General features: G+C 40.6%; 1 protein-coding gene and 1 pseudogene across 1 annotated transcript; one reads left to right on the top strand and one right to left on the bottom strand.

Moving 5' to 3' along the window:
- The first annotated feature begins 1,123 nt into the window (after positions 1-1,123).
- On the top strand, positions 1,124-2,087 carry LOC139043139 (ral guanine nucleotide dissociation stimulator-like). Its single transcript, XM_070503446.1, has 3 exons — positions 1,124-1,343; positions 1,549-1,640; positions 1,975-2,087. The coding sequence occupies exons 1-3, from the start codon at positions 1,234-1,236 to the stop codon at positions 2,034-2,036; spliced, it is 264 nt and encodes an 87-aa protein (XP_070359547.1). The 5' UTR covers positions 1,124-1,233; the 3' UTR covers positions 2,037-2,087.
- Positions 2,088-17,309: 15,222 nt separating this feature from the next.
- Positions 17,310-59,388, bottom strand: LOC139043138 (sodium/hydrogen exchanger 9B2-like; annotated as a pseudogene).
- Between the last annotated feature and the right edge of the window lie 7,035 nt (positions 59,389-66,423).

Here is a 66,423-nt window from a genome sequence, read left to right as displayed (position 1 = left end):
AATTGTGTGTGTTGGGGTGTCCCGAGGATCCTAGGCTGCTCTGTGTGGGAGCGTGGGGTGGGCAGGAGGCTGGGCTGAGGGGTTTCAGGGGAAGGTTCATGGGGGCACCTGAGAGCGGGAGCTCATCACCATGCCCATCCCGATGGCGGCACAGGGTGTCGTCCCCTCCCTGGTGACGTTCTTCCATTCCCTGGAGCTGCTGGACGTTACGATGGAGGATTATGTGGAGGTGAGTGAGCCCGGAGGTGGGTCCGGGGGCTCAGGCTCCTGAGGGTGGGGATGAGAGAGTCCTGTCCTGAGCCCTGAGCTCTCTGCGTTTGGCAAAGGTCCTCTCAGCAGGGCCTCCAGCCTCGTGTGGGAGTTGGGGTGTCAGGCCCATCTCCCCAGTGGGTGATGCAGGCTCTGCATAAGCCACCGTCCAGGTTCCCTGGGCTGCTGAGGCTCAGAGCTGCCTGACTGTGTGGCCGCAGGAGGTGGTGTCTGAGCTGGATTCAGCGTCTCCCTCTGGCCCTGCCAGTGAGGGAAGAGAAGTCGGGCCCCTCCCAGTCAGGAAGCACATCAGACGCTGAGCTGTCCCTTCCTGCCTGAGGCCTGAGTCTCCCCACGTGTCATCAGAGAGGGTTGGGTCACAAGGTCTGTTGCCTCAGTTGCTCTGCGCCCCCTGCTCTGGAGCCCAGAGACTGGCCCAGGTCCAAGTCCGGGCTCTGGATGGGCCTGCCCACTGGCAGTAGTGCAACATTGCAAGAGGTGTGGACGGGGGCTAGTGCTGGCCCCAGGGGGCTGTTTCTGATGGACTGCGGCTGTCTGCTTTCAGGGCAATGTGCTCAACTGTCGGAAATGGAATGAGGTAAGCGGCTGCGGCCTCCCGGTGGGGAGGGTGGGGGTTGGAAATCAGAGACCCCCCCCGCAGTGGGCAGGACCCCCTCTGGCCCAATCCCCAGGGTGGAACATTTATTTGCCCACTTCGATATACAGAGCTAGGGATCCTATGGCATTGGCGGGTGGGGGAAGGGCTGGCATCAAAGACTCCTTCCTGGAGGAGGAGCTATTTTGGGCCAAGTGTGAGAGCAGGCAAGCTCTGACTGGAATCGCAGGGAGGGAGGGCTCCCAAGTGGGCAAAGGCCCCAGACTGGCCCCTTGCCCCCTTCCTCACCCCCTCCACGAGCCCTGCAGGGTCCCCCACTCAGGCCCTGTGGGCATCCTGTGCTTGCTCTGTCCTAGCAATTCAAACTGATGGACGAGATCGAGCTGCTCCAGGAGGCTGCAAATCTGTACACCGTGCAGCCCGACGAGCACTTTGGGGCCTGGTTCCAGGCCGTGGAGCCCCTGAGCAAGGAGGAGAGGTGAGTCGGGTCAGGAGTTGGGGGAGGGCAGGGCAGCCTCTCTCTGCTGACCAGCTCCAGAGCCCATGGCCGTTGCTCCATGGTCAGCCCCTGATCTGACTGCATGGCGACCCCTGGGGCCCTTCGACCCCAGCTGCTGGCAGGCTCCAGGACGCACATGTGATGTGTGGCTCCTGAGAGCTCCCAGCTCCGCTCTGTCCCGTAGCTACAGCCTGTCCTGCCAGCTGGAGCCCCGATACCACTGGGTCAGAAAGATTCGACTCTTCTTCAAAGGCAAGAAGAACCGCTCAGTCCAGAGTGAGTGTCCAGACCGGCAGTGGCTGAAACCATGGGCTCAGGAAACATTCAGGCTGAGCGTGGGCCTGGGGAGGCAGACAGCTGGCCCTGGGTTCCAGCTCCACTGCTGAGCAGTCCCGTCCTGGGCGATTGCACTCACGTTTCTGGGACTGGTTTCCTCCTCTGTGAAGTGGGTGACGCTAAATATCAGCCCCTGTGTCAGGGACAGATGGGGTGCTGTTGGCTGACTGAGCACTGAGCACAGGGCTGGAGCACAGAGCGCAGTGGGGGCCGGGATGCGGTGTGCACTGTGGTTCCAGGGCAGGCCGCTCAGGAAATGCCTCTCTTTCTCCAGACACCAGACCCCCAACCAAGGGCCCAGTGGTGGTGGTCGATGACCCTCCTGAGACCAGCTGAGCTACAGCGGGGACACAGCGTTGATACTCAGGGTGCACAGGGCCACCTCCCTGATTCTGATGAGGAGAACTTTGTGATCCATTTCTTGGGGTCCCCTGTTGGCCACGAGGGAAGGCACCAACCCCTCTTCCCCCTCCCCCCTTTTGCCCAGCACCTATTTCCCTATTTGGCGGGGCCATATTTTGTTGTCAATGGTAAATGCTCCGTTTGAGTATTATATTAAATTGTTGCTTCTTTCTAATCCTGGGAGTGGAGGTGTGAGTCTTTCGCTCGCAGCGCTCATGGAAACCAGATCCAGAAACTCACATTCCTCCTCGAATTTAGAAATCTCCCAGAGTGAGCGGCTCAGTTTATGTGGAGAAGGGAGAAGTGCCAGTCCCCTCCCTGGCTACTGAAGGACGTGCCCAAGTGCCCCTCCCGCCGAGAACAGGATCATTGCAGTGTGGTTCACCCTGTCCAGGAGCAGAGAGGGCCCCTCCGACCTCTTGGGACTAAGCGGTTGGAGGCGTTTTCTCAGGCAGAGCCACAACCACTAAGCTGGGCGTGTCTGTCAAACTAGCACGTGCCTGTCCCTAGCACACGTCCTGCCCAGGACAGTGGCTGCCTTTCGACACTCTGCCGGAAGAGGGAACATTTTCCCGGTTTCTCTTGCACACAGATTAGGACCTTGTTTTCTGATTCAGTCTCCGCAATGGCTTCAGCTCTAAGTGGGGAAAATACCGTCAAAAGCTCAAAACGTGCACATAGGGAGGACGAGGCCAGAGGAAGGTCCTGTGGACATGGACCATGGGCAGGCAGGACTCTTCCTTCTCGGGCCCACTAGGGGCTCCCTGTTCACCTCTGACCTAGACTGGATCCCCCTGGGCTTCTGGTCCCTGACTCCGAATACCATTTCCTGCTTGTTGCCTATCCAAGGGGAAAGCTGTGGGATGCAGCTTTTAGGGCCTCAGCCAGGTCTCCCTCCAGAAACCTAGTGCTCCCAACAATCTGTTCCAGAAAATATAACCAGAGACAACACTTTCCAACTCATCTTATGAGCCCAGCAGTACCCTAAAAGCAAAACTAGAGTTTAAAAGTAGGGAAAACTTGAGAACAGCAAGTCTCAGAAATGAGCAATTACTGTCTTCTACAAATATTAGAAAACTGAAGCCAACAATGTAAAACAATCATACACCAGGACAAAGAGGAAATTTATTCAGGTATGCAAGGTTGTATCAGCATTCCAAAATCAAATCAATGTGCATCAATTCTGTGTTTGTGAGGCTGTATTCCTTTGAAGTCTTTGGAACTGTTGCTGTCTTTCAGACAAGTCTGAGTTTACATCAAAGGTCATCAACTAAAAACAACTACAGTATAAATCTTTTAACAAATGAATTTGAGAGTCATACCCACAAACAGAATATTCTTTATAAAGAGCATTCAAACTAGATCTATTTTTTCTTTTTTAAGATAATGACTAGCTGGCATTATTGTTCAATCAGAAAAATACAACTCTGGGCAAAACTACTATTCCAATTCAAATAGACTTTGCTACTGTTAAAATTCCTATAGTATTTGGTGTTTGTTTTCAATAATCAGATATTATCTTGAATTTATATTCTTTTCAAGTGCCTAGATCTTGTTTCCACAATAAAATGGCATTCCACGGTTCAGAGTATGCTTTATATTATTCTCTTTCCCTTAGCACCAAACACATTGGTTTTTCTCACCTATAGAACAGTTGCCAACAACTTACCCAGAATCTGTTTTCCACAACATGGCACAAACTATCTTGTCAGCTTTCTCTTGAGTTCTCTGGACCCTGCATTTCAGTCAATTAAACTGTTACATGTTCTCCCACGCATTATTTGTTTTCTTTTATTTGCTCAGAATACCTTCCCACCGCATCTCTTCTTTGTAAATGATATCTGTCTATCGCTTGAGGGTCACTCCAAGGAAAGCTTCCTGCAGGTGTACCACCAAACTGGCAGTCGTCTTCCCCTTTGGAATTCTTATATCATTTTGTCACTTGCTCTGTCTTCCTTCTCCCTCTGCTTGTCCCTTCTTGGTCTTCTTTACAGGCTTCTTTTCCTCTGTCCATTCCTCAATGCGCACTGAAATGTTAGACTTCCTCGGCATTCTGCCCTATGCCGTCTTCTCTTCTTGCTCTCCATACATTTCTTAAGCAATGTATTTCACTCCTGTGGCTCTAATGGTGACCAGTATGCTAATGAGCCTGGCCTAGAGAAGCTCTCTTGAGATTCTGACTAGCATATTTAACTATTCATTGGATATCTCTACCTGATTGTCTTTACAAGTATCTTAAGCTCAACATACGCACAACTGAATTCAAGACCTTTCCCCACCAAACCTATTCCTTCTTCAGAGAATTTCCTGTCTTAGAGATTGGAGCCACCATCTACCTAGTTGCTCAAACTAGAAACCGAGGAGTCATTCCTTCTATGGACTACCCCTCCTTGCTGACATCCACTGAGTTACTCGATCATGTTAAATCAGGCTCCTAAATATTTAAAAACTTTGTCCATCTCTCTCCATATAAATTGCCGTTATTTCAGTCCAGGCCATAAGCACCTTTCCCCCAAAACACCATAAGGGCCTCCAGTCTTGGTCCTCCCCAGTGGAATTTCCACAATCCAGAGTAATCTTCTAAAATGTAGGGCAATTATGAGAACTTCCTGCTTAATATTCATCAATGGCTTCCCATAGAAGAAAAATGTCCAAATTCCTTAAACATAGCTTACAGAGCCCTCTGTAATAAGGGCTAACCTTGTCCCTGCCTATCTCTTCATTCTTCACTTGACATTCTAAACTTCAGGCATATGAAATTTCAGTTCTTCAAACTTGCCATGCATCACATCTCTGAGACTTTACATTCTGTATGCTGCCTTCTAACCCCACACCCCTGCTTTTTGCTCAGCAAACTCTATGTCAGTGTAAGAAGTCCTTCTTGTGGAAGCTCTCTTCACTTTGCATTCTTTTTTTTTTTTTTTTTTGGGGGGGTGAGGAAGATTGGCCCTGAGCCAATATCTGTTGCCAATCTTCCTCTTTTTGCTTGAAGAAGATTGCCACTGAGCTAACATCTGTGCCAGTCTTCCTGTATTTTGTATCTGGGATGCTGCCACACCATGGTTTGATGAGCAGTGTATAGGTCCATGCCTGGGATCCGAACTTGTGAACCCCAGGCCACCGAAGGGGAGTGTGCAAACTTAAGCATTATGCCACCTGGCCGGCCCCCAGGATGCATCCTTATCATAGCATCTACCCCTTCTCACAGCATCCACCTTACTACTGTAATTGCTTGTTTAACTATTATCATTCTTTTATTTGACAAATATTCACTGAGAGTCCGCTATGTCACTGGTACTGCATTCTCCTCTGCATATAGAATTTAGTCAATTCAGGGTATTGTGTAAGCACATAAGGTATGTGGGAGACGGTCCAAGAAATGTCTCTTAATGACTTGCATTTCCATCTATTTCCCTACCAGTTTAAATTTCATAATCATTTCCGAGTTCTTTGAATTACCTAACACAGTGGATGGTAGATAAATATCTAATCTCATTAACTGTTGGATTTTAAACATATACAAACAATTTTTGCATTGTAAGAGGACTGCACCCAGCCATTACTTTCTACCTAGCAGAGTTTTTCTTTGATATCACTTTGGATATAATGGAGTGTAAACACTTAGGCAAACTTCTGCAGTGAAAAACGTGAGCCTCAGTATCAGAACAGTGTAATAATGCTGCCGCTTACTAGGCTGTGCCCATGGCCAAGAGCCTTAACCCCTCTGAGCCTCAGTTTCCTCATCTGAAAAAGTTAGTTACAAAGTCAAATGAGATATGAGAAAATAAAAGCATAGCACAAAATGTAAAGGGCTATCCAAATGCCATTATTACGATTGTTATTAGAGTGAACACAGATCAGGCCTCCCTGTCACTGGTCATCCCAGCTCTACAGGCAACGAGATTTCCAAATCTCATCCTTCACCTTCCCTTTATCATTTAAGAGGTAGGCTTCTGTACTTTAATAAACACATATTGATGGAAATGGTTAAAAAAAAAACACCCCACAACACCAGGAAAACCAAGCCAAAAAATTTAACAAGTAAATATTAAAGGGACAAGAGAGACAGAAGCACCAGCCTATGAAGTCTAGAATTTGGATATATGGACCAAAAAAAATCAGGCCACAATTACTTTTTTATTTTTATATTAACTAGAAGGGTAAGTGGCACAAAAGAGTAATGATCTGAATCACTTCTCAGTAAAATGGTAACCCACTGAGCTGCAAAGTCAGGAGATTGGGTTCAAGAACTAGTTTAGCTACGAACCTAACCAGTAATCCCCAGGCAGTCTACCCACCCCACACTCTGGTCTTTCAGCTCCTGATCTCCTTGGCTCCTATCATCTTTTTTTCCACCCTATCTCAGCCACACACTCAGAAGGCCACAAATATCAAATGGCCACTCCATCGAGCCCAGCGATGCTACCATGCTCCTCTAGTATTACTATATACTGAATGTTTGTGTCTTCTCAAAATCCTTAGGCTGAAATCCTAACCCCCAACGTGATGGTGTTAGAAGGTGGGGCCTTTGGGAGGTGATTATGTGATGAGGGCAGAGCCCTCACGAATGGGATTAAGGCTCTTATTAAAAGAGACCCTGAGAGCTCCCTTGCCCCTTTTGGCCATCCATGGACCAGGAATTGGGCCCTCAGCAGACAGCAAATAGGCTGGCACCTTGATCTTGGACTTCCTAGCCTTTAGAACTGTGAGAAATAAATTTCTGTTGTTTAGGGGCCAGCCCCAGGGTTGAGTGGTTCGGTTCGTGTGCTCCACTTCAGTGGCCTGGGGTTTGCCAGTTTGGATCCGGGGTGTGGACCTATGATCAGGCCGTGCTGTGGCAGCATCCCACATAGAAGAACTAGAATGACCTACGACTAGCATATACAACTATGTCCTGGGGCTGTGGGGAGGAAAAAAGATAAAAGGAGGAAGACTGGCAACAGATGTTAGCTCAGGACCAATCTTCCTCACCAAAAAAGTATACTTAGAGAAAAAAAAATTCTTAAATTTCTGTTGTTTTATAAGCCTATGGTATTTTTATAACAGCGTCCCAGACTAAGACAAGTATGATTGCCTTCTGTCCTCCCAATGATTATTTTCTACTTTCCCTTTGCCCCTTAAACTGCCTACCCAAACATCCCTAGTCTCCTCTTACTGATCATGCTCATAATTCATTGAGAAAAAGTGAATCAATATCAGGCAGAAACTCTCTCACCTTCTAATCACTGAATCTACCCATCCACCTGCATCTCTACTTATACTCATTACCTTTCTTCCTATTACTGTAAATTTTATGTTCATATTTCTAAGCCAATACTTCATACAAGTTCTTTGGATCCTATTCCTTCTTGTTTCCTCAAAGACTTTACTCCTCTAATATACACATTCTCTGTTATACTATAATTTTTCCCCCTCTCTACTGGATCGTTCCCATCAGCCTTTTTATCCCCATCTTTAAGACCCTAATTTGACCCCACATATTCCTCTGTTACCTCCGTTTCTCAACTCTTCATAGTAAAGTATCTTGAGAAGTCTGTGCTATGTCCATTTCTTCACGTCACGTTTCGTCTTCATTGTGCTTGTCAGAGCACATCACCATATGTTGCCAAAATCCAATGGTCAGATCTCTTTATTTACGTGACTCTTCAGCATGTTTCAATACCATTGGCCATGCTTTGTTGTCTTGGCTTTTAAGTCATCATACTCTTCAGGTTTTCTTCACCAGATACTCCTTCTCCATCTCCTTTGGTTGCTTCTTTTCCTCGGCGTTACCTCTGATCATTGGAATACTCTACAAACACACTTTCTCTAGGTAGTTTTTCCTACATGCTGATGACTCTCAACTTTTATCTTTCGTCCCTTACACAGAACTCGACTCCCAAATTACTTTAGATTTCTAATAAGCACATCAAACTTAAGGTGAGCAAAACAAGAATATACCCCCCCCCACACACACACACACACACTATTTCTTCCCTAGTCTTTTCCATTTGGTAAAGGGCACAACCATCCACTCAAGCTCAAGATGAAAATCAGGAGCTCCCCTTTTTTTTCTCACCTCTATATTTAAAACATCATCAAGTCTGTAGGCTCTGCCTCCAAATCTATCTCACAGCCATCTACTTCCTACCACTTTAGCCCAAGCTACTGTCCTTCCTTCCCTCCTGGATTACTGCAAGTGTCTTCTGCTACTAATCTGCTCCCCATCCCTATGACCCATTCACATGACAGGTGGAACAAACCTTTTCATAAAGTAATCAGATTACTCCCTTCCGAAACACTCTGTACTAGTTTCTCATCACACTTTACATACATTCCAAATGTATACCATGGGTATATTGCCATGGCTGATTCAGAGCACTACCTGATTTCGCCCCTCCCTATCTCTTCATGCTTATCCTGTACCGCTGTCTCTACATTCCAGCTACAGCGGTCTTTATGATGTTCCTTGAAAGAGTCAAGCTCTTTCATACCTTACGGCTTTTGCAATTGAAGTTCCCTTTACCTGAAATCCTCTGGCCCCAAATATTTCTGTGGCTGGCTTTTTTTAAAGATTTTTTAATTTTTTCCTTTTTCTCCCCAAAGCCCCCCGGTACATAGTTGTGTATTCTTCGTTGTGGGTTCTTCTAGTTGTGGCATGTGGGACGCTGCCTCAGCGTGGTCTGATGAGCAGTGCCATGTCCACGCCCAGGATTCGAACTAACGAAACACTGGGCCGCCTGCTGCGGAGTGCGCGAACTTAACCACTCGGCCACGGGGCCAGCCCCTGTGGCTGGCTTTTTTATATCACTGAGGCCAGCACAAATGTCAGCTCCTCAGAGAGGCCTTCCCTAACCAATCAATCTAAAGTAACCCCTCCCCTAGTCTTTCTCACTTCACACGGTTTTACTTCTTCACTGCACTCACCATTATCAACACTTCCTTGTTCATATATTACCTGTTTATTTTCTATCTTTGTTCACCAGAATTTAACCTCCATGAGAACAGGAATCTTACCAGTCTTCCTTACCGTTGTATTCACAACGCTTGGCAAAGCAGTAGATTCCTTAAAAAGATGTGACATATGCCCATCTCTGAGCAAGTCACTCAACTTCTCTGACTCATATTTGTGGGGCTACTATTGCTAGACTTAGCTCTGGGTGTCGGGATTACAAAGGTGAATAAGGCATGGCTCCTTGAGAATCTTATCCATTTATCTCTTCAACAAATATATACTGAATGCATATTTTACTATGTTCCAGGTCCTGTTCAATGTCATTATGTAGTTCCCTCTTCAGTAAAATGGAGTTTTGTTAACTAACTCTATCTCACAGAGTGTATAAACAGGATGAGTATGAAAATTATGCACAAAAAGAGGACTGCTATCAAAATGTTACCTTATATATTACTATCCCTGCACCTGCCTCTTTCTTTTTGTCTGGTAATGGGCAGGAGCTTATGACAAGAGAGAATCAACTGACAGAAACACAAGTATAAATTCTGGTACTCATAGAAAGTAACAAATATGAATAGCATTTCATAGGTTTTCATAATGTGCCAAACGACTAAGACGTTTGGCGCATTAATGTTTTAGATGTGATAGTAATCTGTTAATTTTCTGCATTTGTATTGCACAAATAACAGTTCTATTTACCTCCCTGCGAAAAACCAGGGAGTAGGGTGTGGCCTCCCTCAGTGCCACCGGGCCAATCGCCCTCTCCATCACTGCGTCTGATCTGTCACAGACTACAGGGCACACTTGGAGGGCGTCAGGGGCCTGGCGTGGGCCTGCAGAGCTCTTGGGCGGCCTCCTAAATGATGCGCCTGACACACGGTGCATGTGCAACAGCTGTCCCATCCTCTAAACGCACTGAGCTACAGCGCGGTCCACTGTGAGAAAGCCAACACCGGGAGCGGGGCAGGGTGAAGGAGCACGGAGGAGCGCTCTCCCTGCATCAGCAGCCAATCCTGGGCCACGTCTCCAGTCACAGGCGCGCGTGAAGGCTCCTGTGCAGGTATTCACTATTTGTACAACAGGCTGCGCTGAATAAAATGGATTGTGCGGTCTGGACTGACAGACCCGCTTTTTTCTTACTTGTGAGTACCTGTAAGACGAGAGAGAGGAGGCAGCGAACAGGAGCAGCGATGCGAGGGACGCGAGGGCGTGAAGGACCGAGTCGGGGGAGAGGAGGGGTCCGCGGCTGTGCCCCGCGTCGTGGGGAGAAGACGGGCGCTCCCTCGAATGGAGGGGGAGCGGCGTTCCCGCGGCCGCCGGAAGGGACCAGCGCGGGGGACGAGGCGCTGGTGCCCCGGGGCCTGGAAAGGGGCAGTGTCGAGAAAAATGGACCCTACCTACAATTCCTTTAGCATCCCCCGCCGCCCCAGGAGCGGCCCTGGCACCCAGCAACCGCCGCGGAGACCGCGCGCCGCTCTGGCAGAAGCCGCCAGGAGCGGACCTCTGCGAGGGTCACGGGGCCAGGCTGAAGGCCGCGGGCGCGGCGGGGGCGGCGGGGCGGGGCGGGGCGGGTGGCGGCGGCGGGGCGGGGGCGGGGCCTGAGCGGGCGGGCCGGCCTGCGGGGCAGGGGGCAGGGGGCAGGGGTCGGGGGTCGGGGGTCGGGGGCGGGGCCTGAGGGTGCAGGCCGGTGGGGGCGGGGCGGGGCTGGCGGCGGCGGCGCCTTCCAGTGGCTTGGCGGCCACCTCGGCCTGCGGAGGCGTGGGTTCCAGGATCACCTGGGACCGCCTGATGTGTTTTCAGTCTTTTCTGACTATTGACCTACTGGGTTATACAAGTCCAGGGACAGAGTTGACGTCACAGAGCCCGTTAGCCAAAAAACAGCGCCAGGGGCTGCACGTGCCAGAAGTAATTTATCAAAACTCAGATCGTATTTCCCCTTAAATCAGCTTAAGTATAGTGCAATCGTAAAAGGGCATAGTCTGTGGGGTCATGACCGTCAGGGTTCAAAGTTCAGCGCTGCCACTTTTTAGCTATGGGACCACCGGCAATTACATGATCTCTTTGAGCTTCGGTTTTCTCACTGTAAAGGATGTGGTGGTGAGAATAAATGAATTGATACCTGGCAAGTGTCTGGAATAGGGCTTGGTACAAAGTAAACACAATATCCTGTTATCAGTATAGAACCTTTGGCTTTTCCCCCTCACAAAATAACCTTCATAGGAAACAAATGAAAGCAGAACTGCTCTGGTTGAAGGTGGGCCCAGAAGCCTTGATTTCTCAATCCCAAAGGTTGTCTATAAGGTTCCTCTAATGGAATCTCCAAGCTTCCTAAAATATAGACAAAAACAACTATTATGGGAGAATATCCAAACTTCTTAGAAGGACAAACTGCTCTTTTGTATCTAATTTTTCTTGTGATAATCCGAACTTTTCCTCCTGCAGACAGTACTCCTTTTTGCCTCTGTGTTTTTTCTAGTTTGTCTATCGGCAGTGTTCTCTTTCTCCTTTTCCTATTTATCACTTAAGATCTGATTCAGATTACAACTCTTTCTTGGGTGACAATGAGAAATTCTCTTTTCATTGTAACCCCCTCCCACCTTCAGCATGGTGTAGACATCTCAGCAAAGATGGAAAGTTATTTTCCTCCTTGTTTTAGAAGAGTAGACAAAGTCTTTTGTGCTTATAGGGTTAAACGCTTTGTTCTCATGGTAGGGAAAGGGAAAGCAGGTAGATCCCCAAGGATACTGGGAGGAAGGACCTTTGAGAGAAGTCCGATGACCTCCAGGGCACGGCTCTGTGCCTCAGATGCAGTGGACTGCTGGAGGTGAAGTGCTTCCGGGTCCATCTAAAGAAGTGAAGGGCACATCAACAAATGGCGTTTTGGAATTCTCACCAGGTCAGAGGGCTCAGGCCAGATTTGAGTTAGTCAACTAACACTTGTGATGTTACTTGCTCCCAAAATGGCATGAAGCAATTCCCACCTGCTACGGAGAACTACAGAAATTATTCATATAGAAATACGTTCAGAAATGTTTAAAAAATAATGTCCTTCATTTATTTAAGGACAATGTGATGAACATCTAATAATGGATTAAACAACATCTAAAGAAACATCTGATATTTTTTCTCGTAAAAAATTAACAGCAACTTAAAAATAATTAAATTGTTTATATTAGCATCAATGCCATTGAAAGCAAAAAACTTCTGAGGAACAAGGAGAACCTTATTCATGACAGCAGTTTTCAATAAATTTAATATGATGAAAATAGTTTTTTTTTTTAAAGATTGGCACCTGAGCTAACAACTGTTGCCGATCTTTTTTTTTTTTCCCCTGCTTTATCTCCCCAAATCCCCCCTGGTACATAGGTGTATATCTTAGTTGCAGGTCCTTCTAGTTGTGGAGTTTGAGACGCCGCCTCAATGTGGCCTGACGAGCAGTGCCATGTCTGCGCCCAGGATCCAAACCAGCGAAACCCTGGGCCACCGCAGCAGAGCACGCAAACTTAACCACTCAGCCACGGGGCCGGCCCCAAAAATAGTTTTTAAAATATCTTCTATATAAATGGTTCTGTACTTCTGAAAGCACTTCAATAAAAATAGAAATTTGGCTAATGATATATTTGGTATGAATTAAGTGCCAATCTTCTCTTCCAGTCTTACCTCTCACTAATTCTATCAACCTTAAGTGTCAATCATTTACTATATCCTAAGCTTTACTGTTTTTAAACTTTGCTAATATACTGGCCCTCCACCTACTTAACCCTTTCTTCACCTTACTCCCTAATATTAACCCACCAATGCAAACCATAGCCACCCTTGAAGGTCCAATTCAAGTGTCATCTCCTTTAAGAAGTTCCCCTCACTCAGACTCTGAATCCTTCCTTTGGATTACAGCTATTTGTACATATTTTATTTTCTTGTAAGGTTCTTGGAGGCAAGTATCATGTCTCATTCATATTTGTATTCCCCACAGGGTCAATCTCCCAACTAGAATACAAGTTCCACCAAACAGAGCCCTTGACTATCATGTTCATCACTGTATTCCCCAGCAACCATAATGCCTGGCACATAGTAGGCATGTTATGAGAATATTTCGAGTGAGTGAATGAATGGATTTTAAAACATAAGCTCCATGAAGGCAGGGATTTGTCTGTTTTATTCATTGCAAAGTGAATATTTGAATATTACCAGGTGAATAAATGATTTTTTTGGAAAGCTTAGCATTCATTATAGACAACAAAAATTCTTCAATCTATATATCTTCACGGAACTCAAATATAAAGTATTTATGTTACCTTTCACCCAACTAATTCAGTGGATGATATATCTTTCTGAAAATAAGACACCTCCCAAAACTGTAAGAGCAAAATTTAAAAGAATCATAAAATGGGTGTTTACATTAAGAGTAGTTTCAGTTTTCTTCTTTGCACTTTTCTGTGTTCTAAATTTTCTGCAATGGAAATATATTATTTTGTAATCAGAAAAAAATAATATTATTTTTAAAGAATGTAATGGATGAGATCATTTGCAAATCTATGGCTGAGGAAATTTTGAGGACACTCAAATCTCATCAGGGTTATTTGGAGTTAATACTTAAAGAGCTGAAACTTAGTCTGCTTAAAAAAAAAAAGAGCTTCTCAGAGGGAAGATGGATGACACCAGCCCTAGGAGAAAAGGGCACTGAAGAACAAGAATTTATTCTGTTTATCTAGCACCATCCTTGGAACTCTGACACCCCTGCTGTGGACTGAATTGTGTCGCAGCAAATTCTAACCTCCAGTGTGATGGTATTTAGAGGTAGGGCCTTTGGGAGGTGACTAGGTTTAGACGAGTCTTGAGGGTGGGGCTCTCATGATGGGATTAGTGTCTTATAAGAAGAGACCAGAGAGGCTGCACACTCTGCCCCAAACCCCTCTATTTCCCCACCATGTGAGGACACAGGGAGAGGAGGCTATCGGCAAGCCAGGAAGAGAGCCCTCATCAGAGCTTAATCGTGCTGGCACCCTCCTGTTGGACTTCAAGTGTCTAGAACTGTGAGAAAGTCAACGTCTGCTGTTTAAGCCCCTCCGTCTATGGTGTTTTGCTGTAGTAGCCCGCGCTGACTGAGACAGATGAAGCAGTCTAAGATCTGAACTCTTAAGTGGCAAGGAGTTTTCTGATACTGGAAGAGGATCTCCTGATTTGGTCAACAAACATTTATTAAATGCCTACTGTGTTCCATGCCCTGTGCAAAGTGCTGAGGATTCAAAGATGACCAAGGCAAGGCTCCCACCCCTAAGGGGCTGATTTAATAGGAGACAAACCTGTAAAAAAAAAAAAAAACTGAAAAAAGGTTCTAAGTCCTCTGACAGAAGTGTGTGTAGGGTACATACAGCCTTCTTTCAGGCACCCAGAGGTTAAAGTAACCCTTTCTATCTGTGGTTGGGGTGGAGTAAATTAGCTTGGTGGGAGTCAACACTCTGTATCAAGTTAACTCTGAGTTCACCAACCAAGTCAAGAGCTGTGACTTAGGATGTGGTGATGAACCTGAGACTTCACACGGTGAGCCCTGCAGAGGCCAGTACTGGACAGAGTCACAGAGATTTAGACAGTGGCCATCCACCGAGGAGAGGGAGGAAAGAGCTTGCTGCCTGCTGTGCAAAATGGAACACGCTATCGGCAGGGGCTTAGTGGGCTCTTCAACTATTTCTTCACACTGAAGTTCCATTTCTGATACTTCTTTGGGGACTTGGATATTTATAATAACATTCTCATTTACTTATACTAACTGTACTTTGTATAAGTTAGTAAGTATTCAAAGCCTGGTACTTAAACTACTGGTGAAGGTGGGAACGAGCGCTAACTGCTGCGCCCTTCGGTCTCACGTGCCCTTTGCTGTCCAGGTCCTCATCGTCCCCCATGTCCCAGCCGAGGCCACCCCCTGGATTAGCTGGGGGCTCCTGCTGCGAGCTCCCTAGCACTCCTGTACTTCTTGCCTCACAGCACTTATCACACCATTCTTCAATCTCTTGTTTAATTGTCTCTCTCTTCTATCAGACTGTCAGATCCTTAAGGACACGAACAATATTAGTCTTAATAATGTGCCTGGGTCACCAAAGCCCTTTAGTAAGTATTTGTTGAATGGATCTAGTTTCAGAGTCTGTGAAAGTGGAGGACCAGACGAGCATTCGGTTTATGGTACCACCAAGGGGCACCTAACCAACGAAGTGCAGTTTGAAACATCTGTCTGAACTTTGGCATGAATTAACCCAGTCCAAACTGACAGCACAAACACTAAGGGAATATATTACCATGGAGTAACCAGTGTCAGGCTGACATAAAAATTAAGCCTGTTAAGGCTTCATATTGTGTTAGCTTAATAAGAATTAAGCTAGTTTTGGACAGGGGTGAAAGTCATGGTGGCAGTGGCTGGAATGGTAGTCTAATGACGAGAGGAGTGGACAGGCTATATGCAGATCAGCTTGGTGGGATCAGAAGATTCTAATTCATTCATTTAATACGTATTTAATATCTCCTTCAAGATTAGCTTCAACTTCAAATTCTAGATTAAAGAGTTTAGATGGGAAGTGATAAGTAATAAACGCTTCAGGTATACAGCATGATAAAAGGTGTAAACTGTATTTAAACATGATTATTCTAGCAACTAGGCAGGAGTTGACCTAGACTAAAGAGAAACTTACGGGTGATACACAAAAGCCAAGATGGTCTGTTGAATAAGTGGGATAAAATATGACCTATGCAGATAAGCCTTTCTTCTAATATCATCTCTGTTGTCATGTCACAACGTCTGAAATTCCTGCCACAGAAGTCAGTTTTTTGGTCAAAGGTACTATCTTTAGAAAGCCCTTGTTAACATGCAAGAACATGCTACTAAGTGATGGTAACACCCAATACAATGGTACCTCTGACTCCCAAATCTGATCTTTCCATCTTCATAGGAATGTGAATGTTTATTGACAGACACTTCTCAGCTTCCTCATAGCTGGGTGTGGTTATCACCAATAGAAGGTAAGAGAAGAGATGTGTCTAACTTCCTCACAACTTTCTTAAAAATAAATTGCTTGCCTTGGACTTTCTTTTTTCCTTCTTCCTGAAGGCTAGAAAGGAGACATGGGAGAGATCTACTTCCAACCTGTGTCCTAAGCTAGGGCGTGGCGGAACATCAAGACAGAAGGACACAAATCGGGGCTGGCCTGGTGACGCAGCGGTTAAGTTCGCACATTCCACTTTGGCGGCCCCAGGGTTCGCTGGTTCGGATCCTGGGTGCGGACATGGCACCACTTGGCAAGCCATGCTGTGGCAGGCGTCCCACATATAAAGTAGAGGAAGATGGGCACAGATGTTAGCTCAGGGCCAGCCTTCCTCAGCAAAAAGAGTAGGATTGGCAGCAGATGTTAGCTAATCTTCCTCCGAAAAAAAAAAGGACACAAATCTCAGTAGACCTCATGAGCAGAGTAACCCTGTCAGCATCGACCAGGCAGCCAGTTTCATGAGAGGTAAATAAATTTCCATTTTCTTTTAAGTACTGTATTTCTTGTTTCTTCATTATAGCAGCTTAACTTACCCTGATTAATATGATATTCTTGAGAGTGGCATAGATTTGAAAATTGGCTCTCTGTCACCTAGAGAACAGGAAGAGCCTGAAGACGTGGGTCACAAGAAACAACTAAGAAAGGGCTAGACCAGGGCACGTCTTAGCGGGAGGCAAACTCAGAGGGGCCACTGAAGTGGGGGACTCTGTGGAGCCAGGCAGGAAGTTGAATGAGGGCTTTTGTCATCCAAATAGGTGCAAGAGGAAGAGCCAATGAAGATACTTTGTGTACATAAAAATTTTGGTGGGGCCAATCAGTTACAATACTTCACAGAAAGGTAGTAAGAGGGGCAGAAATGGAGAAGAGGCAGATTAACAGGGAAAGCGAGGGGAGAAACTGATGAGAGATTACAATGTATTTAAAAAGAAAAGAGGATCCAAAAACAACTCAAGGCATGAGAGGCTAGGTGGCCACGCATCATAAAACTGTGGCGGCAACAGTCACTCAGAGCGAGCTGTTGGCCAGCAGAACGCCACACCGAACTCGGTCTTTCCCCTGTTAATCTGATATCGTGGTAGTACATTAAAGAGTATTTCTCCCCACACAGATTAAGATAATGATGGAGTGTTTGAAGCAAAAAGAAGAAGATAGAGAAATCAGGCTAGAAATGTAGAACATTACCACCTACATGGAAAGGGTAATGGCTGAAAATGCTGTTTAAAGAAATAACCACACTTTAAGTTCTGTTACATTTTAAGCTTAAATATTATATATTTCAATATCTATCTTGATAAAAGCAGCCTCTGGTACAGCTTTCTAATCATATATTTAGCATTCTCTCTTTTCACCTCTAAACTTCTTCAGAGGGCTCTCCTCGAACTTCTCCATCATTATTTTGATGTGCAGCTTTCTGGAGAAGCCTGGGACCCAGCAAACCAATGAGGAGACTTCCAATTGGGGCTGTGATGAGGATGGACAAAAATGCCACTGTCAACACATCCATTCCATATTCTTCTAATTGTTTCTCTCCATGTGACCTTGCTGTGTCCAAGGCCACGGATCCTATTGCAGCCTGTAAAAGTTTAATGGTAAAGTTGGACACAGGCATATAAGACAGGCACATAGAAAAAAGGTGAATTATTTTATCATTTGCAAAAACAAACTGCTTGTTCTTTTGTTCAACTAAGAAAGTTCTTTCTTTCAAAGTGTACTGCAATTGGTTTTGGTATTCTGAAAATTCTCCTGCCCTGGCATGGGGAAGGGATGGTGATTCATATGTACTTAGTTGCAGAAGGCAGGGTTACAAAAATATCAGGCAAATATATTTCAAAACACAAGGTAAATACAGCCTCATGATATAATTGACTATAAGACGATTCTGTATACTAAATTCCTTATGAGTAAAGAAAGTCACTGGTCATCTCACTCTTTTATCTTCAGGAATCTGGAATTAAAAAAGAACAAGATGAAAAAGTGCAGTGAGCCCTGTGGCCGAGTGGTTAAGTTTGCATATTCCACTTCAGCGGCTGAGAGTTTTGCTAGTTTGGGGGTGGACATGGTACCGCTCATCAGGCCATGCTGAGGCGGCGTCCCACATAGCGCAACCAGAGGCACTCACAACTAGAATGCACAACTGTGTACTGAGGGGCTTTGGGGAGAAGAAGAAGAAGAAAAAAGAAGATTGGCAGCAGATGTTAGCTCAGATACCAATCTTTTAAAAAAAGTTTAGTGATACTTACTGGAAGATGGCAAAGTTTTAAATGAAAAAACATAAGAATATGTATTGCTATAGAGCTAAACTAATTGTTAAACATAAAGAAACCTGAAAGTGGTAGGCACTGTCAAAACTTGAAGGTAATCTTATTAGGTATTTGGTGAACTCTTTGCCTTAGGTCTTGGTGAAATGTTTTATTTAAAATTTGTCTACTGGGAAGTATTATGAAAACCTTCATTTTCTTTTAGAGGCAAAATGCCATATTAGTGCACTTGGGAAAATAATATATTAATCAATCTGGTTATTCCCTTATTCCACAAAACACAACAATGTTGTCCTCTAGGACAATGAATCAGAAGAGAGAATGCTGGTGTGGATGAGACACAATGGCAGAGACTACTAATTGCCCACAAATATCTGAATGCCCCTTTTCCCTTCTAAACTAGAACTCCTGAGTGTTAGCTGGTCACATTGCTGTCCAAACCAAGACTTTTTTTCATCCTTCTTTGCAACTAGATGAAGCTATATATCTAAGTTCTGGCCACTGAGAGGTGAGCAGAAGTGATAAATGCTACTTTTGGATTGTTCCCTGAAGAGAAATGGACACTTGCACATCATTCTTTTTCCCCTTCCCCCTGATGAGAAATGGTGAACTGATGGAAGGCACATGCTGAGGACAGTGTCACCCTGCCAGCTCTGGAGTGTCCATGCTGGACTGCTGGTGGGAGAGAAGGAAAAATCTATCTCACTTAGTCCCTGTATGTGAGGGCTCTTTGTTATTTCAGGTTCCTTGTACCATAACTAATTCAACATTTCAAGAATTCTTGGCAAGAACTGCACTCATTACAATGTATATTTCTCTTTCAGTTCTCCGTTGTGTGTGTATGTTTTGAGGTTTGTAGGTATGCTGATTTAAAATATATTGTGATTTAAAATATATTTCTTACAGCAGGTCATGGACCAAAAAGTTTGAAGAACACTAATATGGAAAAAAACATACAAGAAAGTCTTGTTTCTTAGGCAGTGGCAAAAGAAGAAAAAAGAAAATTCCATACAATACTTGCTTCACAGTACATACATTATTCACCACATCCAAGATAATTTCTCCTTATTATAAATTTGCTTTGACAGCAGGAAAGTGCTGTCTTTCAAATTTTAACCTTTAGAAACAAATCTTTCAAACCAAAGCTACTAGAGTAATTATTTTGATAGTTACCTAATAAAGTTACCAGAAGTAGTGTAGAAGCTGGAGACACTGAGGGAGAAACTATTCCACTTATTGTACCATATAAACCTCACAGTATTCTTAGCCATTATGTCCCAGACATCTTTCAAAGTCTGATGAAAAAAAAACTTCTCTGGGATAATGCCCAAACCTATAGCCACACCAAATCTGGCATATAGTTACAGAGCATACACAACCCTCAAAGTTTCCTAAATTAAAAATATCTGATTTTCATCTCATGAAATAGAAATTTACATATTTAAATAATTGCAAAATAATCAAGGATGCAACAGTTAGATCTTGTTTGCTATAATTAGTCTGAAAATATACAATACAATCAGGGCTATTTGCAACAAATGATAATCTATACAGTTCTAATTTAATTAGCAATTATAGGTATTCTACCAAATGCATGGTCAATAATTTCAAGCACCTGTTAGTGCCTTGTTAGAGTGCACAAATTTTGGGTCATGTGATTGAGACAACTGACAGGAAGTACAGCTAGTTTGAAAAATTTAATATTAACTAATAATCTAGGAAATCAATAAAGCATTTTCTGAGTTGTTTCTCAATAAATCTTTCTCCATTATATATAAAGACCGAGGTTGAGCATAACTGATCATCAATCATATTGACAGTGAAGTATTTCCAAACACTAACATGGGCCGCGCTATTTCTGTTTCACTCTCTTCTTAGAAGACATCAAAACGAAAAATCTCTAGGTGATTCAGAGAGCTCTGACTGATGAAAATTCAAACTCTTCCCTCCCTCTACTACTGCTTTCTAGTAACATAGGGATTTATTGGATTTTCAGTTGTACCCTGGAGATCTAAAGAAATTTAAATGAGCCATCATATTAAAGGAATCAGCATACCAAAAATAAAACTTTTAGAGTAGATTAGTAAAAATTCTTTTCATAAATCAAACTTGTTACTTTTGTTCACCAAATTTGGACAAGCCCTCTTATTCAAAATTTTAAGGGATCATATTGAAATAGGAGTTAAGATCCATCATTACCTGGACTGTGGCCTTTGGAAGCCATGCAAATGAAATAAATATCTTTTCCTTTATGTTAAAACCAGCAAAACACACCATCAGAAATGTAGTCAAAATTCGTATCAGTACTGCAATACCCAGGGTGGCAACACAAAGGCCTGTAAGAAATACTCAATTTTTAGACATAACGAAATACTGGGGAAGAAATGGAATCTCCTGATTATTGATTCAAAATTCTATCAACAGAAATAATCTAAAAACATTAAAAAATTAAAAAGACAAAAATGATTAGGCATAATTTGTCAAAACATCAATATTAAGGATCAATCAGACCATTTGTTTAAAAGAAGGTATTTGCCCTAAATTAAAGCCAGAAATTAACTAAATATATTTGAATTTCCACAAAGGAGATTTGAATGTTATTTATCTTATGCTTTATAGCAAGAACCACACTTTTTCCCATGTGTTTATTTAACAAGAATTTATTAAACTATAACTACGCATAACAGAATTTGGACTAGGTTCTGATACCCAAACACGCATAACGTACAGACTTTGCCTCCATGAACTCCAAAGTCAGAGGAAGACAGAAACATAAAGAACCAAAAGGTGAGTGCAGTGTAAATATACCGGTAAGAGGGCGCAGAAGAGAAAAAACTTAATATTTTCATCAAAGTGGTTGAGAATTCTTTACAGAGGATAAGACCAGAGGTGATATTCAAAATATTTATCAGCAAGTATGGAGGCAATCAGGCAGTCAGAAGAGAGCTGGCTGGGCACTGACCAGTCAGAATAGACACTGGCTTCTACACCTGTTTCCCCATACTGGTGTGTGCACTGACTGCCCATCACCCTGGCTGATGTGTACAGCTACTTCGTTCAGTCCTTCAGAATCCTTTGCTGATAAAGGTAAGTTCATTCTGATTTGCAAAATAAGAGATTGTGACTAGGGCAAGGCAAGCTACCGGACCTGAGAAAGGCAAAGCTAAGGTGAGTACTAGGTAATAGGGTGGTTTTTGAAAAAGTAACATTTGTTGAGTGCTTGCTCTGTGCTAGGTTCTGTATTAAGCTTTAAATGCATCTCTTTACTTAGTCTTTACAACCTGTGGAGTAATTATTCTCACTTTACAGTTGAAAAAAAATGAAGATCAGAAAGGATAAATAACTTTCTCAAGTTCAAGAGGCTGGTAAAACACCAGACAGACATTGCTTGATGCTCTATTGTGAATCTGCAACATGGTTTCTTTATGAAAAGGTTCTGTGGCTCTTTATTGGAGGGTATTTTTCCCAGCGTGGTAGATTTTCAAAAGTATTTGTTGCCTTAAGTACAAGATACAAAAGGGACGATCCCATTCCCAGGAGGGAGCAGTCTGGGGAGGATGATGAGGAAGCCTTGGACACACTGAGCCTCAAGTTTTGTGGGATTTACAAGTGGTGATGTCCAAGCAGCAACTGGCTATGTTGAATTCGAGATAAAGATTTTGCAATTACATAGTTTATAATCGAAGCCACTGAGTGTAGCTGAGCTCAGAGAAATGATACCCAGCGTGAAGTGTAGAAATCTTTTGAAAGAACTTGGAGGAAGAGCAGCACTTAAGCCATATATAGTGTAAAGGAAGACTCAGAGGGCACTGGAAAATGTAAAAATTCAACGTAAAAAGTGTTGTAAAGAGGTCAATAGCGTCCAATGCTGCTGAGAGATCAAGTCAAGTCAAGACTAACACGTATTTCGTGTATCCAGCAATACGACCGTGGTGAGGGCGGGGCTGGTTGTGGAATGGGGCAGAAGCTGGGCTGAAATGTTCTGAGGGAGGGCATGAGAGTTGAAATGGAAAAGGGGGACACAGTTACCTCTTTAGAAAAGTTTGAAAAGAGGAAGAGAGAGAGAGAGTGGTAGGTGAGGGGGGAAGTGAAATGAAGAAGGGATATATATATATATATGTATATATATTTATTCAAATTTTGACTGTGGTAAAATACACGTAAAATTTACCATCTTAACAATTTTTAAGTGTACAGTTCAGCAGCATTAAGTTAAACACTCACATTTTTGTGCAACCAATCTCCAGAACATTTTCATCTTGCAAAGCTGAAACTCTACACCCATTAAACAGCAAGTCCCCATTTCCCCGCCTAAACCCTGGCAGCCACCGCTCTCCTTTCTGTCCTTATGAATTTGACTCCTCTGGATGCCTCACAGGAGTGGGATCATGCGGGATTTGTCTTTCTGTAACTGGCTTATCTTACCCAGTGTAATGTCCTCAGGTTCATCTATGTTGTCACATGCGTCAGAATAGAAAGATACTATTTTAAGATAGGAGAGATTAAAATCTGTTTCAATTCTGCAGAAGAGAAAGCTGTGACAAGGATATCTGAAGATGTGTCAGAAAAAGGGGAGACTCTGTGTGAGATCTAGAAGGAGGTGGCAGGGATGGGATCCCTAGTATGGACGGAATAATACTGTGATGCAAGAAAAGAAGGAAATAATGAGTACAGGTCTTTCTTGATGTACGATGGGGTTACATCCTGATAAACCAATCATAAGTTGAAAGTCAACTTTAAGTCAAAATATTGTAAGTCAAAAATACACTTTGGGCTGGCCTGGTGGCATAGTGGTTAAGTTCGCACCTGCCGCTTCAGCAGCCCAGGGTTCCCAGGCTTGGATCCCAGGTGTGGACCTAGCACAGCTCTCAAGTCATGCCGTGGCGGTATCCCACATACAAATTAGAAGAAGACTGGCACAGGTGTTAGCTCAGCGACAATCTTCCTCAAGCAAAAAGAGGAAGATTGGCAACAGATGTTAGCTCAGGGCCAATCTTCCTCACCAAAAGAAAGAAAGAAAGAAAGAAAAAGAAAAAAATGCATTTAATACACCTAACCTACCAAATATCATACCTTAGCCTAGCCTACCTTAAATGTACTAGGAACACTTACATTAGCCTACAGTTAGGCAATCATCCAATACAAAGCCTATTTGATAATAAAATGTTCACTATCTTATGTAATTTCTTGAATACTTACTGAAACTGAGAAACAGATAGGGTAGAAGTGTATGGGTCGTTTGCCCTCATGATCCTGTGGTGACTAGAGCTGCAGCTCACTGGCGGCTGCCCAGCATCTCGAGAAAGGATCATATGGCATATCGCTAGCCGGGGAAAAGATCAAAATTCAAAATTCGAAGTATGGTTTCTAATGACTGCATATCACTTTCATACCATGGTAAAGTCAAAAAATCCTAAGTCAAACCATCGTCAGTCGGGGACCATCTGTATACGTGTACAAATTAATTTTTGAGTATGGTACTAAAAGTCAACAGTTTTAATATGATGGCTTTTGAATGTATGAATGAATAAAAGAATGAATGAACAAACATTTCTATCCCATGGATACATATTATAGAACTGCCTAATTATCTTTAAAATTCTGGCCCTTGATCAGGACAAGCCTAGATGAACATTCTTATCGTTGGAAAAAAATTTTAAGGCCTGCATTTTCTTGATAGTAGTTAAGAGCGACACTTTTCTTTACAAGCAACAATATTTAAGGCATAAAATTTACTGTCTTAGATTGACAAACATTCTTTTCTAACCAACTGCTTAAAAGATCAGTATTAACTTTTTATATAATTGTGACAATGGGAACCACCAAATATAAACCTACTACAGATACTACAACTGAATATAAAAAGTTGATTTTAGCAAAAACACTACTTTGAAATTCTCACCCACAGTTTCTGGTCTGAGAGATGCAATAGATACCTCTGCTCCAATCAGTCCAAAGAGAAGGGGCTGGAAGATATCCCAGGCCACTGCAATAATCTTTTCAACCTCTGCCTAAAAGAAACACACATACACATACAGGGATTTTTATTATGTGAAGTTAGAAGATCTAAGAATTTTACTAATTTGAAATCTGAGTCAATTTGACCTGAGATAGGCTTTATCTATGTGGCATCTATAAATAAGAAGGTAGCTAGAATACAGCAAAAAATTGCATAAAGATACTTCTAACAGTTAAGGTATTACATAAGGTGCGTTGGTGTTGGTTTGCAAAAGGATGTTAACTATAAAGAATCTCATCAAGTCATCTCAGGAGGACTTCGACTTCTGAATACATGATGTGTGTGTCCATAATACTTAGTATTACTTTATAGTTAATTTTCACTCAACAATATGATTAAAAGATCTTGTAATATTTATACATATATCTAGAAATGCACCTTATTGCTGCATAATAATGTATGATATGGAAGTACCATAGTTTATTCAACCATTTCTTTATTAATAGACCTTTAAGTTGTTTCCAATTTTATTTTATTATAAAAGAATACTGTTTATGACTATCTCAAATCATGCACAAAAATAAAATTCCGGTATAGTGAAGTGCTGTGCCAGTTATTAACTTACTGCCCCTCGGCTCCAAATCCTCCTTTCAATTGTTGCTCTGCAGAAGATGGAGCCAGGGGCTGGCCCAGTGGCCGAGTAGTTAAGTTCGCGCGCTCTGCTTTGGCGGCCGCGGGTTTCGCCAGTTCGATTTCTGGATGTGGACGTGGCGCTGCTCAACAAGCCATGCTGGGGTGGCATCCCGCATGCCACAACTGGAAGGACCCACAACTAAAAACACACAACTATGTACCGGGGGGCTTGGGAAAAATAAAATCTCAAAAAAAAAAAAAAAGAAGATGGAGCTGGACCCTTTTAAGTCTTTCCCCTTTGCTAGCTGGACCATATTAAATTTTGCCACTAGAGGGCGCCCAAGAGCTACTCCAAGAGGAAGGCGCTCGTCTGGTTCGGTGGCTCCTCCTAGCAGGATGCTTCCGCACCGGGTCCTGCAGCCCGGGTGGCTTCTCCAGAGCCAGGCTCCTAGGGTGTATGGCGGCCAGCAGCACTCAGCGGTCAGCAGCTGCCCCCAGCCTCCTCCTCGGGTGATTTCATAGCCAACTGCCCTGGGCAACATACCACCCCATACACCTTTAGAGGGTAGATTTCCAGCAACTTCTGCAGGCAGGGTACCATGGTGACTTCTCTGCCATCCAGTGAACCAAGGCTCTAACAAGGCTTGGATTCTCAGCCCTGGGTGCCGAAGTAGGTGGGGTGGGGTGGGGAGGTGGAAGCGGATGCTGCATCTCAGCCCTAGGGGTTTATAGCTGCTATTCCTATATTCTTTAGGGGCCTCTTTACATCTTACAAGACAATCCCTAGTATGGTTAATAATAAGCTTTCCCTATTCCAGTTACTATATGGTTTCTCATTCCTTCTAAGACCCTAATTGATATAAGTACTAACTTTATGACACACAATACAAAAACCCTTGGAAAAGATTGACATAATTGACTAGAATAAAACGAAAATATTTTGTGGCAAAAGAAACCATAAAAAAGGATAGGTGACAAACCAGGGGAAAATATCTGTACCATGTGTAACAGAATAAGGAGCAATATCCAATCAATAAGAAAAAGACATAGAACCTAATCGAAAAATGGGCAAGGCATACACACAAGTAATTTGTACCAGAAGAAACACAAGGGCCAAAAAACATGAGATACTAAAACTCAGTAATCAGAGAAACACAAATTAAAATGATATACCATATATTTTTTTGGGGGGGGAGCCATCATATTGGAAAAAAACACTAAAAAGTTTTAATAATGTCTAGTATTTATAAGACTGTAAGGAAACTAAGCAATTGGTAGGAGAGCAAATTGATAATGCTTTTTTTGTAGGGCAATTTAGCAGTACCCTTAACAGTGTCTAAGAATTTACATTTAACAGATTTTTTCAATCAACTAATAAGAATCTATGTTTTTGAACGACATTTTAACATTTTTTTACCATTTTTACACATCTAAGGATCTATACTTTCATTTACGTACTCAGCAGTTTGACAAAGGAGGATTACCTCGTTTCCCTATTTTCTTAATTTTTGTTATTTCTGGTATGTTTATTAAGGTGAAGATTCTATTTCCTCTTAGTTTATAAATGTTTAAAGACACCGTATATGAGGGGTTGGTTGATTTATTTATATAGTTCTATTCCTATATCATTATAAAGTTATGTTTTCACATCGTAAGGAATCAGATCATGACTGAGGTTCAAATTCTGCCACACACCAACTGCAAGCCACTCGCCTCTCAGCACCTAATTTTCCTCATTTGTAAAATGAGAGGTTTACATTAGATAACGTCCAAGATCCTTTATCACTTAATGACAGTGAATCGTCTGCCAAACTAAGGTCCAGATGCCACCCTTCTACATATCTTTAAATTTTACTTTTTAATTTAGTTTTTAGAGTATATCATAGCTAAAGTTCAGACTTTAGCTGATATCCATAGTTGTAAAGAACAAAAATCAACTCTATTAATTTTAGGTTACTTAGCCTTCTGTTGCCATGACTAATGGCTTAACAGAAGTCCTCGAAAGTATTTCATGTACTGAGAACTCCAATGAAGGCAGAGGCATATTGAGTTTTCTCTATCAAATTGTTTTTATTTCTAAACTTGGACAAAGGCCACAATTTGGTTTTTTTTTTTTTTCTCGCTGAGGAAGATTCGCCCTGAGCCAACATCAGTTGCCAGTCTTCCTCTATTTTGTATGTGAGCTGCTGTCACAGCATGGCCACTGATAGACAAGTGGTGTACATCTGTGCCTGGGAACTGAACCCAGACCACCAAAGCGGAGCATGCTGAACTTAATCACTAGACCACCAGGGCTGGCCCCACGATTTGGTTTTTGATTGTAATACTGTAGACTAATTTAATATCAGACATGGCCCTATATATTGTAAAACTTAAAGATGAGAGAGGAGCCACAATGTACCTTCTTGTGGGTTTTTTTGTAACTTCAAAACTAAAATGAATCTGTTTATAAAGAAAATAGAGGGGCTGGCCCCGTGGTGTGGTAGTTAAGTTTGGCACACTCCACTTTGGTGGCCCAGGTTTGCAGGTTCAGATCCCAGGCGTGGACCTACACCATTCATCAGCCATGCTGTGGTGGTGACCCACATACAAAGTAGAGGAAGACTGGTGCAGATGTTAGCTCAGTGACAATCTTCCCCAAGCAAAAATAAAAAGAAGAAGATTGGCAATGGATATTAGCTCAGGGTGAATCTTCCTCAGGAAAAAAAAAAGAAAGAAAAAGGAGTCATCAAATAGGCTAAGTACAAAAGAAGACATGAGTTCAGAGGAATGAAGACTGTGGTGTCCACTGAAAGTTAAGGCCACTTTACCTATCTGTATGCACCATTAGTAAGAATCTTCAACAATGGAAATCACTTTCCATTATGGACAAAAAGAGAAAGTTAAGAGAAACAGAAGTTTCATCATGAGTTAAATATCTACTTAAGCTGACACTTCTCTTCTTAGAGAGAAGATTTCAAGATTCAGAAGATTGAAAATATATCAAGAAAAACATCCTGTAGCTGTTAAAGTCATCAGAAGAAGCACTGCATTTGAAAACAGATGAAAAATATAGATGAAAAAGGCCTTAAAAAAGTGAGTGCATTTGAATACAATAATGGCAAGATTATAAGGAAAACCAAGCAGGAAAGTATGAGATAATGTCAGAAAACTACAGGCGCAAACAAAATTTTATAAAATATTGTAGCTTGTCAAAGCATAATTCAACAACAATATAGCTACAGCACTGAGTTTACAAGTGTTTTATTTCCATTTTCCCACATAATAGCCACAATAATTCTTTAGTGATTATTATTATTTTTTTCAGTGTACAGTTGAGGAAACTGAGTATTAGAGAAGGTAAGTGACTTGCTTGGGATTACACATCTAGACAGTAGAATCTCTGGGACTGGAATCCCAATTTCCATAGATTAAATTTTATGCTCTTTTTATTACATTGTGCTGCTCAGAGATAGTCATAAAAATTATTAGTGTGTTCTGACTAAGCACTTTGCCTTATATAGATTATTTCACTTAATCCTCCACTCTATGAAGTTGTTGCTATTATCATTCCCCACTTGAGAGATATGGAAATCGAAGACTGAGAAGTCAGATACTTTGTACATGGGCATACAGCTACTCAGGTGTAGGGCTGAGCTTAATCCAGGAAGTCTGAGTGCTCAGACCCTATGCTACACCATGGAACAAGGAGGAAAAGCAGTCCAAAACCTGGACTCATTGATTTGGTGCCTCCAGAAGTAGGGACTTGCCTGAGTACTAAATTAGAAAAGATATGGAGAGTGTCTGCCATATAAGTGATTCAATGAAGGTTTTTTTACCCTGTCTTTAGGAAATCATTTTCATATACTCAAACAGTGTGTTTTCATCCTGGCTCTGCCACTTATTAGCTTGGTGACCTTAGGCACTCTATCTACTATCTCTAGGCCTTGGTATCCTCATTTGTAAAATGGGTCTCATATCTACCTCTCAAGGTTATTGCAAAGAATAAATGAGATAACATAGGTAAGATTTCACTAGGAAAGGAATCTTTAAGAAAAAATAAACTGAGGAAAGGTCATAATAAGAGATTGATAGATCGGACCACGTGAAACTATAAGATATTTGTGTGTTAAAAATGAACAATAAAAAAAGGCACAAAGGGCTAATATCGTATATATAATCAGTACATTCAACTTTAGGAGATAATGGACAAAAAACCTATCAAAGAAAAAGAAAAAATACAAATAGCTAAATATATGAAAAAGCATTCAATTTTATTGTTAAGCAAGGAGGCATAAAACAAAAAAAGATACCACTTTTGACTATCAGTAAGGATAAAAATTAAAAACAATAATATTCTAAGGCAGTGTTTCACAAAGTGTGGTCCCCAGGGAAGCAGCATCAGCATCACCTGGTAACTGATCAGAAGTACACATTCTCAGGCCCCACCGTAGTCTAACTAAATCAGAAATTCGGGAGTGGGGTCCACAAGTCCAATTTAACAAGACTTCCAGGTGGTGCTAAAGTTGGATAAACATTATTCTAAGCTGATGACGATGTAATGATATAGGTACCTCACATATTACTGGTGGAAAAGTAAATGGATACAACTCTAGAAAGCAACCAGTTTGGTAATACGTGTCAAAAACCTAAAAATGTTCATGTTATTTGACCCAAAAAATTTAGCATTAAGAATCTGCCCTAAGGAAACGATATTGGATTTCAGCATAATTTAAAATAGCAGAGACTGGTTTTAAAAAGCTTATGGTGCATCCACGTGTGTGTGTGTGTGTGTGTGTGTGTGTGTAAAGAGACATACATAGGAGATTAACCAGAGGTAAATATGAAAAAAAAAGCTGTCAGTTCTCTCTCCGGGTTTTGGGATTACATTGATCTTCTATGTAATCAGCCAGGCTGCTGGCAATTCAGGCAAAGTTATGGCAAATGCAGAAAAACAGATGATTTGTTTGGTTTATAACGGTCTTTTCTACATGACTCACATCCTCGTTTTCTGAAGAATCGTGTAACCGGAACTGGCCGGGCCCCCTCCCTTGTCTTCTGCGCGAGTGGCTCACGTCCACTTGCGGTGGGCACCCGTCTTCCCCTCGACGTCTGTTGCTAAAACTACTCTTTTATGTTCTATTCCAAATGATATGGTTCCTTTTCACTGTTTATTTTTTATCCTATCATTTATTAATTTACAAACAATCTGAAATTGCAAAGTTTGGAAGTATAATGTTTTTAATACACTTGCTATATGTTATTCGAATAGATGTCGAAACATAAAAACGTGCCCTGCACAATGATGGTATATTCTGGTCACTTTGGAGTCGATAAACCTGAGTTAAATCCCAGTGCCACTTTCTAATTTTGTGACCTTGGACATGTTATTTAAGTCCTTCTGACTTACAGTCTCTATAAAATGTAAATGGTAATATTTTTTCAAAGGTTTTTTTGATGAGAATAAATGAGAATATCCCCTCACTGGCTAGCACAGGGCCATACGGAGTGGCAATAAAAATTGATTAATTCTCTTCCCTCTTTTCACCCATGACAGTATAATATAATGAGTTGGTTGTAATTTTTGAAGACTTTTAAACAAGTGACAACAGAAAGCATTTACCTATAAAATTCAATTTGAAGAAACTTACTACAAGCATATTTGAGAATTTTCCTGTTGAATAAATGAAAGGAAATAAACCAAAATAGTTTACAGAGCTGTTGGCTTTAGGTGGAGAAATTACAAATCATTTTTTCTTTCCTTTTATCTGACTTTTAAAAAATTTTTCAAAGTTCTACAATAAGCATATACCGCTTTCATACTCAGAAATCAAATAAACTTTATTCTAAACAATATTCTCTTTGGTAATTTATTTTTTTAAATGCTAAAAAAGGTTACCATTCAAAAGTGAAGGGACAGTTTGTAAAATGCTAATGTCAGGCAAGCTCCCAGATGCTCGACAAGGGTCACAGTGCACACACAGTGGCATGCCTTCACGGAGTGAAGACTGCGAGCTCTGTCCCGGACAAGGGGGCCAGAGTGCTCCAAGAGCAGTGCGCTGGTCAGCAGCCCAGGCAGGATGGAAGGCACTCAGCAGTGAGCGCTCAGCGAGGAGCCAGGGAGCCGAGATCAGACCCGAGACTGAACAGCAATGTGTGATCACCTGCCTCGGCCTGCAAGGAAAGTGAAGCCACGGAAAAGCAAATTTTGACAAGAGCAAATGTTTACAAGAGATGAGGGATGATAAGAGGACCCAATTTATACTGGGAAGTTTATGTTTTAGCTTTCCTCTTGTCAGATGTTAAGTTACGTGAAATCACAAAGGAGAATTTAATAATACGGGTGCTGCTAAGGAAAAAAAAGTAGACCTGAAATAAGCCTTACAGCCAAGCCTCCCCAGGAGGACGCAGCAGCCCTGGGCCCATGCAGTGCCTGCAGCAGGGCTCTGCAGAGCCTTGCTCCTTGCCTGCAAAGCCCAATCCACTGCGGCCTGCTTTCCTGGGGCCTCAGTCCCTTATCTACACAAGGCTCCAGGCAGCCCCACCAATCCACCCTCCTCTACAGCAAAGGGATGCCCAACTGCACATGTCTTGCCTCCCGAGAGTGAAAGCCTCCAACGGAGTGCCATGTGCCCACAGTGAAGCCCTGCCTCTACAGACCTCTGCAGAGACCGCTCACCTGCAGGGCACTGCACACCCAACCTCAGGACTGATAATCAACATATATTTTTCATGTAGTATTATTTTAAGCTGAATTATTTTCAACAGTTGTCTTTGGTTTTCCCAAATGATATATGTGTATTTAGTTTAGGTCACCCACATCTAATTTCTTCATGAAGCAGAATAGTATATGATCCTCTCAAGTTCAAATCCATAAAAATGTACCTTGAAATTAAATAAATGGCAACCAGCTAATTTCCATAATACACATAAAGGAAATGAATAATTTTAATGATCTTGAAAGTCAGTAAGAAAAACAGACAATCATAAAAAATGGGCACAGGCTTTTGAATAAACTGGCTAGTAAATATATGACAAGATGATTAGCTCCACTTGTAAAGAAATACAAATCAGATCAATAATGAGAAACATTTTTCACCTGTCAGATTAGCAAAATATCTAAAGATTGAAAGTACACAGATCAGAAAAACAGATCCTTTCACAAACTGTTGGTGGGAATATAAATTGGTACTGCTGTTTAAGAGGGCAACTCAAGGGGCTGGCTGCATGGCTGAGTGGTTAAGTTCGTGCACTCTGCTTTGGCGGCCTGGGTTCACCAGTTTGGATCCTGGGCACAGACCTACTACACACCGCTTGTCAGGCCATGTTGTGGCGGCGTCCCACATAGAAGAACTAGAATGACCTACAACTAGGATATACAACTACGTACTGGGGCTTTGGGGAGGAAAAAAAGAGGAAGATTGGCAATAGCTGTTAGCTCAGGGCCAATCTTCCTCACCAAAAAATTTTTAAAAAGCATACGTTAAAAAAAGGGCAAATTGATACTATCAAAAGTATCAATGTGCATACTCTTTCATAGAGAAATCCTATTTCTAGAAATTAATCCTATAGATACACTCAAAGATATGCTATATTTTGTTGATTTTAAGAAACACACTTTTTCATTTCTGAAATTAGGAAGTGATGTCATAGTTTAATTGGCAGCATTCTTTTTCTCTCTTGGTGGCATGTAAAATAATGGTGCTTCTTAGACTTGATAGTGTCTTAGTGGTATATGCAAGGATATTTTATTGATGCACTTTTTGTCTTGGCAGAAAATTAGAAACAATTTAAATGTCTGTTAAATTAAATTTAGGCAGGAAACTGGTTAAATAAAGTACAGTACAGCTATACAATGCAATACTCTGCAACCCTTACAAAGAATAAGGGAGGCATCATGGAAATATGACCATGATACATTTTAAGTAAAAACATCAAGTTATAGATTGGTATGTAACAGGAAAAAAGGAAGTGTATGTGTGCATTTGGGCATACGTTTGTATATGTACAGAAAATAGCTCTTATGATTAATTTTATTAACTTGATATTATGAAAGTATCTGGAAAAAAACTAATCTAATCAGAAAGTAGTCATGAGAAGAAGAACTTAAAATGAAATTCACCTTTTCACTGCTCCATCCCATGCCTGCAAGGAAAGCCATGAGCAACGTACACAGTCCTCCTGACCCAGGGAAACCAAGATACACACTGCTGAACACCGACAGCACAGACAGCCCCAAAACAAGGCACGCCCGCTTCCATACAAGTTTGTCCTTGAGGAGAAAAAACGTGGATTAGCTCAATTATTTCATAGAACTGATTTTTAATTATTGATTTTTCCATATTCAGGACTTAGTAGAAAATAAAAATGTCTGTATCTGTGCACATAAATGCATGACATAACATTTACTTTCTTTTCCTTAACAAAAGTAGAGTTAGCATGTGTACAAACGCAGCTTCCCCGTTCAGGAACCTCAGTGAGCCTCCTCTGAAGTCATTGACGCAGAAGTCCGCAGGGCTGAACGGAGCAGCAGAAAAGAGTGTGTGGGCTTTGGAAGTGGACAAATTAGGGTTAAAATGCAAGCTCTTTCCCACCATTGGCTATGCAGTGGCCATATTACTTAGCCTCTCCAAGCTTTGTTTCCTCCTCCTTGAAAGCAGTTACATCATGGGGTTTTTGTGAAGCTTAAAGATATGATATCTCTATTATTTTTAGGTTCTCTATTTACTCTTTAATGTGATGCTCTCCAGTTCTTCTTTCTAAATCTTTGAATACCAAGAAACTCTAGGTGGCTGTAGACTGAGAGGAGTCTGTGGTGTTGATTTTTAAAATCTAAGCAATGTGCTCCTCTCTTTCGTTACTTGTCCCTGTTCAGCCTTTAAACTTCTTGATTGCTTTAGAAGGCAGCAGGTCCTTAGAAGGGTTCGACTGGAAGCGCACAGGCCCTGGCAGTGGATGAACTGAGTTCATACCCAGCTCTACGGCGTTCTAGCTACGTGACCTTGTTTAAGTCATCTCTCCCTGAGCCTCAGCAGTGAAATGGTCATATTAAAGGTATTCTCTTCATGGGTTATTGTGTGGATTGCACTAGATCAGCGCTTCCCAACAGAACGATCAGTGATGCTGGAAATTTCTATGTCTGTACTGTCTCTGGAAATGTCCTGTGTCTGCTGGAGCTGCATGTAGATAGTCGCTGCCCTGATGAGCACAGCGGGACTTTACTCAACTCACCTGTCATTTTATACACAGTAAGCAACAAAATGTAAGCCATCATTTTTCTTTGTACTTTGTTGCATAATTAGAAAATCCTTGAATTTTCTTTTATGCATTCATAAAATCTTTTACAGACTATTTTACTTGGAGTTTTTTTGCAGCACAATAAAAATTCAAATCAACATACATTCTGATAATGCAAACATTAATTTTCTTAATTAAAGTTTTACTTCAGTTAAGATTTGAATTCCATTCAAAATGCTCTGAAATCTCAAAATAACACCAATTCTTTTAGAAAAGAAAAGGTTTTTATATGTTTACCTATCAGAAGAGACTAAAGAGGGTAAAGGAAAACAAACAAGCCTTTGTTTCTCATTAAGAATCACTATGTACAGTAAAGAACTTCAATCTACTTGGTGAGAAAGAGACTATATTTTAATGAAATGTTAAGGTCTATCTATTTGATAGTATTAGAATCTAAGGTATTTTGACACTAAAACCGTGGGCCCAAAGAACCATTTTATATCTTGATTTAGTTGAGTATTATGAATAATAATAAAAATAAAAAATAAATTAATTAAAAAAATAAGACTTGCGGGGCTGGCTGGGTGGCGCAGTGGTTAAGCTCGCACGTTCCACTTCGGCGGCCCATGGTTGGCCAGTTCGGATCCCAGGTGCAACCTATGCACTGCTTGTCCAGCCATGCTGTGGCAGGCGTCCCACATATAAAGTAGAGGAAGATGGGTACGGATGTTAGCTCAGGGCCAGTGTTCCTCAGCAAAAAGAGGAGGATTGGCAGCAGATGTTAGCTCAGGGCTAATCTTTCCTCAAAAAAATGAAAATAAAAATAAGACTTGCATATCCTATTAGTTTGGAATTCATGTTATTTGTTTTACAGTGCAAGCTGAAGTGTACAGAATATAAATAGGAGAAGAAAATCCCAGGACTGCATTAACATCTTCAAGGTTTAGCTGTCTTCCTAAGCCTCACAGACAGCACTGACAGAGCAGCAAGCAGTTTTAAAATGGGGGTCATTTGCTAAATCACGTCCTTCACATGGCTCTGAGGGAGTGTTCCAGAATGTTTTCCCGTGACATTTTAGAGCACGACTTTCCCACAGATGGTTTCCTTTACCTGGTCACTGCTTGGGAAGTACTGAATAAAAAATCCAAGAAGAGCCCCAGCCGCCACACCAATTACTACCTCCAAAATGCCTCTGAGGACATTAAAAACCGTGGAACCTTAGACACACATAAAAAAAATCTTCAGTCAGAACTCTAAATCCATAAATACAAAGACTTTACTTCAATCATCACACAAAGCATCTGATTACACAGAAGGAAAAGTTTACAGATATTTCCTGCTCTCCACAGTCTTAAATATATGTGACTTAAAGTGTCTAATAAAATGGGCCTATCTTATAAGAAAGGTATGCATTATTAGAGATAAACTTCAAAATAGGCATAAACTATGATTTGTGCACTTTTTTGTACATTTACTTCAAAAAACTTTACCTAAAGGGCCTAAGAAAATATGAAAGATAAAATTCATGATTCAGAGCTAATTGGTATGATATGCATAGGCTGGGTGAGTAGACTGATCTAGTTTTCAAACAGCCATTTAATAGCCTGATTTTTTTTTGTGTGAGGAAGGTTGACCCTGACCTAACATCCGTTGCCAATCTTCCTCTTTTTACTTGAGGAAGATTGTCACCGAGCTAACATCTGTGCCAGTCTTCCTCTATTTTATGTGGGACACCGCCACAGCATGGCTTGAAGAGCAGCGCTATGTCCGTGCCTGGGATCTGAACCCACGAATCCTGGGCCACTAAGGCAGAGCACACGAACTTAAACCATTACCCCACAGGGCTGGCCCTACGAGCCTGATTTTAAAATAACAAATGTACACTGATTTTAGTAGGTTTGATATGTATAGAATACAGGAACTTAATTTGAAAATTAAAATCAAGAATCTTTTCTTACTATGATGAGTGTAAAGGACTCATTCCTTCTTGAATGTTTATTCTAAAAGCAAACTGAAAACAAATTATTTTTGAAATTGCTCTTAGAAGAATCTTTATTTCTTACTCAGCTTCTTTGAAATAATAGAGAGGTAAGTAGAACCAATATTTTCCCCCATATCATACAGAACTTAGGAAACTTTAATTAAAAAAACTTTGTGAACACATTGTGCAGAAAATTATATTAAAGTTGCTCAAAGGGGCCGGCCCAGTGGTGCAATGGTTAAGTTCACACATTACGCTTTGGCGGCTAGGGTTTGGCAGTTTGGATCCCGGGTGCAGACATGGCACCACTTGGCAAGCCATGCTGTGGTAGGCGTCCCACATATAAAGTAGAGGAAGATGGGCAAGGATGTTAGCTCAGGGCCAGCCTTCCTCAGCAAAAAAGGGGATTGGCAGCAGATGTTAGCTCAGGGCTAATCTTCCTCAAAAAAAAAAAAAAAGTTGTTCAACACATAAAGCCCTTCTTCACACACTATTCTAAGAAAAAATGTACTAACTAGTTATTGTGGGTTTTTGTCATTGTGGTTTAGAGTACGCAATATGTCACCCCAAATATGCCACTGGGGCATAAGGATTATTCTGAGTTGAAGGCAATTGAGAAGAAGCAGATATAAGAAAAGCTCTCTGCCCTCTCACTATTTGCCCAAAAGCAGGACATACATTCATAAAGGTGTCCCCTCTCCTTTTTACCAGGAAGGACAGAAGTTAATCACTGAGACAACTTGGGACACTTATGGGCCCTTATCAGCCCCAAGACAGCACCAGAGGAATTCACATCACAAACTTTGCTAAAACAAGCCCTTATCTACCGTTAGGTCCCCATATGTTTCTTTTCCCACAATTTGCTGCCTCTAGAAGCTCAAAGCTCCTTTATCTTGTGCTTCTCCACATAATTATTGTTCTTTGCTAAAATGCTGAACAAGCCCAAATTCTGACCGCTCCTTTGACTTACTCATCTTTGAGGTCTTGTGTAAGCACAATGCACACGTTAATAAACTGTTTTTCTCTTGTTAGTCTGTCTCTTGTCAGTCTGATTACAGGGCCCCAGTCAACGAACCTGGTGTGGGAAACGGTTTTTCCTCCCCTACAGTTTCAATTATCTCTTGTATTTAAAAAAATGATTACCTCTGTAGTAGTTTTATTTAGCTAGGACAGCTCTCTATTAGGTAATAGTGTGACTGTCAAAAACATTTATCTGTGATAATAGTATACGTTGCAAGATATTACAGTAAATAATTTACTATAAATGTGTAGAAAGTAACTAACCACTTTCAGTCTCCCGTATAGTAAGATTGTTTAAAAGAAAAAAAGACTTCTTGGGCCCCACCTCTGAAAATTCTGATGCAGTAAGTCTGGCCGGGCCTGGGATCCACATTTTAAAGAGGCTCCAGGTAGCTCCTATCCAGATGGTCTAAGGACTGCATTTAGTAGGGCAGGGCAGAGGGTACAGAGTATTGTCAAGTAGGAAGGTTCTTCAGGCTAGCCCCACCCCCACCCCCACCCCTCAGATTATGAAAACCCCAGCAGCCGCTCCCCACGGCCCTCCCTACCCTGCTCCTGTGTGATTTTAATGCAAACTCTGTTGCTCTAAAGCTGTGGTTTCCATTCCCAAAGATTATGATTTAAGTGGCCTAAGGTAGGGCCCACATATGAGTATTTTTAAAAAGTTCCCAGGTAATTATAGTGTGCAGCTGAGGCTGAGAACTATTGTTTTAAAGGTGTATACCAGGAAGCAGGGAGAATGTACGATTGGACAGGTACAGTAGAGTTAAAATAGAGACAAGGGTGTAGATTCGACCTAATTGGTAATAGAGAATCCTTGCTGGTGCTTGAACAAGAAAGTAAGACTATCAAAACAATGCTTTGAGAAGATTAATTCACCAGTGATACACGGTGGGGACTAGACGTAAGGCAACTTCAGGGTGTGGGAAGAGGTGAAGTACTAGGTAATTGGCATACGTCAAATATAGTCATAAAATGGGAGGATAACCATGGGGCAGAGAGACTGAGAACACAAGACTTTCTAAGGTGTGTTCCCACTAAATAATCTGAAGCTAAACTTAGCCCACAATTACATTTTGTCAATAATATGAAATTGCAAATCTTATCTTCCAGTCTTGGAAACAGATTAAAAAGTGAACTTAAATGTGTGCTGTCCCAAAGGATAATAAAGGTGTTGAATAACAGTAGGGAAAAAATGCCTTAAGTTCCTGTTTTATTACTACTTAAAACAAAATATGTCTGTATCAGACAGTTATTAAGTATTAATAAGATACACATTAAAATAATTATTTCCCCTAAAATGTTAAAGACGAGAGAACAGAAACTGTCCCTCCCACTTGGACTACTTTGTCCTTTGTGCTCACTGAAACACCTGCTCACCCTCTGTGCGCAGTCTCGAAGGCTGACCCTCCCGGGTGGCTGCATGCAGAAGCTGTTCTCCTTCTTTCGACTTTGCTCTTTTGAAGCCCCCTCACGCACCTACCACAGTACTTGAGCATTTTATATTTAGAGGGTGAAGGGAGTAAAGACAAGAAGCCACTGGTTTCTCCTTAGGTATAGAACTAACTCTTGGAGTTGCTTTTTCTATTTTAATTTGCCTTAATCAATTATCAAGGAAATATGCCACACTCACAACATCATATCTATGTCGCTAGAGCATAAGAGAACAGCACACATGAACTGATCAGTTTACCTGTGGAAAAGGCCATGCCCAAGCACGTGTTGAAGCCAGTGATGGCCAGAATGTCATCAAAGCTGCCAGCAGCCATGAGTAAGGTCGGGACACCTTTTTCAACACCATAGCCCCCTTCCTGCAAAAGGAGCATTGAAGGCACCACCACAACTGGAGACACAGCACCTAAGACAAAACTAAGCAGGCAGCACTTTAAATATTTATGATAGCATCTTCTTCATTATTACTATTATTAGTGAAATTATAATAACCTCCACTCTTTCAGAGGTTACACTTTAGACAATTACAGTCTTTCAAAGGCAGTGAAGTCCCAAACAGAAACACACGCACAGCTACAAGTTCTACAGAACACTTCTTCTGAGCGTGGCCATGGACAACTTGCGTTGGGACTACGCAGCCTGTCTGAAATCTGTATTTACGGCTGGTCTGGAAGACCTAATGGGGTGAGGCCCCAGGAATCTGCCTTCTATCTAAACAAAACATCCACGGCATGAGGTTTGAAAAACACGGCCATGGACTTTTTGGATTGGAATCCAGTGATGCGAGGCCTTCTATCAGGACCTGGCATGTAAAAATCAGACAACAGATTAGAAGAGGAAGGCCATAGTGACAGTAACAGTGACACTGATAACGGCAGCAGTAGGATAGCAGAAAGCATTTATGAAGCTCACTATGTACCTAACACCATTTTAAGCACTTCACATATATTAACTAATTTAATCCTCACAACCACCCTATGAGGTAGCTACAATCATTATCTTTGTTTTGCAAATGAGGAAATGGAGGCACAAAGAGATTAGGTAATTTGCCGAAGATCACATACTGGAAAGTCAGAGCCGAGATTTGAATCTAGGCAGTATAGCTCGAGAGTGTTAACCGTGAGAAGTAAGTAGTTCTTACTTCTTGCCTACTTATCAGCACCAAATTATTATTATTTTTTTTAAAGATTGGCACCTGTGCTAACATCTGTTGCCAATCTTTTCTTTTTTCTCCCCAAAGCCCCCCAGTACATAGTTGTAGACTGTAGTTGTGAGTGCCTCAGGCTGTGCTATATGGGACGCCAATGCCACCTCAACATGAGCCGTGGGGCTGGCCCCAACACCAAATTCTTACCAAGTACTTTCATATTTATTTACTTCTTATGGCTCTTAAATCTTAGAAGTAGGAACCGGGGGCTGTCCCAGTGGCATAGTGGTTAAGTTCATGTGCTCTGCTTCGGCGGCCCAGAGTTTGCTGGTTCAGATCCTGGTGTGGACCTATATACTGCTCATCAAGCCATGCTGTGGTGGCATCCCACATAGAAGAACTAGAAGGATTTACAACTAGGATATACAACTATATACTGGGCCTTTGGGGAGAAAAAAAAAGAAAAGAGGAAGCTTGGGAACAGATGTTAGCTCAGGGCCAATCTTCCTCACCAAAAAAAAAAAGAAGAAGAAGAAGAAGAAGAAGAAAGAACTAACAGCAGGAGGAAAATACAGCAGAACAGATAATCATAAGAGCCTGGTGAAAGGAGGAGGAGGCCTGTGCTAGGTGTGGATCACCGTTGAGCATTCGTTATCCTTTGTATGGACTTTGAGGAGAGATCTGGCATCTCTCACTGGCATGGAATCAGGCATAATAAAAGTCTATTACTTCCTCAATAGTTTAAATTATTATAAAACTGTCAAAGTTAGCACCTACAAAGACATACACTATATTTTGAAGTTATAATGTTTATATGCTGGTATATTAATAGTCATAATATTATGCTGGAATATCTGTATTGTATTTTCTGATGTCCTTACGAAAATATTATGCATTCACTTGTATAGCGTCAGAGAAAGTCCTAAATGTCCGTGTGTATTTTCATACGACAAAGAAAAATCATTACCCCAGTATAAATCCCCATTGCCACGGCAAACCCATTAGGAAGTGGGCAAGAAGAGCAGATGAGCATGCCTCCACAAGACAGGGACCCATGGCTAATCTTACACAGACACCCTTCAGCTTCCTCAGGGCCTGAAATATAAAAATAGACATACGAAATAACCCTCTAAAGACACACAGAGAGAATGACATTAAATGCTTTTTCTTCAGTGTTCAGACTGTCTGGATCATCCATCATGAATTTTCCAGGTAATGAGTTTTATTTAACAAACATTTCAGTGTTCTAAGTGTTTTAGAGTTGGCTTATTAGTCCTCATAGCAACCTATGACACAGGGGATAATATTATCATCATTGTTTAGATTTTCTCATCCAAAAAGGCACAAGTTAAAGCTGTTCTCCAAGATCATGAAATTAGTGAGTGGTGGAGCTTGGTTTGAGCTCGGCCAGGCTGCTTTCAGAGTCTGTGCTCATAACCTCCACACTAGCTGATCTAACCGTCTCGGTGTTGGCCATATGTATAATTTGTGGCCCCAGAATGAACCGGATGTAAAGGCAATCCTCAAGAACATTCATTCCTGCTTTCAAAAGCAAACACGAAAAAAGCACACTTTGAGACTCATTCTGTATGCTAGGCAGTTTTCTGAGCCAGCATAGTTAGTCCTAAACACTCGTATAGGGCTTTCCACACCAAAAATATGATGTCTTCTCTCTCACAACCCTTATTTATAACTACGGCCTGTATCTCTGTCAGAGAAAAGGGGAGCCTTTATTCTTGGTGCTGTCCCTAGATAGACAGTAACTCCACCTTTCTCCAAGAGAGAGTATGGGAACATCTTTTGGGGACAGTCCTGTATGAAATAAATTTCATTCTGTCGTTCTGAATGCTGTGCAAAGTGTCCACATCCATTTCCTAAAGCTCAGTCATTCTAAATACTTGCAATATTGGAAGAACAAAATTCCAAGTCAATAATTAGAAATTTATACTTCAATACCTGTGGATCAAGCCCAAGGCCAGCACGAACCAATATGACAGATAGTGCTATGCTTCTCAAAGCGGAAGACCACTTCTGCTTGATCTGTACGTTATCATTGATGACAGGGATATTTCTGATGAGAAACCCAGCAAGCAGCATGCCTGGGATGGAGAAATCAAACAAATCTTTAGTTTTCAAATACAGAAAATATTTTCAGTACTTTAGATGTAGAAGAGACTATCCCAGGATTATAATCCCAGGAACCACTTCTTTTATGCTTAGTCCTTAGATGAAATTATGTCAAACTTTTAATGAAAAAAAAAATTACAGGAGCTAAGAAAAGGCTTTAATATGCAGATAAAAATGAAAGATTAGAATAATTAATAATTCATTAATAATTGAACCTGAAAGAGAGAAACAGGATGTAGTATTTGGGTAGAAAGTATGATCAAATTCTGAATATAAAATGTTTTAATACAAGGCCCAATTCAGTCATCTCTTTGTATGCAAACAGCAGAAAGATTCTAAAATTATTTACCATGCCAGATTACTTGAAATATCAATACCTATATGGGCTCTATTTTACCTATTTTCAAACCAGATAATTTAATAAAAAACATATAACCTGCTTTGCAAAGGCTTAGAAGTGAGTTATCATGAAATAGACATTGTTCTGTCATGTCAGCTGGTGGCTCTTCTTTCCTTCAGCCATTCAACATTTATCAAATGCCTTCGGTACTTTCGACACTATAGTAGGTATTAGAGATATTGCAATGAACAAAGGCTCAGTACTATCCCTCAACAAGCTTTCAGTCTATGGGGGCAACCTCAATTTTATGGAAGCATGAGGAGGCCTTATACAAGCTGAGACAAGGAAGGGTGAGTCAGCAGGGGCCAAAGAAGGGGAAGGGGAATGAAGAAGGGGCTGGAGAAGTTGAGAAGTTTCTGGGAGAAATAACAGTTTCTTCCAAGGTATGAAGGGAAAGTGTGACACATTCTGGGAACTGCAAGTAGTTGAGTGTGCCTGAGGAAGCCGGGTAGTTTGTCAGAGAATCCTGCCCTCCCTGATACCACATGCCCAGATAGGGGAAGGATTTCTCCTCAGAGACTGCAAGCCGTCCACACTCTGTTCTTCTCCAGCAGGACTCTTTTCTTACCACGTCCTTATATGGACCACACTTCAAAGGACTAAATAAATTTACTAACTTTGGGTTGTTTTATATGTAAGCTTATGAGAATAGAGATGAATTACAAGTATAGCTTTTTGTGACTTGTTCCAGACACCATTAGGCAAGGAAGCATCTCTTCCAGGCATTTCTCATTGCTGCCATTTAATCTAGAAGAAGTTATGAATTCTGCAGTCATGATCTTTCTAGAATTTTTGAAAGTAAGAACCAGCCTACAATAGCTGTTTTTAAAAGAATAATAATATATTTGCTCATGATAAAATTAAACCATGACAGACAATGTAAAGTGACCAGTACATGTCCTACCCCAAGTGCAACTTTCCAGCTTCATTCCCCAAAGGTTTCCACTGTCCAGAGTTTTCTGTGCCCTTCCAGAAAGTTTCTCTACCTATTAAAGCATGCTTCTCTGTGTGTGTGTACGTGTGCTCTTTTGCACTGGACACAAATGAGAGCATGTTTAAATACCATTGTATAATCTGTTTCTTTTCCACTTAACAATATATCGTGGACATATTCCCAATGATGCACATATATATTTGCCTTGTTTTTTTTAATAGTTGGAATAGTTTCTCGTTGTGTGGAAGTACCATAATTTTTGGACTAAGTAAGGGACTTGAAGGAACTTTCCAGACTTTTCATTACAAACAGTGCTGAAATGAGCACAGTATTTATTAACTGCATGCCAGACCCTTACTCTACCCTGGTAATGCAGAGGCGAGCTACACCAACATGGGCCTTGTCCACATAGAGCTTACATATTTGTAGGTTTGTGCAAGTATATCCATAGGATAATTCTTAGCAGTGGAAATGTTAGGCTCCAGGGTACAGTGTATATCATTTTTATAGATATTAATGAATTACCAGCCAAAAATGCTGCACTAACCTTACATTTCATTAATTTGTCAACAGTTCTTTACTGAAACTTAAAATGTGAATCTAAACCAGCCCTAAATTGATTATAGCATACAACTACCTGAAATCAAAAGGAATAATAGTCTAATAAGAACTCACAAATATGTAGGAGTTTCTTTTGGAGTTTTGGAGGGGATGAAGGAGCATTTTTCATTTCTGAGATGAATGTACAAACAATTTCCCTGAGACAGTTCTGTTTGCCGATGGCCTCCGTTGATGTGGCCACCTGACTGTGATTAGGAAGGCGCCCCCTCTGGCCTCTGAGCCCCTGGGGGGGCCTTTCCCTTGGGTGTGGAGAAAAGAATACCTTCTTTGATAAGGAGTATTCTTCTTTCCTCCTTAATTTCTATTACGGAAATTTTTTAAAACATGCAAAAATTATCAATACATGGCCAATCTTATTTCATCTACTCTCAAGTTATTTTGAAGCAAATCATTATTGAAAAAAATTTCCAGCAACCCAGACCATCAGCAAAGGAAACAGTGTCCTAGGAAAGTTGTTTTCACATTCATTTTTGGAATAAAAAATGCTCCTTCATCCTCCATCTCTGGCAATTATTTCAATGAATTTTTAAAAATATGGAATAGGCAATCACCACACATGTCTGCCTTAACAAGTCTTCTTTATGGATTCAGATAATGTTTCAGTTTTAGATACTGGCCCTAATACGCTAAGAGCCAGTAAACTTCTGTCACAAACGTACCACTATAGAAAGGGATGGTAAGACACATTACGTACGTGACTTTTAAGAATGATTTCAGTGACCTCAGGAGATTTCATGTAATCACAAAGCCCAAGGATTTATCATTTTGCAACATGTGTATTTTGCTTGTTGCAATAACAGGCATGGAGTGGAAAAGAGAAGGATGAGGTGTAAAGGGCCTTTTCATGGCGTCTAGAACAGTAGTCCTCAACTTAGGTTGCATATTAGAATCACCTGGGGAGCTTTTAAAAATTCTGATACCCAGGGCTACTCCATTCAATTAGTTCAGAATCTCTGGGGTGGGTCCCAGGCATCAGCTTTTTAAAAAATTTCCCAGATGATTCCTACGTGCAGCCAGGTTTGAAAACTTATGATTTTTCTGTGGAAAGTGTGGTCTTTGAGCTTATTAGAAAGGCAGAATCTCAGGCCTCACCCCAGACCTACTGAATTAGAGTCTGCATTTTAACAAGATCCAAGGTCATTCTCTGGATAATAAAGTGTGAGAAGCTCTGACTTAGATGCAGGGGTTAGTAAACATTTTCTGTAAAGGGCCATACAAGAAACACTGCAGGCTTTGTGGGCCACATGGTGTCTGTTATAAGTTCTCAGCCCTGCCACTGTAGTATAAAAGCAGCCACAGACAATATGTAAATGAATGAGCATGAGTGTGCTCCAATAAGATCTTATTTACAAGAAGAGATGGTTTGCCAACCCTTTATCATAGCACACAGGCATATTTAGAAACAGCCCCCCTTTTGTTTTTTGGTGAGGAAGATTTGCCCTGAGCTAACATCTGTGCCAAGCTTCCCCTATTTTGTATGTGGGACGCCACCACAGCATAGCTGACAAGGGTGTAGTCCACAGCCAGGACCGGAACCCACGAACCTGGGCCACTGAAGCAGAGTGCACGGAACTCAACCACTACACCACCGGGCTGGCCTAGAAACAACCCATTGTCATAATAATTCAATTAAAAACTTTAACAAAAAGCACCCATGATAAACAATATGAATTAAGTGAAATAACTTGAATTTTACCTAAATTGAAAAATATATTGAGAAACAGTGTAGAGTAAGATGTAAATAATTCTACTTCTTTTTACATTTAGTTTCAATTGCTCACCACAAATTCACAAGAAAATAATTTTGGTCTATGTTAACCAATCCTGAGGTCCTCACTAATAGAAAAAAATTTTTACTTAGGAAATGTGTGTGTGGGGGGGGGTCTGGCCCTGTGGCTGAGTGGTTAAGTTCATGCACTCTGCTTTGGCAGCCCAGGGTCTCACTGGTTTGCATCCTGTGCACTGACCTAGCACCGCTCATCAGGCCATGCTGAGGTGGTGTCCCACATAGAGGAACTGGAAGAACCGACAACTGGAATATACAACTATGTACTGGGGGGCCTTGAGGAGAAGAAGAAATAAAAAAAAAAAGAAGATTGGCAACAGATGTTAGCCGAGGGCCAATCTTTTGAAATAAAAAAAGGAGATGTGTGCAAATATGCATGTGTAAAAGGTACATGGTTTTTAAATAAAACTTAATGATTTATAAATCTGTGAGAAAGGGACACAAAATGTCTTTTGTGGTATACTGAAAGTAGTACACTGAAATTTTGTAATATGGAATTTTTAAAAGAAACATTAAAGATATAATACCTAGTTTTAAGACTAATTTTTACGTGTCGTATCTGCACAGTTCTCATGGCCTCTGGAAGAATAGTTTTGTAATACATGTTGGAACTTCACTCGTTTGTCAATGATGTGAGTGACTGACAACATATTAAGCCCTGGGCTGCAGCATTTGCTGATTTCTGTATTACAGATACTTCTACCAGGGCTGATGTTAACCTACCAACCTGACGTCATTGAACGTGGAGCTGGGAACAGATGGGCAGTGACACACCGTGATATAGTATTTCCATAATCTCAAGAGGAGAGATAAGAGGAAAATGTAGTAAAATAATTAAGAAGTGATTGGTTTTGAGTATTGCTCTTGTGTTTAATGCAAGTTATTTAATTGTAAGTATATATAATTTAATTTTCAAATTGCTGTTTACCAACTGGCTCATAAAACTCATCACAATTTAACAATCAGCTTTAAGGGCCAGCACAGCAAATACAGAAATAGTTTATTCCTTTATTTCCCAAACTACTATTTTAAAAATATGATTTACTCTGAAGGACACAGGAAGTGTTTGGTACTTACCAAGAAGAGGAGGCAGTGGAGGCAACGTAGGTAACTTAATGAGCCCCAAAAGTTTCCCTCCAAAGATGGCACAATAGAACAGGATTATAATTCCAAATAGGTTTCCTCCAGGAAGACATTCACTGCCAGTAATTGACCACACTACAGCCCACAGAAGAACAAGGATGGTAACTGAAATAAACCAGGAAAACTTCTATCAATAAGTTGTCATATGTCGGTTTTGATATAATCTAAAAGTTTTTAAAAATAAATACTGAATACACATACAAATATTTACAACCATGTGTAAGTTTTGAAGAACACCAGTGATATGAACAACTGGGTAATTACCAACCATCTGAAGAAATAGGATACTACCAGTGCCTTGAAGGCACCTCTGTGTTCCTCTTAATCCCATCCCCCATCGCCTTCCACACTGCTACAACTACTACCTTGAACTTTTTTCTTTTTACCATTCCCTTATTATTCTTTTTAATTTTACTATAAATATATCAGTAGTTAATAAAAAGAGAAACAATCACTATCTTTAACCTCTTCACAGGAGCATGAGAATACTTGAACAACCACACTCCCCTATTTTAGCTCTGCCTTGAATTAAACATTATCATTGTTTCTCTTCTATGTTGACGTTTGTTTAGAATTACTCAGATACTTACCTTTTTGGGGGGGCCATCATTCATTGTGGCACCTCAAACCTTTCCTCTGGGACAATCATCTGGTTACCTGAAGTATTTGCTTTAGTAGAGGCATTTCTGTTAGAATGCAAAATATGTTTCCCTGTTTCAAAAACCTTGTGTTCTACAAAATCAGACACTGAAAACAAAAAGACTTATGGGAAAAACAGAGTTGGAGCAGACGACCCAAAACTCAAAACTCAAAACTTGTGACCAAAGCACTAAAAAACAGTAACAATTCTAATACAGTATCAGCACAGTTAAATCTCTACTGACATCGCATCTAAAGTCAGTCTCTTCTTTGCAGACTTAAACCCTGGAACCACACTTCCTTTTTCCCGAGATGTAGAATCTTGAGGGCATTTGCTTTAAATAGAGAGCAGCTCCATCAAAATCTTATGCAGATTGTAGCTTATTCATCAAACAAAGGTTTGTTTGTTTTTAACTGAGGGAAAAGTGTTGGCAGCTTCTTCACCTGTACTGTCAGCTTCTTCATCCACGTGTGGTTTCATTAGATAGCTTAACATTGTGGGAAGTTTCAAAAGTCTTTGAAGCCCCTAAACCAGCAACTAACTGCCCAAAAAGAACGCACTTTCACAGAGATTTCAGCTTTTTAAAAGGTCCTCAAGTTGATAAGGCTTTATCTTTAATTGTAAGAAAACATCTATCTGATTTTTGTTTTCAATTCACTTTGTATTCACTTGCTATTGCTTGATGATGAAAAATACTAAGGTGACAGGAAAAATTATGTACAAAAATGCAAATTCCATCTGGCACTCACACAATTCCCTATTTACCATCGCATAAGAGCTAATTGATGGTACAGAAACTCTCTGTAGCAAAGCATGTTATGTTTCTCATAAGGCTCTGTTGGTAGTAAAGTCTTAGTTTTGTCTGAAATTATCTTCATTTTCATTCTTAAGACAGAGTTTTTCTGCATATACAATTCTAGGTTGAGAGTTACTTTCTCTCAGGTCCTTGAAAATATTACTCTTTGGCTTTCTGGCTTTCATTGAGGCTTTTACGTCTAATTTCTGCTTTTTTAGGGAATTCTTTTTCTTTGGCTGTTTTTAAGATTTTTTCCTTTTCTTTGGTTTTCTGCAATTTCAGTTTGATGTATTTAGGTATGACTTCCTTTCGGTTTGCTTGGGATTTAAGTTTTTCACTAATTCTGGAAAATTCTCAGTCTTCATTTCTTCAAATATTTCCTCTTCTCCATTCTCTATTCTCTTTTTCTGGAACTAAGATCAGACCGTCATACTCTTCTCCATGTTGCTATCCCTCATTTTCACATTTTCCATCTTTGTGTGAACTGCATTCTAGATAATCTCTTCAGATCTCTTACTAGTTCACCAATTCTCTTGTCACTTAACCCACTGCTTCATCTATCCACTGAGTTTTACATTTCAATTACTGTACTATATCTTTCATTTCTAGAAATTCGACTTGGTCGTTAGCAAAATGTTTATTTTTTAAAAATAGTTCCTTGTTTTGTACTTATATTTGCTATCTCCTCTTTAATTTCTTTACAGATACCAAAAATATTTTCTATTCTATTTTCTGATAATGCAAATTTTTGAAATCTCTGTTTCCTTGTGCATGTTGTGATCTTTTAAAATTTGTTGTGACAGTGACCTCTTCCTTGGAACTTTACCTTTGGGGATTGTTGGAACCTTAGGTTGAATGTGAGTTTTCCTGGATCGGATCTGCATTTGCTTCTACCATGTGCTTAGAAGCTTCCAATCTGGGATCACTTTTAGATATATTTTCAGCTTGTGTTTTTTATGTGAATTTGGAGCACAGATCAGCATGGAGTTACACATTTTTAGTGGGACGCTCCTCTCCCCCAGCCAGCACCATAGTTGAGATAGGTGTGGGTGCAGGCCCCATCTGCAGCTGCCACGCTGGGCTCCAGCTTTGTGTGGGTGAGGGAGGATGAATGCTCCTGAGACTTCTGCCCACCTGGACCAGCTCCAGCGCAGCCCCCTATGCTCTCAGGGCCTCAGAATGACTCTCAAGCTCACAGGTGTTTTGCAGAAGCCTCCAGGGTGAAGGCCAGCTTGAGTGCATATTTATCTCCTCTGCTCAGTTTGGTTTTGGTGTCCAATGACTTCCTGTTTTCTTCACAGAAAAAAGGTACATTTAAAAAGACTTAAAATACTGTTTTCATCTTGGCATAAGTGAGAGAATTGTTCACTGAATCTTGTCTACCATACTGCTAGAGACTGAATCTAATGCCCCAGTTTTTACATCCTCACAGAATTCTTCCTGATTTTCTAGGCTTATGATGATGTTATAATGAAATAAATAACTTAAGGCCTTCAGTATTTTCCAGTTGGCTATAGGGGCTGAAATTTCTATACAGTATTGAAGGTATAATGGGAAAGTAGGAATTACCAGCTACTAAATTTTACTGTATCACAGCATGAACCTGATTTTATACTAAATTCAGCAAGGTAGTTTTCTACTTCAAGACCACTTTTAAAAAAAATCTCTAATTTTCCTTTCCTCTCCCATACTCAAAATTCAGTTCTAAATACACAGTAAATATATGTGTATAAGGTTTCTCTAAATCATCTTTAATTTAGTTAATAATTTACTTCTCATTTATGATTTTGGAAAATCATTTTTTCACATGTAAGATTGACTTCTTAAGACAAATACTTATGTATTCTAAATGGGCACAGGAAGGAGTACAGGAGAAAGCCCTCTTGTGAGCCTCAGGAACAGAAGTACAGAAAACAAGAGAAGAGGCGCTCACACACGTGAGTCCACTTCTCAGGCAGCTGATGGACAACGATTACAGAACTCAAAACAGTGAGTCTCCAGACCACATCGTTCATTTACACCTTTCCTATGTCAATCTGTATCAGTTTTCCTGTAAATGTTTTAACTAGAAATGTGCCATAATTTGAAGGGTAAAAGTTTAAAAAAATAATAAAAAGGACAGAAAAGGTATTAAATTATCTGTTGCCTTATGAACTAGTGTACATTTTGGAACCTGGTTTTCTCCATGTGTTTTAAATAAAGTTTGAGATTTTTTTCTCATGCTAGTTTAGAAAATTAACTAATTTCAGTAAAAACATATTCAGAGTCTAAAGTATAACATACCATTGTTCCAGTTGAGAATGGTAAAATGTCTTTCATTTTCATTTCGTGAGCTTCAGAGCGTACATACACACACAGGTACATTCACACACTTCTTTTTTGAACAAAAAACAGCATTACTGAATCTGAACATCCATTTATTAATCAAATTGATATCAGCTTAATGTTTGGCTGCCTCCAAAGACCAAATCCATTCCTAAAAGACAAATATACCCCAACTCTAACAATATCCAAAATTGTGCTGAGATAAATTCTCAAGGAAAAATCTTCCAAATATTTTGTTTTTTTAAAATTGAGATTCATAATAGTTTGCATCATTGTGAAATTTCAGTTGTACATTATTTCTTGTCTGTCACCACATAAGTGCTTCCCTTCATCTCGTGCCCACCCTCCAGCCCCCTTCCCCTGGTAACCACTGAACTATTTTCTTTGTCCGTGTGTTTGTTTATGTTCTGCATATAAGTGAAATCATATGGTGTTTGTCTTTCTTAGTCTGGCTTATTTCGCTTAGCAAATAATACCCTGCAGGTCCATCCATGTTGTTGCAAATGGGAAGATTTTGTCTTTTTATGGCTTAGTAGTATTCCATTGTATATATGTACCACATCTTCTTTATCCAGTCATTGGTCGTTGGGCACTTGGATTGTTTCCATGTTTGGCTATTGTGCATAGCGCTGCAATGAACACAGGGGTGCATATGTTACTTTGGATTGTTGATTTCAAGTTGTTTGGGTAGATACCCAGTAGTGGCATAGCTGGGTCACATGGTAGTTCTATTTTTAGTTTTTTGAGGAATCTCCATACTGTCTTGCATAGTGGCTGCACCAGTTTGCATTCCCGCCAGCAGTGGATGAGGGTTCCCTTTTCTCTACATCCTGTCCAACATTTGTTGTTTTTGGTCTTGGCAATTACAGCCATTCTGACTGGTGTAAGGAGATATCTCATTGTAGTTTTGATTTGTATTTCCCTAACAATTAGTGATGTTGAGCGTCTTTTCACGTGCCTGTTGGCCATCTGTATATCTACCTTTGAAAATGTCTGTTCATATCCTCTGCCCACTTTTTGATCGGGTTGTTTGTTTTTGTTGAGGTGTGTGAGTTCTTTATGTACTTTGGATATCAACCCCTTGTTTGATAAATGATTTGCAAATATTTTCTCCTAGTTGGTGGGTTGTCTTTTCATTTTGTTGATGGTTTCCTTTGCTTTGTAGAAGCTTTTTAGTCTGATGTAGTCCCATTTGTTACCTTTTTCTTTTGTTCCCCTTACCCGAGTAGACACGGTATTCAAAAAGATGTGGCTAAGACCAAAGTCAAAGAGTGTACTGCCTGTTTTTTCTTGTAGGGGTTTTACGGTTTCAGTTCTTACATTCAAATCTTTAATCCATTTGGAGTTAATTTTTGTGTGTGGTGAAAGATAATGGTCTACTTTCATTCTCTTGCATGTAGCTGTCCAGTTTTCCCAACACCATTTATTGAAGAGACTTTCCTTTCTCCATTCTTTGCTCCTTTGTCAAAGATTAACTGTCCATAGATGTGTGGTTTTATTTCTGGGCTTTCAATTTTGATCCATTGATCTGTTTGTTTTGGTGCCACTACCACGCTGTTTTGATTACTGTAGCTTTGTAGTATGTTTTAAAGTCAGGGTTGTGATACCTCCAGCTTTGTTCTTTTTTCTCAGGATTGCTTTGGCTATTTGGGGTCTTTTGTTGTTTCATATAAATTTTTGAATTCTTTGTTCTATTTTTGTGAAGAATGTCATTGGGATTCTGATTGGGATTCCACTGAATCTGTAGATTGCTTTAGGTAGTATGGACATTTTGACTATGTTTCTTCTTCCAACCCATGTGCATGGAAAATCTTTCCATTTCTTTACATCTTCCTCAATTTCTTTCAGTAATGACTTATAGTTTTCAGTGTACACATCTTTCACCTACTTGGTTAAGTTTATTTCTAGGTATTTTATTCTTTTTCTTGCAGCTGTAAATGGGATTGTATTCTTGATTTCTTTTCCTGCTAGTTCATTGTTAGCGTATAGGAATGCAACTGATTTTTTAAAATTGATTTTGTACCCTGCAACTTTGCTGTAGTTGTTGATTATTTCTAGGAGTTTTCTGGTGGATTCTTTAGGGTTTTCTATATATAGAATCACATCATCTACAAATAGTGAAAGTTTCACTTCTTCCTTTCCAATTTGGATTCCTTTTCTTTTTCTTGCCTAACTGCTCTGGCCAAAACCTCCAGTAATATGTGGAATAAGAGTGGTGAGAGTGGGCACCATTGTCTCGTTCCTGTTCTCAGAGGAATGTCTTTCAGTTTTTCCCCATTGAGTATGATGTTGGCTGTGGGTTTGTCATATATGGCCTTTATTATGTTGAGGTACTTTCCTTTAATACCCATTTTATTGAGAGTTTTTATCATAAATGGATGTTGGCTCTTGTGAAATGCTTTCTCTGCATCTATTGAGATGATCATGTGATTTTTATTCCTCATTTTGTTAATGTGGTGTATCACACTGATTGATTCATGGATGTTGAAGCATCCCTGTGTCCCTGGAATGAATCCCACTTGATCATGGTGTATGATTCTTTTAATGTATTGCTGTATTCAGTTTGCCAATATTTTGTTGAGGATTTTTGCATCTAAGTTCATCAGTGATATTGGCATGTAGTTTTCCTTCTTCGTGTTGTCTTTGTCTGGTTTTGGTATCAGGGTAATGTTGGCCTCACAGAATGTGTTAGGAAATGTTCCCTCTTCTTCAATTTTTCAGAATAGTTTGAGGAGAATAGGTACTAAATCTTCTTTGAATGTTTGGTACAATTCTCCAGAGAAGCCATCTGGTCTTGGACTTTTGTTTTTTGGGAAGTTTATGATTACTCTTTCAAGCTCTGTACTTGTGATTGGTCTGTTCAGATTCTGTTTCTTATTGATTCAGTTTTGGGAGGTTATATGAGTATAGGAATCCATCCATTTCTTCTAGGTTATCAAATTTGTGGGCATACAGTTTTTCACAATAGTCTCTTATAATCCTTTGTATTTCTTCCGTATCTGTTGTAATGTCTCTTTCATTTCTAATTTTATTTATTTGAGCCTTCTCTCTTTTTTTCTTGTTGAGTCTGGCTAAGGTTCTGTCAATTTTGTTTATCTGCTCAAAGAACCAGCTGTTAGATTCATCAATCCTTTTTACTGCTTTTTTAGTCTATATTTCATTTATTTCTGCTTTGATGTTTATTATTTCCCTCCTTCTGCCGACTTTGGGCTTTATCTGTTCTTCTTTTTCTAGCTCTGTTAGCTGTATGTTAAGATTACTTATTTGAGATTTTTCTTGCTTGTTGAAGTGGGCCTGTGTTGCTATGAATTTCCCTCTCATGACTGCTTTTGCTGCATCCCATAAGAATTGGTATGTTGTATTTTCATTTTCATTTGTCTCCAGTTATTTTTTAATTTCCTCTTTGATTTCTTCAATGATCCAATGGTTGTTCAATAGCATGTCCACATATTTCCGACTTTCCCAGTTTTGTTCTTGTGGTTGATTTCTAGCTTCCTAGCATTGTGGTCAGAAAAGATGGTTGGGATGATTTCAATCTTCTTGAATTTATTGAGGCTGCCTTGCTATCCAACATATGGTCTATCTTTGAGAATGTTCCATGGGCACTTGAGAAGAACGTATATTCCGCTGTTTTTGGATGGAATGCTCTATATATGTCCATTAACTCCATCTGGTCAAGTGTTTCATTTAAATCTGCAATTTCCTTGTTGAATTTCTGTCTGGATGATCTGTCCCTTGAAGTAAGTGTGGTGCTGCGGTCCCCTACTGTGATTGTGTTGCTCTTAATTTCTCCCTGTAGGTCTGTTAATAATCGCTTTATGTACTTTGGTGACCCTGTGCTAGGTGCATATATATTAATAAGTGTTATGTCCTCTCGATGGAATTTCCCTTTTATCGTTAAATACTGCCCCTCCTTGTCTCTCATTGTCTTTTTTAACTTGAAGTCTGCCTTGTCTGATAAAAAGTATGGCAACCCCTGCTTTCTTTTGTTGGCCATTAGCTTGAAGTATTGTCTTCCATCCCTTCACTCTAAGCCTATGTTTGTCTTTGTAGCTGAGGTGCGTTTCCTGGAGGCAGCATATTGTTGGGTCTTGTTTTTTAATCCATCCAGCTACTCTATGTCTTTTGATTGGAGAGTTCAGTCTATTTACATTTAGAGAGATTATTGTTATATGAGGGCTTAATGCTGCCATTTTATCTCGTTTTCTAGTTGTTCTATGATTCCACTGTTTCTCTTCCTTTCCATTTCTGACTGCCATTTCATTTTGTTGGTTTTCCAAGAGGGATTTCTCAGTTCTCTCTCTTTGTGAATTGTGGTTTTGCTCTGATTTTTTTGTTTAGTGGTTACCGTGAGGATTGTATGAAAGATATTGGAGATGAGACAGTCCATTTTCTCATAGCCTCTTATCGCCATTAACCTAAGCAAGTTCCTTCCATTTCCTCTCCCCTTCTGGGTAATTGCTGTTACACAATGTTCTGTTTTTAATTTCCTGAGTTTGTGGCTAAGTTGAAGTGTTTATCATTGCTTCTGATGCTTTCTTTCCCTTTCTCTTTTAAGTTGTAATTGAGTCTTTACCTTCCTATTCTGGTAGAGAGCTGCAGGTTTCTGATCATGTCTGTCTATTTACCTTCTTGCTCAGAGCTTTGTAGACCTTTGCCTTTTTGTTGCCAGTGTGAGGGCATCTTTAATTATTTCTTGTAGGGGAGGTCTGGTGGCAGTGAACTCCCTCAGCTTTTGTTCATCCAGGAAAGCTTTCACTTCTCTATTGTATCTGAGGAAAAGTTTTGCTGGATAGAGTATTCTTGGCTGAAAGTTTTTGTCTTTCAGTATTTTGAATATATTATTCCATTCTCTCCTAGCCTGTGAGGTTTCTGCTGAGAAATCTGCTGAAAGCCTGACGGGGCTTCCTCTGTAGGTTATCTTCTTGTACCTTGCTGCTCCTAATATTCTTTGTTTATCCCAAACTTTTGCCGTTTTTACTATTATATGCCTTGGAGAGGGTCTTTTCACATTGATAAAGTTGCGCATACGATTAACTTCATTTATCTGTAAATCTGAAACCATCCCCATGTTTGGGAAGTTCTCAGCAATTATTTCTTTGAATAAGCTCTCTGCTTCTTTCTCCCTCCCTTCTCCCTCTGGGATACCTATAATCCTTATGTTGCTTTTCCTAATTGAGTCAGATATTTCTTGAAGAATTCCTTCATTTTGAAAAAATCTTAGTTCTGTCTCCTCCTCCACCTGTAGAATTTTTACATTTTTATCCTCAAGAAGACTAATTCTTTCCTCCATAAGATCAATTCTATTTCTTAATGATTCTAGATTATTATTTGTGTTTTTCATATCCAGAATTTCTGCTTGATTTTTTTTATAGTTTTAATCTCTTTGGTGAAGAGATCCATTTTGTTGCTGGGCTCCTTGAACTGTCTTTCTGTGTTTTCTTGTAAATCGTTGAGTTTCCTTATGATGGCTATTTTGAATTCTCGGTCATTTAGCTTGTATATTTCTGTATCTTCCATGTTGGTTTCTGGAGAATTGTCATTTTCCTCCTGGTCTGAATTGTTGCTGCAGTTTCTCATGGTGTTTGATGAACTAATCTTTTGTTGTGGCATTTGTGGTATTCTTAGGATGCAGATTCCCCCTGTTACCGCTAGCGGGGAGCAGGAGTAGTGTTTCTGGCCGTACCCCATCTGCTGGAAGCTGTGGGGGTATTATGGGTGCTTGCCCCAGCCTGGGATGCATTCAGGCACTTGTGTGGACTGTCCTTGTCAGGCGGGGCTTCCTCACTAGGCTAGGGCCACTCTTTGGTGCCTCAGGGGCACTCTGAGCTCCCCCTCTCCACCGGAAAGTGATCACCAGTGGGCTCAAAGCTACCTCACCTATTCCCACAGCTGCCTGGGACATGTTCCCTCTTTGGGAGCACTCATGTGTGCCTGGAAGTGTTTGTCCCAGCACAAAAATCTGCTGAGGTCCCTTATGATCCACAGTCCGTGGTGCTACTGAGCTTGGTGGGCAGGGCTTCCAGGCAGAGACCTGAGCTATGGCTGCTCCTTGACAGCCCTGGGGCATGGTGGGCTCCCCCTCCCCGCCAGGAAAGTAAGTGCATGTGGGTTCAAAGCTGCCACACCTATTCCCACAGTTGCCTGGACTGGTTACCTCTTTGGGAGCACAGCTGCACTGTGAGCATTCATGCACACCTGCGAAGTATTTGCCCCAGCTTGGAAATCTGCTGAGGTCCCTGTTTACGATCTGCAGTCCGTGGGGCTGCTGAGCTTGGTGGTCAGGGCTTCCCTGCTGGGACCTGGGCTATGGCTGCTCCTTTACCGCACAGGGGTGTGGTGGGCTCCCTCTCTCCACTGGGAGATCAACCACGAGTGCAGGCTAAGGGTTACCGCCGCCTCCTCTTATGGTTGCCCTGCTGCGTGTTCCCACTTTCCAGGTGCTTGCACCAGGTTGGAGTGTTCGTGTTGCATGCACAGGGTTAGCGGGGAGAACAGGGTGTGCTCACCTGTCTCCATCACTTCCTGGGGGGCCAGTCCACCCACCCTCAGATTTATAGCTGCGTGTGTCTCTCAGGCATCCTGTTGTGCTGTGTGGGTTTCCTCTGTTGGTCAGTAAGTGTCCATTTAGTTATAACTCAAAAGGGAGAGCGAGGAAGGGACTAGCTCACTCAGCCATATTGCTGACGTCACTCCTCCCAAATGTTTTAAGTAATAGCAGCTCTATGGGAATAAATTGAATTGCAAACGAGGATTCTTCCTTATAAAATGATGTGACATTTGGAAGTGTAGCTGTGTTGGCTTAAACCTTAGTTGCATTACTTAACAGTAATAACAACCAACATTTATGTAATGCTTTTCTGTTTACAACTGATTTCTCAATCACTTTTCTCATTGGAGGTCTAACATAATCCTGTGAGATTACTCTGACGCAGAAGAGGAAAAGGTCCTTGATCTCTGCTCTTTTCCTCTTTCTGACAGCTGGAATGGTGGTGACCACAGTGCTCTTGGAAGCCCTCCATGTTGAAGATGGTGGAGCTTTTCAGCCTGGGCCCCTAGTGACTGTGTGGAATAAAGACACATACCATTGTGAATTGTTCACCCAGTAACTTTTTTTTTTCTTTTCAGAAGGGAAGCCCACCCGTTTCTACTCTCCCCTTTTTTTCTTTAAGATTTTATTTTTCCTTTTTCTCCCCAAAGCCTCCTGGTACATAGTTGTGTATTTTTAGTTGTAGGTCCTTCTAATTGTGGCATGTGGGACGCCGCTCAGTGTGGCTTGATGAGTGGTGCCATGTCTGCGCCCAGGATCTGAACTGGTGAAACCCTGGGCCACCAAAGTGGGGCTTGCCAACTTAACCTCTCGGCCATGGGGCCGACCCCTCTTTTTTTTTTAAATATGGTTTTAAGGTATCCTTTTTTTGGTGAGAAAGATTGGCCCTGAGCTACCATCTGTTGCCAATCTTCCTCTTTTTTCTTGTTTTTTTCCTCCTCAAAGCCCCAGTACGTAGTTGTATATCCTAGTTGAAGATCTTTCTAGTTCTGCTGTGTGGGACGCTGCCTCAGCATGGCTGGATGAGGGGTGCTACGTCTGCACCCACGATCCGAATGGTGAAACCCTGGGCTGCTGAAAGGGAGCATGTGAACTTAACCAGTACACCACCTGGCTGACCCCACCTAGTAGTTTTTATGTGTGAGAGAAATAAACTTCTTTTTGTCCTTTAAACCATATTATTTGAAATCTTTCATTATATGACAACTTCATCTTTTACCATCTTTCTGAATTCACCCGTACCATTTACATACCATTTGTTATCACTCTATCCAGTAAACCATGTGGAGGCAAGCAAATGTTTGTCTCAGTCTTTGCAAATGAGTTGATTCAGTTGGTGTTTCCTGCAGCCTTTTTTCACTGCTACTCAATAGGTTACTTCCTTCTGTTGGTTCATTTCCCTCTGTACCTTTGAGGTTCATAACTGTCTCCTCCTGTGTTTAAAGCAATTAAAAAAATACTTAAAACTGTACATTTGCTGTCCATTTTTATACTCACTGAGCCACCACATCACGAATAAAATTTCCATTATTAGAATTAAGGGTAACAGTTCATAGGGGAAATATACAGCTTCATTTCTAGCTAATCAGCTACTGCTTGGAACAAGAACTCTCTTAGGGGTGTTTACCACTGAGTCACTATTGTAGCATTATAAATGCCTGAGTCACATACAATGTCATTACATTTGCAATACTGTTTAAAAATTAGCCTATTTAAGATATGATTCAAAGCAATAGTTGGTAAATATATCAAAGTGGTTCAGAAAAAAAATAACTATCTGTGATGAAAAACAATTCACATTCATTCATCTACTTAAATTTAAGCAATAAAAACAGAGAGGGAAGAAACCAGAAGCATTCTAGGGTTTAGGCTGCGAACACAAAGCATTTCACAGGCTCTCTATTTCTGCAGTTTTATGTAGGGCTAGCTGCTAAAATGACTGGGAAAATTGGTAGTCACACCTACTGTACAAGCTTGGGGATTAAGAATGGGAGAATTGTTAACTGAGTGACAGAGAACGAAGAGGACACGTTGCTATCATAGATTTGGAAGTCCCTTCCTTAAGGAAATGGTTGAGACGGTCTACACTTGATCACAGATTTACCTGGGTTTCTTGATCCGTAGAGGCTATGTTATTCATCTCTGTGGATGGTGCCAAATCTTCATGTTCAATTGTCTTATCTTCATTCTCCATGATTGATAATTAAGAGTAAGATGATAGAGGGAAAAGGAACAAGATCTGTTCTGAAGGAGAAACAGTATAGATATAGAATAGCAATTTGGGATTTAAATAAATGAATCAGACAGCAATTTGAGCCATTTAAAGGAATGAATTGTACTTATTTTTCCCCTTAGAACTCTGAATGGCTAAGATATTTTAGATTATTCTTAACTTTCAATTGCTAATCTTTTCTTTGATTACAATATATTATCCTATTGCTTATCTACCTTTTTATCTCTCTTAAAAAAGCCCTTGTTGACCATCATATGTTCATGATTTCTCTCCCATCCTGTTTTTTGAGTTATACTTTACACATTCCAGGCAATATTACTGTTAAATTGTCCTCTGTAATGGGCCAACTTGATGAAGCAGGAAAGCTCCAGGTAATTTTCCAATGTTGATAGAGGAAATGAGTCACCAAAGAGAAATCTATGGACTCCATCATTTTCAGAGAAACCAGAGTCACTAATTCCTGCCTGGCTCTTACTTCTGAATTAAAGTAAAAAAATACAACATTGATTGAGTAGCCACAATGTCTTAGACACTATAAGTGCTATGGTAGTCTCCTGCTGGTTATTATGGGTAACTCAAAGATTGCCAAAACACATTCTTTGTTTTCCATAGGCTTATGGTATGCCAGGAAACATAAACTTATACCAAGTAACTAAAAACTTGTAGGGCAGACCTACAAGGTTGGCTTCGTAAACACCCACTTCAACCTTTTCTCCCCTGGCTGCCCAGGCTATAGAGGCTGAAAAGCCACATAATCCAATTCTTAGCCATGTTTGCAGCTAGAGGTAGCCATGTGTCCCAGCTCTATGTAATGAGACATAAGTGGGAGTCCCTGGGAAGGGCTTTCATTCCCAAATAATAAGGGAAGGACTTTTGAGAATCATACTGTTTACTTTTCACCTCTAACATTTCCCTTTCTCCTTCCTTGGATGTAGATACACTACCTGGGGGACAGCAGCCCTCTTTCCACCAAGAGAATAAAAAGCCTTATACCAAAGAGAGTACAGAAGTGGAGTGGGTTCCCTGATGACATCCTTGAGTTGCTGCATCAGTCTTGGGCTGCCAAGCTTTGAGGTAATGGTTTAAACCACTATTAGTCAAGTTTTCTTTTTACTAGTAACCAAAGTTATTCCTAATGCAACATGTATGATGAATATTATAGTAGAGGTACAAACTACAAACCTAGGTAGGACCAAAGGAAAAATTATGTAAGATAAGGGAAAATCTAATTCAACACATATTTAAGTGCCTAATATGTGCCAGGCACTATGCTAGGCCATAAAGACAAAGATTAATTAGACAGGACTCCTGCCTCAAGGAATCATTTTCTGTTTAACAAAGTGCCAAGATGTTTGAATTTAAAATTTCAAAGAAAATTATATCCTTTCCACCACGACCACCATCACCACCACCATTTTTCTTCCTTACAAAACACAGTGTTAGCCAGAAAGGCATCTCAAAGAACCTTCAGCTTGATTTTTATTATGTATAATAAACATATGCATATATGATGACATATTATATATATGTATATATAATTTTTTGAATTAAAAAACTTACTCCAAAATTTAGACTCATAATGAGAAAGAACAGCATTTTGACAGGAAAATGTTGGGCTCAGAAAACCCTTGTCTTAAGGGCATAGAAGCATGAAAGCCAGTGGGGTGTGAGGGAAACTTTGCTGCTCCCACTTTGCATGTAGGAGGAGGCTGAGAGTAACGGGGGAGGAGGGTAGAGATTTGGAATATCACGTCCAAAACCATGGGGCTTGGCCTTTACCCTCTGTAGAGAATGACCCTTCATCTCAGAGTAAGTGACCAGGTCTGCTGGCTCTGGAGTTGGACAAACCTGGGTCTGAAGTTCAGCTCCATCATATACCAAATCGCTTAGCCTCTTTCTAACTAATTCCTTATCTACAAAATGGAGACGAGTAGTTCCAACCATGCACACGATAAGCATCCAACAGTGTTGGTTATAAGCCACTCATATTCCTTCTCTCTAATTATCATAAATCTCTAAGAATCCTTCTGCTTTTCCTATTAACCTTGAAGAATTTATTACTTAAGCCCATTGATTTTCTTTGACCATATTTTTTACTTCTTTCTGTCAAGGCCAGCTTCTTGATTAGGTGGATGTAACACTCACCACTGTCATTTCTTCACCTTTTTCTTTAGTAGAATTACATAGAAACTCTTGGGCAGCGCCACTAGAACTACCTCCACCAAATTCTCAAAATCAGCCAATTATGCTACTTACGAAGAGTATTTTTAAACAGCCAACAAGTACAACTGATTATTTCTAGTAGAGATAAACTATTAACTAAAATGAAGCCTTTGAGAATTTATTTTATTAATGTTATTCTGGTCCTTTTTAACATAAATGATCAAAACTTGGTGTGTTGCACAGTATATGATATTTGTGGAAATACATAGTTTTGTGTTTCAAAAAAATTTCCCTATTCTCCCCTAAACTCCACCATGAATGCTAAACTACTTATCTGCAATCAGAGCAGTATTACAAAGAGGAAAGGTAAAATAAAATGCCAGTCTTTTAGTAAGTCCAGTAAAGCAACTTACAGCTGCTCAGCTTTGTTTATTCTCTGCTGTTTTCATTTCCAAAAGAACACGTAAGCTATCGTCAGAAACCCACTTAAATTTAGAAAAATCACAAAAATGTAACTTTTACTTAAAGCAACTGTGTTCATGGCATTTACTGTTCATAGTCATTGGATCTTAAAATTACAATAGTATATCACCTATTAAGAAAGCAGTTTTGGCAAAGAAATCAGAAAATATGCAGAAATGACTTTTTTTTAAAGACTGGCACCTGAGCTACCAACTGTTGCCAATCTTTTTTTTTTTTTCTGCTTTTTAACTCCCCAGATTCCCCCCAGTATACAGTTGTATATTTTAGTTGTGGGTCCTTCTAGTTGCAGCATGTGGGACGCTGCCTCAGCGTGGCCTGATGAGCGGTGCCATGTCTGCACCCAGGATCTGAACCAGCGAAACCCTGGGCCGCCGAAGCAGAGCGTGTGAACTTAACCACTTGGCCACAGGGCTGGCCCCCAGAAATGACTTTTGAAGGGCCAAAAGAAATGTGATGAAATCCATTAAAAAGTAGAAAGTTTATACCCCTTACTCAGAGAGAGGCTCTCCAGTCCTCATTCAGAGCCCATTAACTCTTATTTTGAAAACAACTCTAATGACTCTGCTCATCTGGTTTCCAAACCCTCAGAAGATAAGACGTTATAAATTAAAACAAACGAATGAAGAGATTGTAAAGAAGCAAACTGACAACAGCACGAGTGACAGCTGACAGTGAAAGAGATGGAAAAGAGCAATCTAGGTGTACAAAACGTGGGGATAAATGTCTTTTCCACAGGAGTATTTACAGTTTTGTCCTGCCAAGTGTCTCTTCCCCTCCTTTTTTGGCAACAGCACACTAATTTTCTCTTGTGGAATCCACAGCTCCCCTAGTCTCCATCCATGGTTCATGTGAGGCTCACGTCATCCTCACCTCCCCAACCCCCTACTGCACCAATGTTCCAGAGAGGGGGACAGGCCTAGACAATGAGGAGCTCCTTCCCTGGTCACACTGACTGTTCTAGGCATGAGCAAGTGACTCATACCTGGCTAATGAGAGTCAGCTTTATGGTGTTTCCTGGAATCACTGGGAAAGAGCTTGCTTTCTTTTAGAGTTGCTAAGCCCAGACTTGCTGTTGACAATCTTTGTGACATATAAGAAAAGCCTTCCAAAGAATGATCATAGAGCAAAGCAGATTCTGAATATGCAAAGAGAGAGAGAGAGAGAGAGCTCCAGATTAATACTCATATTGTTGGTACACCTAGAAGCAGCTCCTTTCAGTTAGGTGAGCCAATTAATTCCTCACCAGTTCGAGCTGGGTTCCTGTCACTTGCCACCAAATGCATCCTTCATAAGAACCTTCATACCTGAACTGCCCTGAAAGATCCCCAGTATTATAAGAGATGTTTAGAAAGGTGATTCTACATCTCCAAGAAAAAGAAAAGAAAAGAAAAGAAAATGATGTGGAGATATTTTCTGTTATTAAAGGCATTAAAATATATAATACAATTTAGAGATTTTCTTTAAAGAGAATGTTAAAATAAGCAAAAATCTGGTATTCAATAAAATAGGTGTCAGTTATCCAAAAAATAAATTTAAGTGAAATGCTCTTTCTTTAAACAATGTTGGTTAAATAAAATACTCTAGTTAATGGACCTTAATTATTTTTTCATTGTGTTCACGGAAGACTTTTGAAGTCCTCAGTCCCAGGGAAGTTTTAAGAGCTGTTAAGCATCTGAGATGCTGAGTATCTGGGATGGAAAAATGAAAAAGTGGGGAAATTCAGAGAAACTAGGTGGTTTCCAAGAAATTAAGAATCACAGGGTAATGGAATAAAAAAAGTTGGAAAGGTCTTTAGAAATATCCTAGTCTAATCTCTTTAACATTCAAATGAGAAAACTACTGCCTAGAGAAGCTAAGTAACTTTTTCAACTAATAGCCAATGTCAGCCAAGCCTCACAGTAAAACCGTGTAAAAACTTGTGAAATGAGTTGGTTCTTTAATCTGTATCATTGACTTCATGCATCGCTACCAAATCACTATATTATATTTTTACATTTTTGCTATAATATTTTATTTAAAATCCCACTCATATATACTCATAGTTAATTCTAAGTTTGAAAACACATTCCACAAGAAGTTTGAAAACATCTTCTACAAGCAAATACAAATATTTTTATTTTCTACCTTGTATTATGTTCAGCTTTACTCTTTCCCATTGTTAGAAATGTTAATAGAGTTTATTATGAATAAAAAATTGTACTAACCTAAATGGTTGTACAACATTGGTGACAAAATGAATGGAACAAGAACTTTTGTCCTATTCTCATGACAAATATTATTTACATATTCTCAATTAATAGTTAACTGGCTGACACCTTGCCACTTAACCATGTCTTAAGATTCTAAGAATTAAGGAGGTTTTCTTTTAAAAAAATCCAGTTAAGCTGAGAGGCTTTGAGAGATTTTTGTTTATCAGAAAATTACACTGAGAACTCGGAAGATATTTTAGATAAAAGCGCCTATACACAGAAACAAGTTTTTTTCTGCTTCTCCATCAAGGTAGTGCCTTATTCAGACTGATATCACAACCTGTACACTATATTAGGAAAAAAAACCTATCCTGCGTCAAATGGTGAAATTTTATAGATTTCATAAATTCAGTAAATAACATGAATTTAATCAAATTCTGTGACTCAAATACAGATTTCAATAGAAGAAGGAGGTTTGACCTGAGCCCAGGGACGTGGCTGCTAAGACCATCTGCCTGTCCACTTGCATGTAGGTCAGTAGGTCAGGTGTCACCTGCATACACACGCCAACGGCTGCTGACTCTCTAGCATTCTTAATATACAGAATTTCCTACAGGACTGACCCAAACACTTAGAAACAATCTTGGCTCAATTTGAGCTTTGCTTTCCAGTATTATGGATATATGCCACCAAAATCATAGAGCTGTGGACCTGAACAGTTTCCTTAGTCTTTCCTCCAAACCTGAGAGAAAACTGCACATCAAGAAGATGAGCAGTTCTGTATATGAGTATGGATGTAAATAGAGAAAAAAGGTCTGTTAATAGTAGTTGCCTTTGGGGTGGAAAATGGAATTGAAGAGGTTGAAATTTCATTTTCATTCTCTATATTTCTGTACTGTTAGGATTTTTACAAGAAGACTTTCTTACGCAATTTAAAATACATTGAAAAAATTTATGCAATTCTTAAAGCTTTAGAGAAAAGGAATACAGCTTTCCTTGGTAACACTATTTTTCAGAGATAGAATCTCGTCATTTGACTTTAGGTAACTTAATCCCACCCGCTACAATTTAAGGTCATTTTTGTTTTTGTGGTTAAGAAAATGGAGAACTGCCTAGAATCTTCTACAGCAGTTTTCAAATATTTCTTAAGCCAAAAATCTTTCACCAAATGAAACCTTTTCCTGAAACCCAACAAATGGGACAGAGAAAAGGTGGAGCTGAAGGAGCCTATCACTTGCCCTGCTCCTTCTGGCAAGTGAAGCACAATTAAAACCCTTTTGTAAACACGCTTTCACATAGAGGAGATGTTTGTTAAATCAGCCTTCTCTTTTTCGGGTTATCTTATTAATCTAAATGTTTAAAGGTGCTTTCTGCGGGCTGGCCTGGTGGCACAGTGGTTAAGTTCACACGTTCCACTTCGGTGGCCTAAAGTTCCCCAGTTCGGATCCCAGGTGCGGACCGACATGCCACTTGTCAAGCCATGCTGTGGCAGGCGTCCCACATATAAAGTAGAGGAAGATGGGCATGGATGTTAGCTCAGGGCCAGCCTTCCTCAGCAAAAAGAGGAGGACTGGAGGCAGATGTTAGCTCAGGGCTGATCTTCCTTAAAAAAAAAAAAGTGCTTTCAGTAATATTTCAGAGGAAATAAAAGAACTATGATTTGCAAATGTCCAAAGGCTTACTGCTATCGACTGAATTACTGCTAAAAGATCATTACATGGATAAAGGCTGATTATTCCTGTTGTTTGTTGTCTGTGATATGGACTGTCCAACATTTACTGGGATGTTCTTATTGAGAATTTACATATATTGTTGGAGTACAATATGTGCTGTATTCGTACATTTGAAGGAGCATCTCCAGGACTGTTCATGAAGCCTTCTATAATGATTACAATGATAAACATCACCTACCTTCGGGGTTTATCCATTCACGTGTTGAAAGGGGGGGTTCTCAGTCTCACGCAGTACTTCTATATAGAACATACAGAAACCTTCCAGTTCCTGGGTCCTGCTAACCAACTCTGATCTAAGGCTCATTTTTCCAAAAGGAGCACTGCCCAGCCGTGACGAATTCAGATCAAGTGAAGAGTAGGGCTTAAAATGTCCTTGATAAATAAGTACTGAAACGACTGAGAATGTTTTCCTGAACAAGAACGACCTCATCTGAAAGTGTTAGCGTGCCAACCACATGGGACCAAGTTATCAGAGAAAAACAACTGCTCTGCTGTTTGGTTAACTGATACAGACACGTAAAGTAAAACACTGTATAATGAGATATGAATGAAAGGAAATTATCCCTA

Source organism: Equus asinus, unplaced genomic scaffold, assembly GCF_041296235.1.
Source record: "Equus asinus isolate D_3611 breed Donkey unplaced genomic scaffold, EquAss-T2T_v2 contig_176, whole genome shotgun sequence".
In the NCBI taxonomy this organism is placed as follows: Eukaryota; Metazoa; Chordata; class Mammalia; order Perissodactyla; family Equidae; genus Equus; species Equus asinus.
This window is presented reverse-complemented; position numbering and strand designations above follow the sequence as displayed.

Excerpts from the sequence above, each read along its gene's own strand:
- LOC139043139 (XM_070503446.1), top strand. The coding sequence starts at position 1,234 with ATGGACGAGATCGAGCTGCTCCAGGAGGCTGCAAATCTGTACACCGTG. Across the intron at positions 1,344-1,548 it reads CCCCTGAGCAAGGAGGAGAG|CTACAGCCTGTCCTGCCAGC; the intron begins GTGAGTCGGGTC and ends TCTGTCCCGTAG. Across the intron at positions 1,641-1,974 it reads GAAGAACCGCTCAGTCCAGA|ACACCAGACCCCCAACCAAG; the intron begins GTGAGTGTCCAG and ends CTCTTTCTCCAG.